The 59,742-nt window shown below is 34.7% G+C and overlaps 2 protein-coding genes and 1 pseudogene across 3 annotated transcripts; all 3 read right to left on the bottom strand.

Moving 5' to 3' along the window:
* Positions 1-280: 280 nt before the first annotated feature.
* Positions 281-26,929, bottom strand: LOC110784260 (protein NUCLEAR FUSION DEFECTIVE 4). Its single transcript, XM_021988692.2, has 2 exons — positions 26,288-26,929; positions 281-1,982 (listed from the first exon to the last, which is right to left on the bottom strand). Exons 1-2 carry the CDS (start codon positions 26,658-26,660, stop codon positions 580-582), a joined length of 1,776 nt encoding a protein of 591 aa, XP_021844384.2. The 5' UTR covers positions 26,661-26,929; the 3' UTR covers positions 281-579.
* A 2,897-nt stretch (positions 26,930-29,826) lies between these two features.
* On the bottom strand, positions 29,827-40,108 carry LOC110784259 (protein NUCLEAR FUSION DEFECTIVE 4). 2 transcript variants are annotated; one of them, XM_021988689.2, is made up of 2 exons: positions 39,629-40,108; positions 29,827-31,542 (listed from the first exon to the last, which is right to left on the bottom strand). In XM_021988689.2, the coding sequence occupies exons 1-2, from the start codon at positions 39,996-39,998 to the stop codon at positions 30,122-30,124; spliced, it is 1,791 nt and encodes a 596-aa protein (XP_021844381.2). In that variant the 5' UTR covers positions 39,999-40,108; the 3' UTR covers positions 29,827-30,121. The 2 variants fall into 2 exon arrangements, with proteins under 2 accessions (XP_021844381.2, XP_021844382.2); XM_021988690.2 differs by lacking the exon at positions 39,629-40,108 and adding an exon at positions 34,982-35,635.
* Positions 40,109-43,850: 3,742 nt separating this feature from the next.
* Positions 43,851-59,249, bottom strand: LOC110784212 (uncharacterized; annotated as a pseudogene).
* Positions 59,250-59,742: the final 493 nt, after the last annotated feature.

The following is a 59,742-nucleotide window of genomic DNA, read 5'->3' as shown; positions in this document are numbered from 1 at the left end:
TGAAATGATAATTTATAGAATTTAATGTTCACTCGGCAACAAGCCAATAACGTACTTTCTATCATATACAAAATAAACTTATATAGTTATATAATCACATGTGTCCACAAGGCATGTACAAGTATAAAATTGTAACAAAGTACTATTAGAGATGGGTACATCTGAATGTATACTCCGAGTCTCCAACCTATATTCATATTCGAATAAGAATTGATATAATATTGCATGTAGGGTGCAATCAAAGTGATGAGTGAAAATCTAACTATGCACACCACAAGACTGACACTAAATATATGCATTCCTTTAATTCTAACACAACTTTCATTGTTATTACTAATACATTACATGACGATTTTCATAATTCACCCGGGTGTATAGTACATTAATTTAAAGCAAATTTTTTCCACATTTTCTTAATTACCAATTAAGAAAACGAGTAAAAAACGAGCGTGAATGTACCACGTTTGTAATATACCATGGTGTATAAATTATAATGAACTTCTTAATATAATACTAATATCACATCATACTTCAACATTATACTTACCAATCATTTGTTATATATAGACACCAACACTTCTAGCTTTGTGGCACCTTCGTCTCCGACTCGTTATCCGGCACTAAAACACCACATACCGTCTCAGCCTTCGTCGCGTTCTCCGCCTCCCTAAACTTTCTATAAATGTCACTCTTGTAAAACTTTCTTGTTCTAACCACCAAAATCAATGAAAACAACATACTAAAAATAGTAGCTGCCGTGATCATAAGAAATGCCAACCTAAAACATTCAGGCCCAACACAGTTTAACTCTTCACCTTTTTCCCTGACCCGACCCGAATCTACCATTTGTCTTTCGGCTTCTCTATCATATAAATACCCGGTTAGTCTCACATTCAGAATATAACCCCCTATTGGGCTTGCCACTGTACCCAAATTATATAAAGTTGCGTAGTACTTAAGCCCATATAATTCAGAGATAATGGCAAAGAGCAAAGGCCATTGGGCCCCATAACAAAACCCAATAACCACAGTTGCAATATAAAGCCCATTAGGTAAATTAAAAGCAATGAGAAGGTGACCAACGCAAGAGACCAATAACGTCAAACTTAGCATAAGAGGTCTTGGAATTTTGTACTTCTTTAACAAATGCTCCGAACCAAAACCCGCCACGACACGACCCAAGTAGTTCCATATACTCACTAGAGACACGAACGTGCTTATGCTTTTTGCCGGATACCCGAGAGACGTCCCAATTTGACCCAAATTGTCAATAGCGGTCAATGTACCACCTAATCCACTTATAATAGTGATAACCAGTACCAGCATGTCTATATTGAAAATCGCTTGTAATATAGTATAATCCTCCCCTCGTTCAGGGGAACGGAAAATATTCTGAAAACACGAGTCCACCTCTCTTTGTTTTTCTGAAACATCCTTTGTTACATCTTCCTTGTAATTTTCCTCGTTTTTTACCACAACATCAACATCAGACACACTCTCAACTACAAACTCGTCTTTATCGTTGGTTTTTAGTACCTTGTATTCTTCTTTAACCACAGTAAAAAGAGGTAAAAGGAGTAAAAGAATTACTGTTATGCCACTTCCAATGTACTCACCTCGTGAAAAAGTTGTGGTTTTTTGAAGTATTGTCATGACCATGAGAAAGCTAGCTAGGCCAAGGGAGATATATAGAAGGTCGTAAAAGACGTTGACCTCGTTTTTTCGTCGTACGACTTTCATAAATCGGATTGTGCGTAGGAATGCGAATGAAATTGCGGCTGGTAGCCAACCAATGAGGAGGATTAAGGATTTTGAATTTTTACCGTTACCGCCGTACAATGCAAAGTAGAGTTGTGTTATTATTGCACCACTTAGACCAACGAAGCCTTTTAGTAAGCCTAAGACTACTCCTCGGCTTTCTGGGAAGTTTTTCACGCAAGTTACAAGTGCACCGGTGTTTGAAAAGGCTTGCGAATTTGAACCTGTTTAGAAACATATAACATCATTAATTCTACCAATATAGAATGGTTAAATTGTTTTTACCACCTAAAAATTGACATTATTTTTTACCACCTAAAAATTAAAAAAAATTTATCTTTTACCACCTCTTAACTATAAATGGACGAAAATGTTATGTGGATTAATGGGAAGTAAGAGAAAATAGTAGCTTATATACATGAAAATCGTGGGAGAAGTGAAGGAAATAAAAAATATAATCGTTGAAATGGGTAAGGAAATATTATTTATTTTATTATTAATTATAACATAAAGTTAGTGAGTTACAATTCTGTTATGAATAAGCTGGCACTTTAGCTTCGTATATAAGCAGTTTGTTCAACTTTCCTTCGTTTTGTGAGAGATTAATCCAACTGAATTTCTTTCTCTCTAAATTCTCTCTGCAAACATCTTTGGGTTTCTTCATGGTATCAGAGCAATAATCTCTGATCTGATATTGAGGTTATCTCATTTTGAGATTGATTTGATCTGTTCTTAAATCAAGAACTGCGAGTGATTTCTGAAAAGTTTATTGCGAAATTTCTTGCGGATTACGATTGTAATTGCGAAGTTTCTTGCATAAACTCATGAATTTTTTTATTGACGATTGATTGAGTTCATCTCTTGACTGCAATGACGATTGATTAAGTTCATCTCTTGACTGCAATGGCGATTGAAGATTCTGAAAGTGATAATTCGCACAACAACATAAGCAATGGAGGTAATGGTGACAATTCTGATCCTTATTTCATTGCTAATTCGGATAAACCAACATCTTCATTAGTTGTTGTTGTTTTCACTGGTGTAAATTTTGTTCGATGGAGTAGAAATGTCAAACGAGCTTTGATTGCTAAAAACAAAGAAGGATTTATTAATGGTGGAATAACAAAACCAGCAGTTAATCACAAAGATTATTCGAAATGGAAACGAGCTGATTTTATGGTTGTGAGCTAGATTTTGAGTTCAATGAATCATGAGTTAGCTGATGATTTTGGTTATATTGATAATGCTGCTGAACTATGGTGTGAATTAACTGAGAGATTTGGTTAGTCCAATGGTCCTTTAATCTATCAGCTAAAGAAAGAGATTGAGAATCTCACTCAACAAAACATGACCATTGTTACATATTATGGCATATTGAAGAAGCTATGGGATGAAATGCAGAATTTGAGAGAATTTCCTACTTGCACTTGTGGTGCTATGATTCATTGCAGTTGCCATTTTCTGAAAAAGATAACCGGGTTTGAAGAAGAGGATAAAATGATGAAGTTCTTGCTTGGATTGAATGGAGGTTTTGATGGTACTATAACAAATGTATTGTCTATGGATCCTTTGCCCAGCATTAACAGAGTTTTCTCAATTACTCAACAAATAGAGAAGCAAGAGGAGTTGAGCGATGCTAATGTTGAATGTAATGCTATGACTAGCAGTGCTATGGCTGCACAAGCTTACAAAGGTGGACAGACTCAGACTCAGAAGTATACTGCTAGTTCTGGGAGGAAAGATTAGAAAGAATTGAAAAAGGAAAAACTGAATCGAATATGTACTCACTGCAAAGGAAAAGGACACACAGCTGATCAATGTTTCAAACTCATTGGCTATCCTGACTGGTACAACACTATTAAGGCTTCTAAGGGTAGTAGTTCTACTAGTAGCAGGCTTGCAGCAAATGTCAACTATACTGCTGAATTTGGAGATGAACCTTTGGGTAATACAAATGGTGATAATGGAGTGTTGAGCAATGAAATGCTAAATGCTATTTTTCAAGAAGTTATGAAGGTGATGAAAAGGCAAACAACCTTAGAATGCTGATGCAAGTAGAGCCAATTGTTCTTATGCAAATTATGCAGGTATCATTTCTCACTCATTCAACTGTGTTGTGAATAAGTTGCATGATGAATATCTATGGATAGTTGACTCTGGTGCATGTGGTCACATGACTTATGATGAAACTATTTTAACCAACATAAGGACTCTTTTTAATCCAATCAAAGTTGGTTTACCTGATGGTTCTCAATTGACTGTTGACACTATAGGAGACACTATCTTGAGCAACAAATTAGTCTTACATAATTTTTTATTGGTTAAAGGTTTCAAACATAATCTGTTGTCTATTGGTAGACTAATATAATTGAACACACTGGTGTGAAAGTCATATTCACTGGTACTGGATACACTTTCCAGGACCCTGCTAATTCTGAGTTGATTGGTGCTGGATAAAGGAAAAATGGTTTATACTATTTTGTTACACCTTCAGACAACAAACTATTAAGTGCTGGAATCAACAGAGGTATTACTCAACAGCAACCAAGTTGTAATACTATAGCAAGTGTTACTGATGTAAATAAGATTACCCTACCAAACAAAAATGCTACTAGTGTATCTCAGGCTAAGGATTTGGACAGAAATAAGATACACATGTTTCATGCCAGACTAGGACATCCCTCATTGTCCAAAATGAAGTGTGTAAATTCTGAGTTTTGTAAAGGACTTTATGAATATAACTGTATTGTGTGCTACAAAGCCAAACAACATATATAAATTGCCTTTTACTGTTAGTACAAGTAGAGCAGTTGCATGTTTTGACTTGATTCATGTGGATTTATGGGGTCCATATAAGTTCAGGAGTCTAGATGGTGCTTCATTCTTTCTTACTGTACTTGATGATCATAATAGGACAACATGGACTTATCTCCTTCATAATAAACTTCAAGTTGAGAAAGTTGTTTCTGGTTTCCTGTCCATGGTTGAGACTCAATTTAATACAAAGGTCAAAAGAATCAGGTCTGATAATGGAACTGAAATTGTGAAAGAATCTTGTAGGAATTTATTTGCCAGTAAAGGGATTTTTCATGAAAGAAATGTTCCCTATGTTCCTCAACAAAATGGCAGGATTGAGAGAAAACATAGGAGTCTTCTTGAAATAGCTAGGTCACTGAGATTTCATGCAGGCCCTCCTAAGAAATTTTGGGGAGAATGCATCCTCACTGCAACTCACCTAATCAACAAAATTCCTTCTAAGGCCTTGAATTGGAAAACTCCTTTTGAGGTTATGTTCAATACTAGATCTACCTGAATATGATACTCTAAGGGTGTTTGGTTGTTTATGTTTTGCTCACAATGGTCATATTCAGAGGGACAAATTTGACTCCAGAACAAGAAGGTGTTTGTTTATAGGATACCCTGCTGATTACAAAGCTTTCAAACTCTATGATCTTGACAATCACACTGTATTTGTTTCTAGAGATGTGATTTTCTTTGAGACCATTTTCCCATATAACATTCTACCAGATTCTATTCCTGATATTTTTTCTCCCTCCTCTCTAGTTCATTTTGGTACTGATACTTCTTCATCAAATATCCACATTCATACTGCCACCAATCACACTAGTGAACCTGAGAATTTCATTTCTTCTCCTAACTCTCCTATAATTTCTCACCCATCTCCAAATCTTTCCAACACTTTTATCAATCCCGATTCCCCCAATTCACATATTTCCATTCCTTCTTTTGACAGTTCTTTGTCCTCTGATAACTTTCAGCCACCTCCTTGAAGGAAATAATGCCCTTGGTCCAAGTATGCATTCTATGTTAAGTCTAATAAAGTGCGGTTCAGTATTAATTAACAAGTTAATAATTCAGTGAGATCAAGTGAGCTGAATGCCTAGCTAGAGGCCGCTTCGGTTCAAGTGGAATTAATGATATTAATCCACAGCTTACTCTTGACTGAACCCGTAGGGTCACACAAATAGTACGTAAACGGATCAAGTATTTAATGGCATTAAATACTCCATCTATGGATATTCGGAATCGACGGTTCTTGGTTTCAGTGGGAGCTGAGATCGTCACAGGCAAGAAATGAATACTCCGGAAACGATGATATTGCCGGAAACGGAAATATGGATCGTATCGGAAATATAAATATTATCCAAGTCGTAGATGTTGCCGGAAACGGAAACATGGTACGTATCGAAAAATATTATCGGAAATGGAAATATTGCCGGAATCAGAAATATTGCCGGAAACGGAAATATTGTCAGAATCGGAAATATTATCGGAATCGGAAAATAATTCCGGAAACGGAAATATTAAATATTTGTTCGAAACGGAAATTAATTCCGGAATCGGAAATATTAAATATTGTTCGTATCGGAAATGAATTCCGGAACCGGGAATTTAATCGGAAGCGTATCGTACGAATAAGCATCGGACGAGGCCTGCCGGACGAGGGCCCAGCACGAAGCCAGGCCATCGCCCAGCAAGCCAAGCGCGCCACACGAACAGCCAAGGCCACGCCAGGCCCAGCGCAAGGCCAGGCCCAGCAGGCCATGGCAGCGCGCGCAGCGCGCGCAGCAATGGGCTGCGAGCATTGCTGCAGCTCGCGTGGGCTTGTAGCTCGCGTGGGCCGAGCGGCCGTGTGGGCTGTGCGCCGGCATGGCCTACACGCTTGTGGGTCATGCTCGTGTAGAGTTTGTGTTCACATACGAAATCTAAAGAGTATAGGATTTGTTTAATGATTAAAATTCCTAATCCTAAAAGATAAATTAATTAAATAAGAATTCTACTAGGATTCTAATTTAATTAATTCGTATCCTAGTAGGATTCGATTACTTATTCCATGGTCTATAAATATGAGTTAAGGGCTCATAATTTACATCGAGTATTCAAGTATTCAAAGTGATTTTTGAGAGCAAAAATTCAGTCATATAATTGCCTACAATAGCCGAAAATTCTAAGTACCTTAAGGGCGATCCTAGTTGGTCAAGCTTAAGGCGGATCCGGACGTGCTGTGGACTATCTACAGAGGGACGACACTTGGAGTCCTAAAGACTTGTTCTTGTTCGGTTCGGGCGCAGCTAGGGAGGGCACGCAACAAAGTGTATGCATCTAAACTACTCTAAATGATTATGTGTAAATAATATGCTTTCCTGGCTTTATGGTTTTTCCGCATGATTTATGTTTTGTCATATGAATCATAACCTAACAGTGGTATCACGAGCCTCTTATTATTTTCATAATCTAAATTGTATAAACATGGTTAAATATTAAAAATTTGCAAGAATTAAAAGGGGTGATTAATTTTCGTAATTGTTAATTAATTGCAAATTGCGTTTATTTAATTATACGTACGCAGGTTTTCGGCAGTTTCTTCGTTACTCATCCAAATCGAGTGATTTTTGTGTCAATTCCGCATGTAAAAGGCATTTTAAAATTTTGACAAAAAAAGTATTTTTCGGCCGAACCCAGAATTCTCAAATTCGGAGCCTAATTATGACTTTTCGTAGGTTTTAGTTTTTCGAATGCAAAATTTCGTAAATTTAAGATGTTAAATTAAATATTTGCGATTCTTGTTGACAAATCTTGAATTTTTGATTGACCTACTGTATATGTTTAACAAGTTTGAATGCCTAGCCTTGTTAATTATGCAATCTAATTTGTAATTATGATTAATTTGTTGAAAATTTGAATAATTTAGAATTAATTTGATTTTCATAATTAGTTATAATTTAATTAGATACCTATGATTAAAAACCACCATAAAAATTGTAAATTTATGTTAAATTTTAAATTTTTTATGACCTAGACTTGAATCCATGTTAATCGGAAATCAATTAAATAATAAATTTTCGATTTTTTCGCCCTAAAATTATGAAATTAATATTATTTATTAATTTGTCATTAATTTTGAATATAAATTTTTAATTTTTATGCGATTCGCTCATATAACTTGCACGCACAAAGCAATGGACGCTACGTGTTACCCTTAATGGGTGTTGTATAGTGCGGGCGTGCGACGACGAGCAAGGGAGCTCGTCGCCCATGCGGTACGAATGCAGCGAGCAAGGGCATGGTGCACGAGCACAAGGCAGAAGCTCTGCCTTGTGTCGTAGGCTGTGAGCAATGGGCGTATGGGCAGGGGCGAGAGCAAGGCACGAGCAGTCGCGTGTGGGCAGCAAGCGTGCTGCGCCACAGCGCGCACTGCCTCGCGCAAGCATGCGGAGCCTCGCGCGCAGCGAGCGCAAGCTCGCGTGCCACGAGCGCTACGCACAGCGTCGATGGCTCGCGCGCAGCGAGCGTCAGCTCGCATACTGCTGCCTCGTGCGATGAGCGCAAGCTCGCGTGCGGGAAAGGCAGGCGCGCAGCGAGCGATGGCTCGCATGGATCGAGCGATGGCTCGCGTGCAGCAAGCGCTGGCGCGCGCAGCGAGCACCAGCTCGCGTGTTCGATTGATGCCTTGCGATGGTGAGCAGCAGCAATGCGACGCAGCGCATGGGCTGCGGGCACATGGACAGCAATGGCTGTATGCGTGTAGCCCATGGGCGTGCGTTGCATGGGATTGTTGCGTTGCGATTAGATCGTTTTGAAATTTTAATTTGAAATTTTCAGTTCACGTAATTTTAATTAATTTTAAAATTAATAATTTAAATTATTTTCTTGGATTTTAATTTTGAATATTGTAATTATAATAAATTTTATTTATTCTAATTATTTTACTAAAATTAAAATCATGAATTAATTTAAATACGACTGAAATTAAATTAAACTTTTTGGATTCCATTATAAATTTATATGAGCTTTAAATTTTAATTAAATTTGTATGTTTCCGGTTAGACTAGAAATACATTTTTATGTTTAAAATTAGTAAAGCATATGAATTTATTGGTTTAAGTGGGAGCATTTTTAGTCATAAACTCTTGATTAGGTCTACAAATCCTTAAGGTTAAAACAACTTGATTAGAATTAATAAGGACTGAATAATTTGTAGATTATTGGTGCCCTTGATTAATTGTTGCAAATGTTTATGTGATGCATAATGTGTTTTACTAACCAGCTATGTGGGCCATTCATGATAATGAATGGGTGAATGGTATATATTGTATATGTACTGTTTTGCAGGTTATGAAGTGACTAGTATGGCCCAAATAGGATAGAAAATATGGTATGCGAACCATTAATTTGAATGTAATTGGTCTAAAGTACCAAAGTTGTTTTTCAATTCAAATATGGTCTGCGTACCATCAAATAGTTGTAATTAGTTTTAATTGTAGCTTATCCTATTTGAAGAAAATGGTGCCTCCCACGGAGATTTTCAAGACGGACTTTGAAGTTAAAGCTTCAAGATGAAGTCGGGCCATACTAGATCACATTTATCTTATGCATGCTTTAAGTTATTTATTGCTTTAAATATGTCTTAATTATGCATGAGATCGCGGCTTGATTATGTTGCATGATTAAGGATTTTAGTTCACTTAAAATCTAACCAACATAGTAAGAGCCTTAAGTTCCAAACTTAAAAATTGAGTTAAAAGGTGCCATGCCAAAATATACACTTGCTTGGATATCCTTTACATCAATCTAGTAATAGTTTTCGCTCAGCGAGGTGTTACTTATTGGTCCTAAAGGGGCAAGATACACAAATAATTGTGAGTACATGTTAGTTTTGGTGAAACTCAACGATATAAGTAAGGAGTCCTTTTATGTCGTGGCAAAATCGATAGGTTTACCTAATAAGTTCTTAGACGTGCCTATCAACCAAGAATAGTTTCTAGACTATTAGCAAAAGGTTTTTGCTTACCTAAGATGATTTAGGATTAAGTCGACAAACTGCTTAATTCTTCAATGATTTTAGGATCTTGGAATCATTTTATTCACACCTGCCGGAACAATAAATTCGAATAAAATGTAATAACTTGTTTGAATTTCATGATTGCTTTAATTTTCAAGTTATTATTCATGATAAATGTTTAGACTTTGCATGCTTCAATGTATGTTTTAATTATTGTTTATAATTGAATATCTTGCACTGCAATAAATCCTTTTAGAAAGGTAACAGTAAATTTCCTCGATTGGTAGTGAATCCAAGAACGATTCACGGAAATGAGAGAAAGTGAGCAATTTAAAATGTACGTTTCTTATATCGACTTTTATGGTTGTTTTCGAGTATCAAAGTCGAATGGCAAACCGATTAGTGCTTGTGAATTCAAAATACAATGTAGTTTTGAGATCATAAAGCATTGAGTTTAAACGCTCAGCTTTACCAATGGTTAACAACCTAAAATCCTTTTTCCATTTAATTCTCGAATGAGTCTAGTTCCTAGACATTCGAATAGATCGATGCTTAGAGAACTTTAGAAGCTTCTGGTAAGATCATCTAGTTGAAACAGAATATTCAACATAAATGGTAAGAACTTTGATAAAATGACATTGGACATGTCTAACAAAGTATAAAAGTCAACACTAGAGAATTCAATTCTTAAGACTGTAAGAAAGGGTACAAGAAATAGGAAAACAAAGGAACAAATGAAAGGAATTTACGATTCCGGTTCTACCTATAAGTTTATGTTTAAAGAGAAGTGACCTAGCAATCAAACTTCCTTGGTATCATATACCGCTTGAGGTTCTTACTTCGGTAATAACTCAAATAATGGAAGCTAGGCTACACTAATGGCCTACAAGTGAAAAATGAAGCATGGCAATGCTACATTAGTTGTAGGGTCATCTAGTTTGTTTTAAGTCCTTCAAGGCTGGAACTTAATGGCTATTTTGTTCCATAATCAGCATACCTAAATTTCTGTTTTCAAACACAGGAAGACTCACATTCAAGAAAAACAAAAACAATGTTTGTTTATTTATTTGAATGAAATGGTCAATTACGGGTTGAGTCAATATGCTTGATTAAAACAAATAACTCTTTAACAATAAGAACTTTACTAGGTTAAAATCAATCTCTTGATTTGAGTTCCACTAATCTTTGGCATTGTTGCTTAGACCATGTCAACAAGTTAAAATTCAAAAGCTCTATTTTGATGGACTTTTGAAAGTTGATTGATTTCTTGATCAATTTAAGACAACTAGTCTTACTTGTTGAAAGTAACAAAAGATATGAACTATTGTTAGAACGCCTAGACAATAGAGTTCAAAGCTATAGAAAGATTTTATGACTTTATTATTTCACATTTGAGTGAATATAGGTTTATTTACTCAAATGTGATATAAGTTGAATCTGTTTGGCTAGTTCAAAGAAGTATAAAATCCACTTGGCAAGAAATCATAAAGATCTAGGTTAGATCATGTTGATGATTACTTGAGACCAAATATGATCATCAATGATTGTGTGTTGTAATTTCACAATCTAGGTCCATAAGATATGGCATATCTTAGTTGGAATAATCGAAGTTAATTAGTACTTGATTCGATCAATGATGAATCATAAAGACTTTTCCTATAATTTCTAAAACAAAATGCTCAAGTACCACCAAACTAAACCAAATTCGTCAAAGCTATTGAAAAGTAATTTCAGGATATCTTTTCAATTATATGTATCTAAAGAGTTGCTAAACTCAGTGGGAGCTTAGTGTTTGTTATTCAACAAACTAAGGCCCAAGTCTAGATATATGTTTCATTGTGATTTATTCAAATGAGACACAAGGGTATTGTTTCTACCACGAATTTTTGAGAACATAATGTTTGTTTGCTCGAAATAATGTCCTTTTGGAGATTCGTTTCCAAAATGACAAGTGGGAGAAAATAGACCTCGAAAGTCTTCGAGGCGAACAACAAACATAAACGGACATTCCGGAGGCTTTTCGAAGTGCTTCAGAAAAACCGAACTTATTCTTTAAGGACTTTAGAAGTGGCTTTAAAGAATAGACATCTCTTAGAAAACTTTACAAGTGCTTCAAAGAGAATAGAATATTCAAAGGACTCTCAAAGTGCCTGTTGATATTCTATTGTTTGATGTTCTATACCCAAGTAGGCATAGAGTTCAAGTCACTGGAACTATGAGATTCTTCTATTAGATAGTAAAGAAACATAGAGTTCTGGTCAATGAAACTATGATATTCTTCTATTAGATAGTGAAGAAACCTACAACTTGCAGTCAAACTATTATCATGTAGATTAATGAGTTTGTGACTTGTAAGAAAGCTATGACGAAACCTAAATTCCCTAAAATGGTTAGAGGCCATATATAGACTCAAATGTTTTAAATGGTTAGAGGCCATAAAACATACTCAATGTTTTGATGACAATATTGAAATTTTGTTGATTTGCAAGAATAGGTTCACACCTATTGGTTGCAAGTTTGTTTAAGGATAAAAACCATCAAACATGAAATTGTGTTCACACACAAAGCGAGATTAGTTGCTAAAGGTTACAAGCAAATTCATGGTGTGAATTGTGTTGAAACCTCATGCATAATCGTAATGCTCAAGTCTATAATTCAAGAAATGATTGCATATTGGTACATATAGCAATTGGATGACAAAACGTATTCCTCAATCAAATGTTGGAATAAACTATGTACATGGTATGTCATAGGATTTGTGGATCCAAATAAATGCTTGAAAGAGAAAGCTAGCTTATAAAATCTAAGTACAGATTTAAGCAAGCAATTGGGAATTGGAATTTTATTTTAATGAAGCTAATAAGTATTTTAGTTTCATAAAATATACATGATTCTTATAGATATATAAGAAGTTTAGTGGGAGTACATAAAAACTTAATTGGTCCTATGTGTATCACACACATATCTCTCTATTGTAAAATAACATTCAAATGCTAATGACTTAGATTTGAGATTATTCATCAATGATGGACCATGGTGAAACTTAGTACATACTGGGTATTAAGATCTATTTACAAAGATCTTATGATATTGTTTTGGATTAAGTAATGGCATTTACTAAATCAAACACGAAAGTCTCCATTGGAGATATTCGACCCATGTGAATAAATCTAAGTAAAGGATGTTTGAACTATGTATAAGCATTTACTAAGTTAAACATCAAAGAGTCTAAATGAGATTCTTAACCTATATTATATGTCAAAGAATTTAGCTGAATTTAGTATCTACTGAAACTAGATAAGCTAAAGTTACATGAATAGAATTCAATTGGAAATTATTCTGCAAAAGAATTTATCATGTATGATATAATATGAGGATCGCCAAAAACGTATCGTATGACTTTAGGCATGACGAACATATACCAATCTCTATTGATCTAAGTGAAGATCAACTAGATTGAGATCAAGAATACTTATGGTACTTGAAAAGGTACATAGGAATAGTTCTTGATTCAAGGAAATAAAGATATGCTAAATATTGATGCTACACGCATAAACACTGGCAAAGGATCAAGCAAGACCCTTTAGAGTTAACCATTGATAAGGACGAGCTATAGAGCATCGTGTTTTGAAATGGCAACATGGATTGGAGACCATGAGTTGTTGCGTGGGATATTAAAATATTAATTTCTATGTTCTAAGATACAGCTGAAAAGTATTCCACATATCTCTGAACTGCTTGGATAAGTAATTCCAAACAAAGCATCACTAGCAACCTATAAAGTTGAAGTAAAAGTACTTATTGCCTAAGAAGCAATAAAACAGGGTTGTTTATGTTAAAGAGTTCTTCACTGAACTTGGGTAGATCACATGTTTGCTGGCTTGATGGCTCTTCATTGAAAAAATGCGTAGAACCACTCTTGAAGCAAGAAAAGACTAGATCACAAAATAAACATACTCAAAAGATCTTATCATCTATCTCGAAGAACATTCGATGAAAAGGATATTAAGATTGGCAAAGCATGATAACTAAACCTATGCAACAAGTGAGAAACAACACTCACATTGTAGCACTGGAAATCAAGCATAGCTTTGAATTCCATGAACTGTTTTAGAAGATGGGTTTGAGGCCCATGGTGGTAAAACATTGGGGTTGAACATTTATCATATATGAAATGAATTTTCATATTCCATTTAATCTTGGTTTAGTATTAAATGATGAGTCCCTTCAATTTGACAATATATTCAAGATAGACTGTCAGGACCAGTCCTGTGACTAAGAAATTTCTATCAAGTGAACTTGAATGTCAAAAGTTGAAAATGGTCCCTAGTCGGAGTTTTCTATAAAATTGGACGCATAGAAAACGTTAGACGACTAGAATGCAAGATGACTAGTAGTTCTGTTTCTTGAACTATGTGGACATGGCAATGTCATAATCATTTGCATAGATACTTACTTTTGGAAGACTAGTATCGGACAAGACCTATGAAACTTTACTGTAAGAGATGAAAATCTGTCATAAGTAAATTTCATTAAAATTATTAGACACTAAATCCTCAATACCTGAGTGATTTGAGATTACTTGTTTGAGAACTGGTTGCTTTGACGTTGACCAACCGTCGCACCGTAAAAGGAGGCTATAAAGGCAACGCTCAGGTAATCACCTATCAAACGAAGTCTAATCTCAAGATCGCAAGATTGGGATTGTCCTCCCATAAATCGGGATGAGATGCTTAAAAGTTGTACAAGGCCACTCGGAGAGCTAGAAACTGTGAAATGCATGGCCGTGCTCGGATGAATCATAGGCTATGATTATCTGTTTATTTGATCAGTTGAACACTGAAACCGAGAAACACCTCTGGACATAATAAGGATGACAACTCTTACCTTATGTTCAAGAGCAAGCATCGAGCGACAAAGGAATTAGGAAATGCACACTTGTCCCTAAGGACAAGTGGGAGACTGAAGGAAATAATGCCCTTGGTCCAAGTATGCATTCTATGTTAAGTCTAATAAAGTGCGGTTCAGTATTAATTAACAAGTTAATAATTCAGTGAGATCAAGTGAGCTGAATGCCTAGCTAGAGGCCGCTTCAGTTCAAGTGGAATTAATGATATTAATCCACAGCTTACTCTTGACTGAACCCGTAGGGTCACACAAATAGTACGTAAACGGATCAAGTATTTAATGGCATTAAATACTCCATCTATGGATATTCGGAATCGACGGATCTTGGTTTCAGTAGGAGCTTAGATCGTCACAGGCAAGAAATGAATACTCCGGAAACGATGATATTGCCGGAAACGGAAATATGGATCGTATCGGAAATATAAATATTATCCAAGTCGTAGATGTTGCCGGAAACGGAAACATGGTACGTATCGAAAAATATTATCGGAAATGGAAATATTGCCGGAATCGAAAATATTGCCGGAAACGGAAATATTGTCAGAATCGGAAATATTATCGGAATCGAAAAATAATTCCGGAAACGGAAATATTAAATATTTGTTCGAAACGGAAATTAATTCCGGAATCGGAAATATTAAATATTGTTTGTATCGGAAATGAATTCCGGAACCGAGAATTTAATCGGAAGCGTATCGTACCAATAAGCATCGGACGAGGCCTGCCGGACGAGGGCCCAGCACGAAGCCAGGCCATCGCCCAGCAAGCCAAGCGCGCCACACGAACAGCCAAGGCCACGCCAGGCCCAGCGCAAGGCCAGGCCCAGCAGGCCATGGCAGCGCGCGCAGCGCGCGCAGCAATGGGCTGCGAGCATTGCTGCAGCTCGCGTGGGCTTGTAGCTCGCGTGGGCTGAGCGGCCGTGTGGGCTGTGGGCGGGCATGGCCTACACGCTTGCGGGTCATGCTCGTGTAGAGTTTGTGTTCACATACGAAACCTAAAGAGTATAGGATTTGTTTAATGATTAAAATTCCTAATCCTAAAAGATAAATTAATTAAATAAGAATTCTACTAGGATTCTAATTTAATTAATTCGTATCCTAGTAGGATTCGATTACTTATTCCATGGTCTATAAATATGAGTTAAGGGCTCATAATTTACATCGAGTATTCAAGTATTCAAAGTGATTTTTGAGAGCAAAAATTCAGTCATATAATTGCCTACAATAGCCGAAAATTCTAAGTACCTTAAGGGCGATCCTAGTTGGTCAAGCTTAAGGCGGATCCGGACGTGCTGTGGACTATCTACAGAGGGACGACACTTGGAGTCCTAAAGACTTGTTCTTGTTCGGTTCGGGCGCAGCTAGGGAGGGCACGCAACAAAGTGTATGCATCTAAACTACGCTAAATGATTATGTGTAAATAATATGCTTTCCTGGCTTTATGGTTTTTCCGCATGATTTATGTTTTGTCATATGAATCATAACCTAACACTCCTAATCCAGTTGTTGATTCTATTCCTGTTCTTAGGCAGTCTACCAGAAAAATAAAACCTCCCTCAGTTCTTACAGATTTTGTGGGAGGCCGGATATGTACCTCATAGAAATCTTTTGATTCTACCCAATGACAGTGAATCTTTGTCATTCTCTGCTGACTCTACACTGACGGAAAATACTAGTTCAGTTCCACCTGATATTGATTGGTTACTTGGTTTGGCTTTACATAACTTTGATATTTGGGAATCTCTAACTTTTTCTGTGTGTTCTTCTCCCTCTGATCCTCAACATTACAATCAAGCTAAGGATAATGAGCATTGGATCATGGCTATGGAAAAGGAAATACAGGCTCTTGAAAGCAATAACACTTGGGATCTAACTTTATTACCTAAGGACAAGAAGGCCATAGGATCAAAATGGATTTACAGGACAAAACTGAATCCAGACTGTTGACCCTAAAGTTTTGATGATGACAAAGCAAACTCCTGACAATTGGTTAAGTTATGTTGCATAATAGGTTCCGAGATCCTTAGAGGGATAATGCTAAGTTAAGGAGATCTTGAGTTGAATAAACTAAGCAACGTGGAATATAAGCAAGTAATTGATCCATGTCAGACACTACATTGAAGAAATAATCATTAAGCAAGTTTACAAAGGCGAGATCTTAGGCGAGTTCCTAAGGCGAGATCCTCATATATTATGTGGATCCTCGATGTTCCAGAGAAGGAACAAATTGGGAAGACTTCGAGTGAAGCTTCTAAAGGTGCAACATGAAGACTACAACATATGAGTTTATGTTTAGGATTTATGTAAGTATTTAATATTGTTTATACATAATTTGGAACAAAAGGAACCTAAGTATTTTGGTACGTTTTAAATTGAAATACATTAACTGTAATTATAAAAGAGTTTTAAGTTGGAAAATCTTTGTTAATAAATAAAATGAATTTAATTAATAAATGTAAACATAGGATTCTGTTTTCATTCTCCTTGTTTCTCAAGCAAAAGATTTTCCATGATCCTTAAAACCCTCCCACGTATTTCTGTTTAAACGTGCATTTAGTGTTTTGATTTGGTCTCCCCTGTTTCTCTCCAACTATGCCCATGTTACTGAGCAGTAACAGTTAGTGGGTAGTTGAGGAGAACATGGGTACCCAACCTTAGGTAAAACTCTCCTATAAAAGGAGAAGAGTTTTGGCTTTTCAAAATACAACTGATTTCTACAAAATCTATCTTAAAGAGCTTAAACGTTTTAAAAGAATCAGTTGGCAAAATAGAGTGTTCCTTGAGTTCCTTATTATTATAAGCTTTATTACGTACTAGAATCTATCTATCATATTGTATTTTGGGTATAAGGATTGAGTGATCCTTGAGTGACTTAGAGTTAAGTCAAAGAGAGAAAGAGTGACTTAGAGTTAAGTCAAAGAGAAAAGGAGCGACTTAGAGTTAAGTCGGAGAGAGAAAGAGTAGCACAGTAATCGAAGGGGATTGCTGTGGGGAACTCGTGTTCGAGAGGAACTCGAGTTAAAGAGTGTATTTTTAATAGAGTTATTGCATTAATACAAAAGAGTAGTGAGGCTCTTCTTGATTAGGGTCAAGGAGGTTCCTCCGTTTTATATCTTTCTTCGCTCATTGTTCTCAGTCTCTTTATTGTTTAAATTCCGCAAGAAACTTACCCAAGTTCCCAAGAAACAATTCACCCCCCCTCTTGTCAAGTGTTCCTACTGAACTAACAGTTGGTATCAGAGCCGGATCTCACAAAAATACAGGAAACCCTGTTGAGAAAAAGTTCCTGGAAAGTATGAACGCTTACGAGAAACTCGAGGAAGGTTATTCCACTCAAAGACCTCCAATGTTCAATGGAAAATTTTACACCTACTGGAAGAACAGGATGGAGATCTATATCAAGGCAGAGAATAATCAAGTCTGGCGAGTCATAGAAGCTGGCGATTTCAAGGTAACAACGACCAATGCTCAAAATGAGGTAGTTCCTAAACCCATGTCTGAATTTACTAAGGAAGATTTTGAGAAATTTGAAATCAATGCAACGGCTGTGAAAATCTTGCATTGCGGCCTTGGACCTCACGAACATAACAGAGTTATGGGGTGCAAGAGCGCAAAGCAAATCTGGGATCTTCTTCAAATAACTCATTAAGGAACTAATGAGGTCAAACGTTCAAAAATTGATTTATTAATGTCTAAGTATGAACGTTTCGAAATGCAACCAAGAGAAATAATACAGGAAATGTTTACTCGTTTCACTAACATTACTAATGAACTAGTTTCTCTTGGAAGAATTATTCCCTCTGATGAACAAGTTAGGAAGATCCTAAGGAGCATGCCACAGGATGATAGATGGAGAACCAAGGTCACGACAATGTTTGAAACAAAGGACTTCACCAAATTCAACATTGAACAATTGGCGGGATCCTTGATGACTCACGAATTACATCTAGGAGCAGCTGTTCCTGAGAACCGAGGCCTTGCTCTCAAGGCTGAGGAACAGGAGGACTCAGAACCCGATGAAGATGAGGTTGCTACGTTGGTCAGAAGAATGAAAAGATTTTACACGAACTCTAAACCTGGAAATCTAAGAGGAAGGAACTCAGTGAGAAAACCAAGCGGTTCCAAGTCTGACCAAGGATGTTTCAAGTGCGGTGATTCTGACCATCAAATCAAAGACTGCCCTCAGTGGAAAAATGAAAAAGGGAAAGGTAAGAGAAAGGATCAATACAAGGAAAGATTCAAAAAATCCACCTTTGCCAAGCCCAACTTCAAGAAGGCAATGATTGAAGCTTGGGAAGAAGCCACTGACTCGAAAGACGATGAGGATCAATCAGAAGAAACAGCAAACCTTTGTCTTATGGCAAAGATCGATGAATCAACCCAAGATCCATCAAGTGAAGTAAGTTCCTCAACTCTTCTATCTCTGTCTAAAATTAAATTAGTGGAATTATTGATAGAAACTCTAGACATTTTTAAAAAGCTTATCGTAATAAAGGCTCAAAGTGACAAGGTAATGGAACTTAGCAAAGAACACACAACCTACCTCGATAATGTTAAATCTGATGTAAATGGTACGTTCTTTCAGTTGCCTGTCAGGAACACCACTCTTAAAGACTCTTTTAAAAGAGTTGAAAATGTATATATTATGCTTGATGAAGCTAACAATGTTGATGAAACTCAGGAACAAGAAGATTTCGAAGTTGATTTAATTCGTTTTACAGATAATGATGAGGAAATCTCTCCTGGAAGACATCAAAATGAAATAGCAGATTCAAAAACACAAGAAACTGCTACTAACCATGAGTTCCTGTAAGAATAAATCCAAGAGCTCCTGATCCTGAGGAACCAGAAAATGCTGAACCTGAGGAACCACAAAATGCTGGTCCTGAGGAACCAGAAAATGCTGATCCTGAGGAACCGGAAGAAAATCAAGAAACTTCTGATGCAGAGGAACAAGGATCTCAGGAAACAGAAGGAACTGAGGAGACCTTAGATGTTCCAGTGGCACAATTTCAACCTAAGCCCTGGAAACATCAAAGTTCTCACCCAATGGATCTGATTATCAGTGACATTAGGAAAGGAACTCAAACGAGGTCTCAACTAAGGAACTTTTGTGCTTTTCATGCGTTCCTCTCCACAATCGAGCCAAGGAACCACACTGAAGCTTTGGAAGATGCTGATTGGATCACTGCCATGCAAGATGAATTAAATGAGTTCCAAAGGAACAAGGTATGGCATCTAGAACCTAAACCAAAGAATCAGAAGGTCATAAGTTTGAAGTGGGTGTTCAGGAACAAGCTCGACGAACATACACCGATCATCAGGAACAAGGCAAGGTTAGTAGTCAAAGGCTACAATCAACAGGAAGGTATTGATTTCGAAGAAACTTTTGCTCTTGTTGCTAGATTAGAAACTATTCGCATCTTAATTTCTTTTGCAGCCTTTATGGGATTTAAGTTGTGTCAGATGGACGTCAAATGTGCTTTCTTAAATGGTTTTCTTGAAGAAGACGTCTATGTGGAACAACCCCCTGATTTTGAGAATCCCAAATTTTCGAACTACATCTATAAGCTTGACAAAGCTCTTTATGGGTTAAAGCAGGCTCCTAGATCGTGGTACGAGAGATTATCCAAGTTTCATTTACAAAATGATTTTAAACGAGGAAGAATCGATACAACTCTATTTTTAAAATCAAAAGGATCTGACTTACTAGTTGTACACATTTACATTGATAATATACTGTTTGGTACAACTAATGAAAGTTTGTGCAAGGAACTTGGAAAGTAAATAAGCAGAGAGAAGCACGAGAAAGTGAGATTGGAACTCAGGATGATCAAGCTGAGATGAGTGCAGGGCAGTTCCTCACGAGGTATTACTTTTATAGATTTATGCATAACTATTATATACCATTATAAATACATGTGCGTATAGCATAACTGAAGTTTACCATTGTTAAGGAACAACCAAAAATTTGGAATTAAAATATGTATTTAATTAGTCAGTAATATGAGATACGTGATTCAAACAGTTCCACTAAAATATGAGGATCATGGATATATATTTTTTCTTTTACAATTTTTTTCTCTTTTATTTATTTTATTTTTCCACCAATTATTTTTATTTTCTTTTATAAATATATCCAATTTTTTTTATTCCATTAACTTAAATTGATCACTTGAGTCCGTCTCACTACTCTCTTCTCGATATAAGTTTATAAAATTTTATTTCTCGTTTTTAATTTTATTTTCGTTTATTAAAATTAATTTCAATTTTCCTTAATTTCATTTAGGAAGTTTGGATTAATTTTTATAAAAATACTTTATTTAATTTATTGCTTTATATTTATGCTAATTGATTATTGTTACATTTAGGGAAAGTTTGCTTTTGTTGTCATCACCAAAAAGGGGGAATATTGTTGACCCTAAAGTTTTGATGATGACAAAGCAAACTCCTGACAATTGGTTAAGTTATGTTGCATAATAGGTTCCGAGATCCTTAGAGGGATAATGCTAAGTTAAGGAGATCCTGAGTTGGATAAACTAAGCAACGTGGAATATAAGCAAGTAATTGATCCATGTCAGACACTACATTGAAGAAATAATCATTAAGCAAGTTTACAAAGGCGAGATCCTTAGGCGAGTTCCTAAGGTGAGATCCTCATATATTATGTGGATCCTCGATGTTCCAGAGAAGGAACAAATTGGGAAGACTTTGAGTGAAGCTTCTAAAGGTGCAACATGAAGACTACAACATATGAGTTTATGTTTAGGATTTATGTAAGTATTTAATATTGTTTATACATAATTTGGAACAAAAGGAACCTAAGTATTTTGGTACGTTTTAAATTGAAATATATTAACTGTAATTATAAAAGAGTTTTAAGTTGGAAAATCTTTGTTAATAAATAAAATGAATTTAATTAATAAATGTAAACATAAGATTCTGTTTTCATTCTCCTTGTTTCTCAAGCAAAAGATTTTCCATGATCCTTAAAACCCTCCCACGTATTTCTGTTTAAACGTGCATTTAGTGTTTTGATTTGGTCTCCCCTGTTTCTCTCCAACTATGCCCATGTTACTGAGCAGTAACAGTTAGTGGGTAGTTGAGGAGAACATGGGTACCCAACCTTACGTAAAACTCTCCTATAAAAGGAGAAGAGTTTTGGCTTTTCAAAATACAACTGATTTCTACAAAATCTATCTTAAAGAGCTTAAACGTTTTAAAAGAATCAGTTGGCAAAATAGAGTGTTCCTTGAGTTCCTTATTATTATAAGCTTTATTACGTAATAGAATCTATCTATCATATTGTATTTTGGGTATAAGGATTGAGTGATCCTTGAGTGACTTAGAGTTAAGTCAAAGAGAGAAAGAGTGACTTAGAGTTAAGTCAAAGAGAAAAGGAGCGACTTAGAGTTAAGTCGGAGAGAGAAAGAGTAGCACAGTAATTGAAGGGGATTGCTGTGGGGAACTCGTGTTCGAGAGGAACTCGAGTTAAAGAGTGTATTTGTAATAGAGTTATTGCATTAATACAAAAGAGTAGTGAGGCTCTTCTTGATTAGGGTCAAGAAGGTTCATCCGTTTTATATCTTTCTTCGCTCATTGTTCTCAGTCTCTTTATTGTTTAAATTCCGCAAGAAACTTACCCAAGTTCCCAAGAAACAATTCACCCCCCCCTCTTGTCAAGTGTTCCTACTGAACTAACACAGACTACACAATAGACAAACATAAAGCAAGGGCAATTGGTTATCAACAAGTTGAGGGAAGGGATTTCACTTAAACATTCTCCCAGTTGCCAAATTGGCTATTGTTAGAATTGTTATAGCACTTGCAGCTATGAAAGGCTGGATTTTATGTCAACTTGATGTCAACAATGCCTTTCTACATGGCTTCCTTGATGAGGAGGTGTACATGAAACCTCCATCTGGTTACACTAAAGCTAAACCAGGTGAGGTTTGTAGACTCAGAAAATCAATCTATGGACTCAAACAGGCCTCAAGACAATGGAATAAAGAATTGAGCAAGTTCTTGAGGACTCTCAATTTTCAGCAATCCACACAGGACTATTCTTTGTTCACCAGAACTTTTGATTGTGAATTTCTGGTGTTACTTGTGTATGTTGATGACATTCTCCTTACTGGAACCTCTTCTTCTCAAATTGAAGCAGGGAAAATTGCTCTTGATCAAGCCTTCACCATTAAAGATCTTGGTCAATTGGCTTACTTTTTGGGTATTGAGGTACATAGAAATGATAAAGGTATATTTCTTTCTCAAAAGAAATACATTCAGGATATCCTTGTTGATGCTGGTATGGAGAATTGTGACTCAGTGTCTGCACCTTTATCTTGAGGACTCAAACTATCTACTGATGTGGGTGAATTGATTGTTGAACCTGATGTTTACAGAAGATTGGTTGGTAGATTACTTTACTTAGGTATCACCATACCAGATATGTCATACTATGTCCAACACCTCAGTCAGTTTGTTCACTCTCCTAGGGTGCCACATTTGCGTGCTGCACTGGATGTTCTCACATACCTAAAAGGTACTTTAACTGATGGCATTTGGCCGATATTCTGCAGTGCTGATCTACATCTGTCTGCCTATAGTGATGCTGACTGGAGTTCTTCTTAGTTTAGCAGCAGGTCCCTCAATGCATATGCAGTGTTTCTTGGACCCAATTTGATCTCATGGAAAACCAAAAGGCAAAGAAGTGTTAGCAAATCTTCTGCTGAAGCTGAATACAGGAGTTTGTCTGCTGCTGCAAGTGAACTTGTTTGGATCCAAGGTTTGCTTGAGGATCTTCAAGTAACTGTGCCTTTACCTATCACCCTACACTGTGATAACACCTCTGCTGAACACTTAGCTAAGAATCCTTTGTTTCATGACAAAACTAAGCATTTAAAACGAGTTATGCATTATGTTAGAGAACAGGTTGAAGCTGGTTTCATTCAAACTGCTCATGTCTCTAGCTCTCAACAAATTGTTGATGTTCTTACCAAGCTTATGGCTTCTTCTCAACACAAGCAACTTTCTGCCAAGCTAGGACTTATCTCCAAGGTCCAGCTTGAGGGGGGAGTATAGGAAATATTATTTATTTTATTATTTTATTATTAATTTTAACAGAAAGTTAGTTAGTTGCAATTCTGTTATGAACAAGCTGGCACTTTAGCTTTATATATAAGCAGTTTGTTCTGCTTTCCTTCGTTTTGTGAGAGGTTAATCCAACTGAATTTCTTTCTCTCTAAATTCTCTCTGCAAACATCTTTGGGTTTCTTCAATGGGTCCGCATAACATTTTCGTCTATATTTCCGGTTAAGAGATGATAAAAACAATTTGTATTTTATGTTTAGGTGGTAAAAATACAATTTTTACTTTTTTGGGTGGTAAAAAAACAATTTATCAAATTTTTTAGGTGGTAAAAACCAATTTACCCATATAGAAATTACAAACTTTTAATTAAGGCGGATATATTACATAAAAACATTGTAAGATAGATGTAAAGTTAACTCAAAATGATTAAAACTTACCCCCGATATAAAGTAAAAGTCGTTTATAATTAATAGTTACAAGATTTAAATAAGAACATTAAAAAACGGAGGAAATATTATCTAAAAGTCACATACGACCACATACGACCACATCGATATATAGGGGGTGTTTGGTTAGGAGAGGTCTGAGGGAAAAAGAGCTTTTGGGGTGAATTAGAGGTTTGACTTTTAGAAAAAGCTAATTGGGAGTGTTTGTTTAGGAGAGGATTGGAAGAGAGTTTTGGGGTGAAAAAGCTAATTTTGAAAAAGCTCAATATAAGAGCTTTTTGCAATTAGAGGTTTGAGAAAGTGGGTGAAAATGACCATTTTGTCCTACTATTGTCTATTATTACAACCACTACTAACCTTAGTACCCTTCATATTTTTCTCCTAAAAACATTACTAACACTTTCTTTTTCATTTCACCATATTTACTAGATTCGTTTTTTGTTGTAATAAATTTTATATTAGTACTTTGAAGCAATTGAATTATATTGCAATCATGCTTAAAATTTCATTAGTAATATTTTCTATTTGAAAAATATATATTATTAAAAAAAAAGAATAATTTTCTTTTAAAAAATAAATTTATTTTATTTAGTCAATGTTTATTAGAAAAATATAGAGATAAAATAATTTAGCACAATAAAATATTTGTCTAATATTAATAAGAAACAATTAATAGGAAACAATTAATAAGAAACAAAGTATGTCAATGTCCTTAATGGTCATTTTACATATCAAACAGCTAATATCTATCAGCTAATTTACCGAACACTTTTACACAAACAGCTAATGCAACCAGCTAGTCAAATCAGCTAACCGCTAACAGCTAGTCAAACAAGCTATCGGCTAACAGCTAACAGCTCCTAACCAAACAGGGCCATAGTGTGTATGAAAGAGACGTATGAATGTGGTGTATGGAGATCATACAAATTGTACACGTTGTTCTAACTGCTGGGAAAAAAACTATCATCAAAAATACTTTTCAAAGCTAAACATTTAATGCAAATAATCACTGATTGATTGTTTAGCAAAAGTTTATGTTTTTTTAAGGAAAGAGTTTAGGTTCATAAAAAGTGCAAAAATATGAAATTATTTGGAAAAACCTTTAAATTTATGTTTCGAACTTTTACTTCTCACAAATTAAACAAGGAAAGTTGCTTACCCAACCTGATAGAATTAGATTAATGACAATGTTTCTGATCAACCATACAATACTAGTTACTTCAATTCTTATGATCAATCAAACAACTACTTTACAAGGAGTCAAGGCGGGTCTTAAGTGCAATACTCATTCTTAGGTCATAGTGCACCAATAATACAGTTAAGTGCATCGAAGAGTAATTTTATGCTTACTGGTGGACCCTCTCACATTTTTCCCTCGCATATTTTGCACATATAAGGAAAAATATAAGAGGTTGCACTTAGAGCTTAGTGCATATGGATGCAGGGTGCATCTTAGATGTTACCAACTTACCGTTAAGTGAGATTATTTTTTTATTTTTTTTATTTTTATAGGTAAGAAGAATATTCTCTGGGCTTCTCTCGCACATGGCCCCACCCAGAGGCCCGCTAAGTGAGATTAATTGCTCAAAAAGAAAAGCTAAAAGACCCCGTTGTCTACTAGCTACTCCCTCCGTCCCTTAATACTCGCAACAGTTTGACCGGTGCGGAGTTTAAGACATTTAAATTGACTTATTAATTTAATGGGTGTTAGTTGATAGTGGGGTATTTTTAATATAGTTAGTGGGAAATGTGTAAGAGGTGGAGAGTGGTGAGTGGGGTGTGAATTTTTAAATGATTTTTTGTAGGGAATAGGGGTGTAGGTGGGGTTAGTAAGTAAGTGTGAGAAATAATATACTATTGGTATAAATTTCCATTTATAGAAGCGGTGCAAGTATTAAGAGACGACCCGAAAAGGAAAGCGGTGCGAGTATTAAGGGACGGAGGGAGTACTAGCCTTATCATGGGCCCAATCAACTTCATTCTTGTGGTGTTCAATTGTTATAGACTTAAAACTATATATCACCCAAAAACTTAGCATCTTGAGTTAAGACATAGAGAAAAGGTCAATATATATAAAGCACGCATGCTTTCTACTCCGTAAGTTTCTAATATTCATACATTCATACACGTAGTTTTCAAAGGTACACATAAAAGATAAGAATGTAAACACAAGGATAAGGCCACTACGATAATTCGAAGATCTATATTGAGAGAAAACAGAACACAAATTTAAAAAAATTAAAAAATTTGATTGCTTACTATAAATAGAAATTCATACGTACCTATGCAAATATACAAGCACATTTGCCAAATAGCCGGCTTGGCGATGCGATTAGTAACGGCGAGCCACATCATGAAGTAACCAAAGAAGTTAAGTACGGCCCCAACGATTAGAACCACCCAAGGTGGAGTGACTTCCATTAGTAGCCCGGACGGTACCCCTGCAATGGACCCCAAGTCCTTGAAAAAGCTAAGTAGGTTAAGGGTAGTTTGGTCATACCCTAAGGATTGTTTTATATCTTTAGAGTATGATCCGAACATGTAGGTTGCCCCCGCCGTAGACATCACTAGGAGGCATGAAAACACCATGAACCACTGCCCCGTTATGACACGTGTCACAAAGCGGGGCTGGCCACCACCGCCGTCGATTGCCATGGCTAGGTATACTATCTAGACGTTCTAGGAATGGGGACTATATGTTGAGAGTAAAGAGGGAGAGAGTTTAGTTTTTATAATAAAAAAAGATGTGAAAAAATAAATGTGGAATAATTAACATAGTGTAGTGTAGACTATTAGTATCAAGAGTTAGATAGTTGATGTAAGAAACATAAATGATGAAAGTGATCGATATAATATTATGGACCAATAATATGTTGTTAGTTTGATTAGTCAGAATCTTTACGGCAATGATTAATTTAATTATTGCGATATGATGAATGGAAGTGATCGATAGTCCTTATATACTTATTGTTTACTTGTCGAGCTTTTAGGAAATAATTCTTGTGTATATATATTAGATGATTTAATTTGCATGCATGAAGTATTTGTTTTGTTTTGTTTTGTTTTTCTTTTTCAATTAAGCGACTAATGTGCGCAGTTTAGTTGGTTAAGGATTTAAGGTTGAAACATTAGATATGAGAACAAATATTGTATGGAATAATAACGAAACTACACTTGATGTATGTGTTTTATTCACCTGATTTTTACAATTAAGAGAAGCTAGAATACTAGCTCAATTCAATAAATGCATACCCAATTTTACGTAAGGGGAAAGAGTGTGAGTTTTGGGCACCGCTTAACTACAGTAATTTATAAAGAAGAAATAGTGTGAATTTAAAATATAAGTACACTTTTATAAGAAGAGAGAGTGTTAGAAAAAGAGTGTGTGCACCAATGTGTACATTTTCAAGGAATGGAGATATGGAGTAATAAGTTAATAACTATAAGGAGCTAACTATAAACCTGATCTGATTTTGCATATCAACAGATTAACCAATTATATACTCGTATATATTCCCACCTTAGATATCTTCAAGATTTTAACCGGCCACCAGGTCTTGTATGAGACTGTCATACGCATGAAAATACTGATGTCAGCATATGATAACAAAATGTAACTATTTGAATATGAAATATAAATATTTACCAATAGTGTGAAACTGTGAATATAATTAACTATTTGATCACAATGCGTAACTATTTGATTAAAAGTACAACTTACTGTCAAGACGGAGTCAGAAATTGCTCCTATCGGAATATTCCTCATACCAGAGGATATCAATTAGGAGGGTGGGGTTGCAGTCTAGAAAACAAAAATGTGCTTGACTAGCTTGTTCACTGCACAGGCCACAAGATAAAGTAAACGAGAAAGACACATTAATTAGCAACAACATTAAACTTAGGACGATGATAAAGGTCGCAAGTTGCGACAACATTTAGTTGTCGCAATCTTACGTGTCGCAGTTTAATTGGTACATATAAGCGCCACGTAGGTTACACGTCATTATAATATTTTTACTATTAATTCAATATTTCTACTATGAAAATATGTAAATAAGGTAGCCGATATAAAAAAGGAAAAAAAATAGAATATTAAGATTTTCCTACCTTTTTTTATAACATATATAATAAAAAATATAAGTTAAATATTTTAATTTCCAATTTAAATCATGACACATAAGCATGCCACATCATCATTGTGACACAGCTTAAAGGTCGCATGTTGCGACCTTTATCATTTTCGTTAAACTTATCCCAATTATATGTTCTTGTCATTGCTCACTAGTCTTATTTTTACACTGATGTTTAAGGTCTTCTAATCTGACCTTGATCCATCTTGTCATAAATCACCAGGCCACTCACTTGCTAGACTTATGTTTCATTAAATTTAATTTTGATTACATGTCGTATACGGGAACAATTACTACACAAAAGTAAAATGCTACCACCAAGTTGTCAACTTTTTTTAATCGATATAAGCTTTTAATATTACTCCGTAACGATTAACGAGTACTAAATTATAAATTTATACGTAGTACTCGTGTTAATACATGTGATATATATGTCAAAGACCAACTCAACTAAAAGCCTAAGTTGATTGTTGAAGCTACGAAATTAGTTTTATACATTTATCACGCCCCTTCATATGAAAGTTTGAAGTGTGGATGCATCATATACTTCCACTTACACAAAAAAAGGGGTGCGTGAGATTTAAACCCATGACTTTTGTGTCACGCAATCAACCAAAAATTTAAGTTGATGGTTGAAGCCCCAAATTAATTTTATACTGTATAATATAGACATATACGAAAGTTTGTTTTTGGTTGATTTATTCCTTGATTGAAGAGGGATGAGGTGGAAAATTCTCATATGCAAATATTGGTTGGACCAATTACCTAAAAATATACAATTAGATGCACTTAAAGTTAGCACACCCGACTACATAATAGAACCCTAAAAATGGGAATCTAGATAACTAATAGTGACCTGCTGATTTAACTTGTGGACATTACGGTCATGAGCATGCATCTTAATTTCCCCGTTCATTCATTTTCCCGTTTGTGTCGGTGCATTTATTGATTGTAATTGACATTCCTTCAAATGAGGAGCAATCTCTGACTAATTATTGGTTACAATAATAATAATAATAAGGAAAATTAAATTCTAATAATTCAACCTTTGTCCGGTAATCTATTAACAGTGTCACTTATTAATTTGATATTCCTAGATGATTCAACCTTTAGTACATATTATCCTTAAACGGACATCGTTAAATTACGACCTATAAAATTAGGTCAATTGTCCTACATGGCAGTGACCTGATTGACCTGATTTTGCAGGTCGTAATTTAACGAGTACTGTTTAAAGATAATAGGTATCAAAGGTTAGATCATTTAGAATTAACGCATAGACGAGACTGTTACTGTATTATCGATCAAATATTAGATTATAGAATTTAATTTTCCTAATAATAATAATAATAATCTAGCTACTCCATACTTCGTATAATGTACTATTTCGGTATTACTTTCAACCATTCGATTATATTAATAAAAAATAATGTATGGATGTGGACGTTCCTAACACCTCAATATATACATTATAGCACCCCATCCTTTAACGCTACCCCTCCCCTCCTTGTGCTATTACACGGGGTGATGGAACATGAACAATTTAATTTATATTAGTGTTATGGCAATAGATCGAATTAGGTTTTTAATGCCAGTAAATTTCATAGACGCTATAACAACACGTACAAATAGCATTGAACATTACCTTATTAAGTACGAGTGGCAAGAAAGAGCAAATACTCAATTCCAAATTGACGATAAAATTAAGTGTCACGCTCGTTACTCCAAAAGTATTGCTTCATATATCATTTTCTCTTTACATAGTAACATTTTCTGTTTTAACTTTCACCAAAATTCTCATTCAATGTTACAATAGTCATGACTCATTTCTTACAAACACACTACATGTAATTATGTAAAACTAAAACTAAAACTAAAACTTCGGTCCGACCATTTTCTTACATTAATAAACTTACGTCTATATATTAACGTATATATGATCACACTATACTATTCATATTTCATTTCTTTGAAAGTACACTTTAATTAGCTTCCTACCACCTTCGTCGTCTCTGATTTCTTCTCTCCATTCTCTGCCACCACAACACCGCCGTGTACTGTCTCAGCTTCCTCTACTACAGCCGTCTCCCTAAACTTTTTATAAATATCACTCTTATAAAACTTTCTTGTTCTAACCACCAAAATCAATGAAACAAACATACCAAAAATTGTGGCTGCTGTGATTATAAGAAACGCTAACCGAAAACACTCTTGCCCAACACAATTAAGCTCTTCGTTTGGTAACCTGGGCCGGCCCAAAGCCTTCATTTGTCTTGTTGCTTCTTTATCATATAAATAGCCCGTTACCCGCACATTGAGAATGTAGCCTCCTATTGGGCTTGCTACTGACCCAAAGTTGTACAACGTTGAGTAATATTTCAGCCCAAATAACTCCGAGATTATGCCGAATAGCAACGGCCATTGGGCCCCAAAGGAAAACCCAATAATCACCGAAGCAACATAAAGCCCATTTGGCACGTTGAACGCAATCAAAAGATGCCCAACACAAGAGAGTAGTAACATGAAAGTGAGAAAAAGAGGTCTTGGAAGCTTGTACTTCTTTAACAAGTGCTCCGAATAAAAACCCGACACGACCCGACCCAAATAGTTCCATATACTTACCAGGGAGACAAATGTACTTATACTTTTAGCCGGGTACCCGAGCGATATCCCGATTTGACCCAAGTTATCAATAGCGGTCAATGTACCACCAACTCCACATATGGTAGCAAGAAACAGAATAAGCATGTCTATACTGAATAGCGCTTGTAGAATAGTGTAATCTTCTCCTCGCTCAGGAGGACGGAAGACATTTTGAAAACACGAGTCCGACTCTCTCGATACCATAGGTAACTCATCCGAGTCATGAAGAGACGTTATTTTAGCCTCTTCTTTTACCTCACCATTATTTACCACGACATTTACCTTAGGTGCGTTTTGTAACGCTTCTTGCTTCTTCTTCCATTGCCTATACTCTTCTTTTACCACAGTGTAAATAGGTAAAAGTAGCAAAATGACAACCACTATACCACTTCCTATGTACTCGTTTCGTTTGAAGGTTAACTGCTTTTGAAGTATGATCATGATCATAATAAAACCGGCTAGGCCAAGGGAGATATAAAGGATCTCGTAGAATATTTTGACCTCGTTTTTTTGTCTAACTACTTTCATGAACCGGATTGTACGGAGGAAAGCGAGGGAAATTACGGCCGGTAACCAACCAATAAGGAGGATTAGAGCTTTGGAGTTCTTACCACCGTACAATGCTAAGTAGAATTGGGTTATGATAGCACCACTTAGACCAACAAAGCCCTTAAGTAAGCCTAAGACAACTCCTCGACTCTCGGGGAAATTCTTCACGCATGTAACAAGTGCACCGGTGTTTGCAAATGATTGAGAGTTTCCACCTGCACATCCAAACAAAACAAATCATGTACAATTAATTTTCCATTCCATGTTTTAAAGAAAAATACAAGTATTAATTCATCTTTTCTCTTATCAGACGCCTACAAGTCTGCCACTTGTTTAATTGTCAGATCATGCCTAATAATATATACATACGCCATGTGGTATGATAGTTAATGAGTGTCACAAAGTCTTTTACAAGAACTTCATCATACCGAAAAAAGAAAAAAAAAAAAAAAAAAGAACTTGAATTACCTTTTTTTTCTTTTCTTTCTAAAGTAAATTCAATCGATTAATAAAATAACCAAATGACATCTATAAGAGGAAATCAAAATTAGTGAATTCTAAACAATTCAAATCAAATAAAATCCTAATTCTTTACACTTACGATCATTGTAGATGAGACCAAATATATTAATTCAAATCGATGTTTGATAGAGTATTGCACAAAATCTATATTACGGAGTACCAATTACTCTGTATATAACTATATAAATGAAATTAAAGAAAACCAAAGTCTTGAGATAACATCATAAACTCGAGTCTAGCCTACAATATTATGATTATTGTAATAAGCTACTCCGTAGCTAAAGATCAAACAAGGCCTTTAAGATTAAAGTTTTAACCCGATAAAAATAAATAAATAAATTAATGTCTACAAACCAATAACCAACAACAAATTAAAAAGCTAGAAGACAAAAAAAGGATTAACGATTGAGATTTGAGAATATTGGAGTTATCCTAATGATTATCTACTAGAGCAAGTGAATCTCCAGGCCAGCAAAACCAGCTATAGTTTGTCCATTTTCGCAATATGACAAACTACTGCCGCAACTTGTATGTATTTATGGAGGTTATCTTTACTGTAGGCTAGCTAAATACACAAAAATTATACAGGCTAGTTTTAGGAGTCAAAAGTCAAAGTTACCGGTTTCATTACTTATTCAAGTATCCGATTCAAAGAAGCAAATAAATAGCCGTAGATTTGTAGTTTTAAGAGAAGACAATAATAATCTGACAGCGTACTCTCACTACAAGAAATTGTACTTTTAACGACCGGAAATCCCGTCGCGAAAGGACAATAATCGTTGATTAACGACGGGATTTCTTGTCGCGAACCCGTCATAAAAGGGGGCCGTCGTTAATAGAAAATCCCGTCGTAAATCCGTCGTAAATCCGTCGTAAACCCGTCCTAAAAGACATTTGCGACGGTTTTTCCCGTCATTGTTTGGTTGTCAGCCCCGTCGCAAAAGGCTTTTGCGACGGGATTTTTGACCCGTCGTAATTAGGTTGTCGTTAAAGATACAAATTCTTGTAGTGTCTATATCCAGTATCCTTCTTACTTAATCAAAAAATAATTAGGGTAATGATAAAGGTCGCAAGTTGCGACAACTAAAAAGTTGTCGCAATCTTACATGTTGCAGTTTAATTGGTACATATAAGCGCCACGTATGCTATGCGTCATCATAAATATTTTACTATCAATGCAATATTTTTACTATAAAAATATATAAATTAGGTAATCGATGTAAAGAAGGAAACAAATCAGAATATTAAGATTTTCCTACCTTTTTTTGAAACATATATAATAGATTATATAAGTTAAATATTTTAGTTTCCAATTTAAATCATTACACATAAGCATGCCATGTCATCATTGTGACACGGCTTAAAGGTCGCATGTTGCGACCTTTATCATTTTCGAAATAATTATTCTATGTGATATTTTGTACCTTCTCTATCCCAAAATATTACAAAGTATCCGTGTACAATAATATAATCTATACTATATATTAAGAGACATTTCTACAAACGCCTACATGTAACATGGCGCTTCCCTCAATCCATAAATCCATGCTATCAATCTACTTTCATTTAAAAAATGAGAAATATGGTTTGATCATGTGACCTCCTGTTTCAACACTAGAGCATTATCCAATTAAGCTATGTGTTATGTTTGCAAAATTAGTTTTAATATAATATAGAAAAATTATCTTGTGAAAATATTAAAACATAATTTTATTAAAGCATATAATAATTATTGTTACTTACATAATAATTCGGGACATCGCCCGAACCCAAATACTAATTTATTTATTGAACACGGTGCTGAATAAACTTCTTTAATAGAGACGATCCTTGCTAGCTATTTTTATTTTAGTTTATAATTTGGATATCAAAAAACTATCGTAAATAGACTGGACCCATATTTACCTTGCAACAAAGCTATCATAACTCATAAGTAGGTCGGACCCGTTAGTCATTTTCCTTGCAAAAAGGCTATCCTAAATAGGTCGGACCCGTTAGTATTTCCCTAGCAAAGAGGATATCCGATCCTAATGTGAATTTTGAAGCAAGCTAGTTCTACAAGTCAAAAGTCAGTGTAATGCGGCAAATGGTGGATACACGTACTTATGTACACATTTCAAGATACTCCCAATCTTTCATTTCTCACATTAATTAACATACGAATCATCATTACACAAAAAGAGATTAACAATCCAAATATTTTTAAGATAATGATTTATGAAATCATAAGGGACTGCAAATAAATATTTAATATATTTTGTAATTGAAATTAACTTAAGAATGCATACTCGCAGATACCTGTTAAAATAAAGATTATCTATCAGCCAATAAGGTGTTAAGGGATATTGTCATAGAGAGATGTATATGTGATAAATAATCTACAAGTTGTAAACTTGTAATAACTGCATGTCTATATTATTTATTCATTATTGAAGGGCCTAGCTATTAAGATATACCGTCCCCTTGGACAGTGAAGAATATTACTCCATATTATGGCATTAATTATTGTGTGAGCTACTAATACTTTTCAAATATATGTATGTATATGACGTGATTACAGACATGAAATTAAAATAATTATAGTTTGAAAATAGAGCATATACGTACGTAGGTAGTATATAATAATAGCTTTAATATCTTGCATGAATATGACTACTAAGTCACTACTCGATAATACGGGAGATGAAATTTTAAATATTTGATCAGACTGTTTAACATAAATTATATCCATTATAATTTAACAAAGTTTGGGGGAAGCCGGAAAAAGATGGAGGGCGTGGAGGGTTCGAACATAATGGGTGAGAGTGGACAAATATATTTACGACGAGTATACTTCATTTATGAGATGCATGTTAGGCTCTGTTATTTTTGGCTTATTTTGACTTATTTCGGACAAGATAAGTTCATTTAAGTGCAAATAATATAAATTCAGAAAAAATAAGTTTTATTCCGACATTTTTACAAACAAATAAGTTTTTTCAGATAAAATAAATTTAAATAAGTTCAGATAATATAAGTTCAGTCAAAATAAATCGAATATAACGGAGGCTTCATTAGTGCAAATGTGAAGACAAAGATCAAAAGGAGCTAATATAAGTTTGAATAAACAGAACACACAAAATACAAACGTACCTACGCAAATATACAAGCACATTTGCCAAACAGCAGGCTTAGCAATACGCTCAGTAACAGCGAGCCAAATCATGAAGTAACCAAAGAAGTTGAGTACCGAACCCACGGCTAAGACCACCCATGGTGGCGCGATTTCCATTAGTAGACCAGCTGGTATCCCTACGGTGGACCCTAAATCCTTAAAGAAACTAAGGAGGTTAAGGGTAGTTTGGTCATACCCTAGTGTCGTTTTTATATCCTTGGAGTACGACCCAAACATGTAGGTGGCTCCTGCCGCAGACATCACTAGGATGGTGGAAAACACCATGAACCACCGCCCCATTAAAACCCGCACTACGAAGTGCAACCCGCCGCCTTCGACCACCATGACTACCAATGTAATATGGTACTATAACTAAGCTAATTGTTTTGTGGGAGTGAAAATGTAGATATAGAGGTAGGCTTAAATAAGCTTACATATATATAGTATATCAATTAATATCAATTAATGTGTACGTATGTAGAAGAGGAAGAAGATGATGGATATATGGGAACCATGTTGTGAGTGTGAATGGTCAAGATTGCCCTTTGTAGAACGTTTAATAAATATTGGGATATTTTAGTGGATAGAGACTTAATGGTTGACTTAGCCCATGTTCTAGGAGAGAAATCAGAATAGTTGAATTCAAACAGCTGATTGTTGCAGGATTTGAGGTTGAATTTTTTTTGGTAATGTAGTCAATTTTCGGATCAAGTTGTCCGTAATGTTAGCTGTCTTACTTATAATATGGCTACTAGATTAAATCCCGTGCACGCACGGATTTTGATAATTTTTTTCACAAAATATTTAACTAAATATCCCTCAAACTACTTCATAGTTATAACATTTTTAATATACTCGTTTAAATTTATTTTCTAATATGCATATTTAAATGCTAATATGATAATTTCACCAAAATATTGAGTGATATATTTCCATTATTAATATAGCAAATTAACTAAAATATCACCAATTTAGAATAATTATTATTACGCCGTATCTATTATTGCCATAATTTATAAACTAAATTTTGTTTCCATAGATAAATAGTTTATAAATAAGGTAGAGAATAAATATAAAATCAAACAGATAAACTTTTTTTGGGAAAGTGGTTTTGGCAGGAAAAAATTGAACCAGGAATTGACACGTGTCATTCCTGGTGTCTCTTTTAGTATATAGTAATAGATGTGCTTATCACTAGGCTAATATTATTTTTATTTTTAAATTTTTCTTTAAAGATTCTCGATGTAATATTGAACTGATTATTTTTCTGATACAAAAATGGTTAAAAAATACTCATTTCTTACCGTGGTTATATCGATGATGATTCGATCGATAAAAGATCGATCCGACAATGCTTAGATTAATAGTTAAATCTTATTTGTATATTGATATATATAAGCATATAACTAGCTAAAATTGCATAGAGATTGAAGCTCAATTTGCATCCTAAATATGAAAAAAAAGTTGTTACACATTCTCCTAATCTATCCGATTAAATCTTTATTACACTCAAGAAAAAACTGGTGTCTAAATTTTGCAACAATCTATTTAACCACTACTTAATACTCCGTTACTACTTAATACTCCGTACAAAGTAGTTAACAGCTAACGCTAACTAACTAGTTAACGCTAACTAGCTAACTCTATAGTTGTTAATGGAGGAAGTATAAGTCATTGTGTATTGGGGAACTTCATCTCTTTCGGTTGTGGGCTTGGAGTATGCTGCTCTGGTAGTTTGATGAGGGAAGGATTAGTTGGAGTTAGGAAATGTTTGTGTCCTAGGGTAGGGGTTGTTCTCTGGTCGTGGAGGTTAGCTTATGTTAATCCCCATTTTAGGTCAGCGTTGAGAATGTTTCTTGACGCTTTCAAAACCTCAAATGTTAACGCTGCTCCCCAAATTTTGGGGATTCATAGCATGCTATCCGAGTTATGTTTATTAACTCAAGACGCTTGTGTTAAACTCACAAGGTTTTTCACCCTTGCCTTGGGCGTTGTTATCTTTTCGGTGCTTTCCTTGTCTTTTAAGCTTTACAGGTTCTCGAAAGAGACTTCAAATGGTAATCGTCCTGGTTTCTGCACCATCTCTTATAAAGAGTTCACACTCACAAAAGGCCTTGGCAAAAATCAAGGCAGGTTCGACAGGCACGGGATGACACAAGAAGAGCATATATACCTCCCTCTTGGTGTTGTGGCCTATGTATTTTGTTACCTATGAAGTTTGTGTAATGGTCTATAAAGACCTTAGTAGTTTAGTAGTTATAGTATGTAGTTTATAAAACCTTTTCAATTATGCAAATTTAAGCCTATGTCAAAAAAAAAAAAACAAAAAAAAAACTAGCAACTGAAATAATTAAATCAGAGGGAAGATACGAACAACACAAGTAAGTAGGCAGGTAGTCAGATACTCAAATCACAAATTTACGACATGACAAAAATATTTGACGTTACTTGCTTAATTGAGCGTATGAGGGCAGAGGGCTAGGACTAATGCAGGCAGAATTCAATACAAAATTTAAGATAGCATTTACAAGAAAAATTACCTATACACTGTTTGTTTGTCTTTTTTTTTTTTTTAACTGCTAACTGTAAAACACAAAATGGCCTAATTATCGAGTACTAAATCAGTTTTTATTGTCTTTGTTTAGAGTTCGATCTACCTGGATGCTTGATAGAGACTGTTAAATACGGGTCTGGGTCACACCCGTTATCACGAGAGAGATCCCACTTAACAAGTCTAAATGAGGTTCCTCCTTAAAACTATATGGAAATATAGAAATAGGAGTCCAACCTAGTTGGTTTTCTATCCCTTGAGTTAGTTTGGTTGTAATTGGTTTTGTGAGCTTAATATTATCCTATCTTGCTTAGCAAAAAAAAAAATATGGGGAGTAGCCACTTGGCCTTAGAGATGACCAACGTGACGGGTTGGGTAGGTCGTGGGTGTCGTGGGTCGGGGATAATTGACACACGACCCGCCTCAGTTAACTAGGGTGGGTCGAGTTGTGGGCTATGACGGAAAAAAAGGACACAGTACATGATGGGTGGTGGGTTATGTGGGTTGTGGGTCAAGGTGGGTTGTGCGGGTCGGGTGGGTTTGGTGGGTTATGACAGATGAGATTCCGGTGGGTTTGGTGGGTTTACATGAGTTTTAGGAACTGATTTGGATCATGTGAGTTTGGACGATTAATCAAGCGATAAAAAGTTATAAAATTTGTATGAACTTAAATTAATTGATTTTTATGTTATTCACTTACTCACATAAATGTGGTTAATGTATATTTACACAATAAAATTAGAATTTATTAGCATTTTAGACATACAAAATTGTTTAAATTAGGATGAGTTTTGCCGCTTGGGTTGTGTTTGGTGGGTTGGGTTCATGTGTTGGGTTAGGTGGGTCGGGTGTGCCGTGGCGGGTTGTGTCGGGTCCGATGGGGTGGGTCGAAATGGGCTGTGTTGAAAAAATCTGACCCACAACACATCAAAAAAATATTCGGGTTGGGTTGTGTTGTTCATGGGTCATAAGTGTGTCCGATCCATGTAACCCACTATAGGCTGTGTCAGGGTGGCTAGGTCAAACCCGACCCACTGGCCATCTCTACTTAGCCTTATTAAATAATATGATTAACTCTCTCATCTTTTATCAATATAAGACTCTCACACATGTTGTTTTATGGATCAGATCTTAATAGAGAACATTTTACCAATTATAATTCGTATCATGGATGCACTTCTTCAAGGCCTTCAAGAGCCTCTTTTGTAAAGAGCTGTCATACATATGTTGTGAGTTGTTATTTTTGGGTCAAACAAGGATATGGAGATATGCCGTATATCGATTCATATTCTTTTGCTTTATAAATCTTATTTTTGTAAAACTAAAAATTAATTTTAAAGGCCATGCCGTCTCCACTTGACTTAATCGTAAACGGTAAACCATATTGATCCCACAGTCTCGGAATCAATTGATCATGCTTTGTCGGAAATTTAGGCTAGGCAAATTCCTGTTTAGTAACCAAGTTGGTCTCGGCAGAGTTGTTCACTTTGGCTCTTAATCAATAAGTTGAGAGGTTCGAATCCAACCTTTGGTCATTGAATGAAAACAGATATTTAACCAATCTTTTACCCTTAATTGGTGTACACGGGACGAGAGGGTTAGTCACTGCTGTATTCCTATTTAGTGTTCCGATTTCCTCTAGCTTTGATTATTTTGCCAAATTTCATGTACAATTCTTTTTCACTTATTCGACCTGAATTTATTTAAACTGATTTGATTTAAACTTATTGAATCTGATTAGACCATATTGTAACAATGTAAACTTATTGGACCGGAACCGAATTAAAATTGTTGGACCTAATTTTTTTTAAGTGAAGAGAACATCCCTTTAGGTTTGCTGTTATTTAAACTATTACTTCACCTATTTTAGAAGTGTTGAGCAAATGGTATATTTTGAGATTAAATATATGACCTATATGCGCGGGGTGCGTATTTCAAATTTTAAAAACATATAAGACAATGATTTTAAAGGAGTTCATAAAAAGAAAGGTCAGTTTAGGTATTTTATGTGGCACCAAACTAATTAAAAGTAAAAAGCACGTAACTTAGAAACAATATTTAAACATGTACGTACCTATGCAGATATAGAAACACATTTGCCACACGGCAGGCTTAGCGATATGGCCAGAAACGGCAAGCCAAATCATAAAGTAGCCAAAGAAGTTGAGGACCGAACCCACGGCTAGAACCATCCAAGGTGGCGCGATTTCCATCAATAGACCAGCGGGTATCCCTACAGTGGACCCTAAATCTTTAAAGAAACTAAGGAGGTTTAACGTACTTTGGTCATACCCTAGGGACTTTTTAATGTCCGAGGAGTACGATCCAAACATATAGGTAGCCCCTGCCATTGACATCACTAGGAGGGTGGAAAACACCATGAACCACCTCCCCGTAATGACTCGCACTACGAAGTGGAGCCCACCACCACCTTCGATCGTCATGGCTAACTAGCTAGCTAGAGTGTTAATTTAGACCCTATTAAGGTACGTATGTTGTAGTATATGTGTAGGACTAATTGAAGTGATCGACTTTAATTACATGTAAAGATGAAGTAAAAATGTGCATATATAGGGGTATATATATAAGTTTGCTTAGTATTATAATTAAAGTGGTTAGACACAAAGAAAAGTAAAAGGTTATGATAATAATATATTGGAACAATATATAGTTTTAATTGTGACTAGTCAGAAGTTATAGACGAGAGTGATTAGGGTGATAATAGGTGGAGAGGGACTTTATGGGTTGACTTGATCGATGGTTCACACGATTTGATGTTGAAATAATTGTGTAATCTCTAGTCAAGTTTTGGATCAAAAGTATAATTTAATCATGCCCTTGTCATTACGCCTATCTATTATATTTAGTTGAAGAAAAAGACTATAATTGAACACATGCAATACGACAATGTTCATAGATAATCCTTTGTATAATGATATTTGTATGTATTAGACAAATGATACCGAGAAACTTAGTTGTCCATTTACATCATACATCTATTTAATTAATTGGATAACTATTGTCCCACTTAGTAATTAATTAAGCAATTTTTTTTTAGCCAAGAAGAATTTCCCTTTTGGCTCAAAACTCCGCTTGGAAAAATCCGATCCGGGTTAACAAAATAGACACCTCAAAAGTGGCGTGAAAAGGTGATGATCCCCACCTCTAAATTGCGGTAAGTGCCTACAGTAGGAATTGACCCCCTAAAAATTAATTGAATTATTATTTCATACTATATAATATTGCGTATAATCTCCATTAAATAAAGAAATTCTTGAATACTTTAATGTTCCCGTTAAATATCTACATTGTCCTAGTTTAATTAATATTTACGTACAATAACTTTTACAAAAATCTGAATATATTACCTCTAAAGATTAATGCATACTACGTACATTTAAATACACATCGTGTGGTCAGTATGCATATAGAATTAGTGTTTTCATTATATGAACCCGACTTAAAATGAGAAATGAGAACTTGAAGGATTAAACATTTTACTCTTAATTATCTGTCGATCATTTTTCATAAACTTCGTGAGTATCTTGAATGAGCTCATTGCAACGACTTTATGAAACATCATTTGAATAGTCTTACGTGTAAATGCAGGATTCGAGGTATTTAAAAATTATAATTTATAGAATTTTTTTGCCTTTCTATTCAATATTAAACCCATATTTTTGACTAGAAGAACGAGGGTGATTCAACTCCATGTCATAAGATCTCCAAGTATAAAGCATAGCATACAATTCAAACTTGAAAGTCCAAATTATAAGTGGGTAAGAAAATTAAATTCAAATCGATGACGAACTAATTAATTACGTGGAGATGACATTAAAATGGAGGTGGGAACACTAATATAAGTACTTCCTCCATTTTTTAATTGCACTATCTAGGTTTTAGCACTATTCTCATATTTATATATATTTATTCTTTGTGATTTATATGTAAGGAAAATATATTCATGTGGGATCTTGTTAGATTCATCTCAAAATATGCTTCCATATTATTAAATTTTTATAATTTTTTCAAATGTATAATGAGAGATATTAGTGGTTAAAATAGTGAATTGGCAAACGTGAAATCTCGGATGATGCAATTAATAAAAAATGGAGGAAGTATACTAATATAAACTGAAAACTTCCATCTTGTACCCGAATATATTTAAAGTAATTAACATGCATTCAAGGGGACTTTTTTATGCTCATTTGATAGTTTGATTACTTGACGAGTTTTGCTCAATTGGACTAAAACGAACATTATCAAAATATCGTTGGATTCATTGAGATAGTATCATAATATAAAGGATAATATATCGTTTATATTATAACGATTATGTAAATATACTTAAAATAAATATGAGTATATTTATTGTGTGACCATAAGATGTTTTCTTTGTTAAATTTTACTTGTATGCCGTTTCAAACAGTCTGATTAGGAATCTTAGAATATCGTATTTCAAGACTATCTTACACCCTTGTTTGGTACTAAGGGAGTCATAATCATGATTTATTATATGGATGGTTGGACAATAATGCAGTACTAATTACGATATTAAAATTGTATTAAGCAACTAATCTCTTGACAACGTACGTACTTGAAAATGGTTAACAAGATCATAAACTATTCTTATTCTTTACAAGAATCTATGTAGTTCCACATGCATGGTAAGTAGACGTTAACCAATAGATAAATAAATAATTTTATGGGGGTAACAAAATTGATTCCTAGGATAAATAATGCACTAAACATGCCTGGTCGGGATTAATTGTATGAGATTTCATTAGTAAAATGTGTTCTAAACATGTCCACTTCGAAAGCATTAATCATGATGACCCCAATATATATATATATATATATATATATATATATATATATATATATATATATATATATTTGTTACGTCCCATCAAATGTTAACAAATATTTATTTTCTTTTACATTTAGGAAAAAATCTCTATCGATTTTGTGAATATACACCGTTTATCTGTCAAATGAACCTCTAAAATGCTAAAGGTTAGGTATCAAAATAGAGAGACTCAGTGGTGATCAATAAAAGTAAATATAACGTCTATTGTACGTAGTATAAGATAACTCTATACAAATTCCGTATCCATTTAAAATACTTTTTTTTTCCTGTAAATCCTTTTAGAAAATTTTTATTGTATATATTTTTTTAAATTCTTAACCCCATGCATGATATGATGTGCATTTAAATATAATTGCTAATGGATCGGAGGAGGGACACTACAAGAAACTGTACCATTAACGACGGGAAATCCCGTCGTTAAAGGCCAATAATCGTTGATTGATGACGGGATTTCCTGTCGCGAACCCGTCATAAAAGAAAGTCATCGTTAATGGAAAATTCCGTCGTTAACTCGTCGTAAAAGACATTTACAACGGTTGTTCCCGTCTTTGTTTGGTTGTTAGCCCCGTCGCAAAAACCTTTTTGACGGGATTTTTTACCTGTACTAATTATATTGTCATTAAAGATACAAGTTCTTGTAGTGGGAGGATTCTGACTTATCAAGTCTTGACAATGGTAAGAAGAAAACATGAGATAATGACTTATACGAAGTTGCCATTGAAACACCATCCATCTTCCAAAAAAAAAACTGTTGACCAAATTTGCATTGATGTACAAGTCAACGGGAAATTGATGAATTGGTGGCCTTCTAGATGAGTTTTAAGCCCTATATTACATCCTTTCGCATGCCTTTTTCCCACCCTTTTGGTTTTTCTCCAACTTTGTTGTTAATTTGTCTATTTTGTCGACTACAAAAAGTGTGTGATGGCCTTTTCCAATTCAAAATTGAGTGGTCATTTTGCTTCTATCGTAGATTTTGGCCCTTTGCTTTTACTATTAATTATCAAATTAGTAGTAATAGTAGTCGTCCAAGAATATCATCTTTTATAATAAAGTATATGTGTCACGTGGAATCCCCTCTCACAGAAAGTATGACATGTTATCAACTTTACAAGAAATATGCTTATAAAATTTTGCATAGTAAGTCTTCAACATGAGACCAACAAGATGTAAGATAGAAGTCTTACATTTTTAGCCAACTATTTGTTATGATTTTTTATTCCACGTCAAAAATTATAAAACTTGAAATAATGAATGTTTATTACGAAGTATTATGTACTAACTACTAACCCTTATTATTATTTTATACTTTCACTGGCTGCAGATGGGCAAAACATTTTAATTTGACACCAAATTAAATAATTTTTAAGTGAAAAAAATACAGAGTAGTTCAACATAACAATTATTCAAAGTAGAAACCGGAGCATCGCCCTGACTACACACTAGTTATCAATTATTTGTTGCATGAATGCATACATATATTCACGAATTAATAATAAACACGTGTACAAGCATTTAAGGTCGGGTGAATAAATATATTGAAAAATTCTGACACTTTTTACCCATACATCCAATTATTGTAGGCCAGACTTATTGAGAGTAAGGGGGTTGATAAATGAGTTCTCACCCCCAAAGAGTCCTCTAGTGAGAATTGATTCATAACCTTGAAAGTTGAAATGTTGTAAGTATTGAGAAATAAATTAAGGAACTAATGTGACACATATCATGCATATCATTTCTTTAAAATCACTAAACACTTTTAGTTTCCGACAACGGTTGTCGTGTCCGGCTTTTTTGCTCTATCCTCTGCCACCACCACACCGCCGGTAGCCTCCTCTTCTACCGCCGCGTCCCTAAACTTCTTGTAAATATCACTCTTGTAAAACTTTCTTGTTCTAACCACCAAAATCAATGAAACAAACATACCAAAAACAGTTGCTAATGTGATGATAAGAAAGGCTAAACGGAAACACTCTTGCCCAACGCAATTCAACTCTTCCCCTTCTAACCTGGAACGGCCCAAAGCCTTCATTTGCCTTGTTGCTTCTTTATCATATAAATTGCCCGTCAGTCCGTCACACGCACATTGAGAATATAACCTCCTATTGGGCTTGCCACAGACCCAAAATTATACAAAGTTGCGTAATATTTAAGCCCAAATAGCTCAGAGATAATGCCGAAGAGTAACGGCCATTGGGCCCCAAGAGTAAACCCAATAATTATAGATGCAACATAAAGCCCATTGTGCACGTTGAAGGCAATCAAAAGATGCCCAACACAAGAGAGTAGGAGCATGAAAGTGAGAAAAAGAGGTCTTGGAACCTTGTACTTCTTTAACAAGTGCTCCGAATAGAAACCCGACACGACACGACACGACACGACCTAAGTAGTTCCATATACTCACTAAGGATACAAAAGTGCTTATGCTCTTGTCAGGATACCCGAGCGATGACCCGATTTAATCCAAATTGTCAATAGCGGTCAACGTACCGCCAACTCCACATATGGTAGTAATAAATAAAATGAGCATGTCTATACTGAATAACGCTTGTAAAATAGTGTAATCCTCACCTCGTTCTGGAGGACGAAAGACATTTTGAAAACACGAATCTGCCTCTCTTGGCATTATAGATATCTCATGGGATGCACGGGGAGACGACAAATTAGGAAGATGCTTAACCTTTTCTTCTTCATCCTCACCATTGTTTATGACGACATTTACTAACACTTGTTGCTTCTTCTTCCATACCCTATACTCTTCTTTTACCACAGTGTAAATTGGTAAAAGGAGTAAAATGAGAACCACTATACCACTTCCTATAAACTCATTTCGTTTGAAGGTTAATTGCTTTTGAAGTATGATCATGATCATGAGAAAAGCTAGCGGCGAGGCCAAGGGAGATGTATAGGATCTCATAGAATATTTTGACCTCATTTTTTTGTCTAACAACTTTCATGAAACGGATGGTGCGTAGGAATGCAAGTGAAATCGCAGCCGGTAGCCAACCAATAAGGAGGATTAGAGATTTGGAGTTGTTATTACCATACAATGCGAGGTAGAATTGGGTTATGAATTTATGATAGCACCACTTAGACCAACAAAGCCCTTAAGTAAGCCTAAGACCACTCCTCGGCTTTCGGGGAATTGAAGTTCTTCACGCATGTAACAAGTGCACTGGAGTGGTGTTTGCAAATGATTGAGAGTTTCCACCTACATATAATACGAGAAACCATTTACTTTCGGGCTAACTCATATTAGGTTTCAATATATTGGCAGAAAACATTTTTCAAAGAAAAAAAAAGCAATTTCAAACTTTTTCTTTTGTTGAATTGGCTCGTTACTATTCCTTAGAAAGTCATGTAGAAATAAAATGAGAGTAGATCGGTGAGTGAGGATGGATGGGAGGAGAGAAAAGGGAGGGAAATCGGAAAAGTGCTTTTTGTTAAATGACCAACTCAATCAAAAGTTTAAGATGACGGTTGAAAGCTTGAAGCATCAAGGTTAGTTTTATACTCTATCAAGCCACCTCATATTGGTGCGATATTTTCGGAACGGAGAAAATATTTGTTTATCATTTTGCCCTAACTTACTTCCTTCAATTAAATATTTTATGGTATGTGAATGCATGATTTCGATCACAAATATCTTAATTATCGATAACCCATACTTCACGGCATCCCATGTTTGTAGTTAAAGTGACAAAGGTGAAATTATAATACTAATACATGGAGTAGATCTCTGTACTGTATGTCTAGACCGTCTAGCTAGCTAACTACTCCGTATTAGCTAGCTAGCTTCTTGCTCACGTGGAGACGTGGAGTACACAATGCAAATTAGCTACTTCTCCGAGTCAAAAGTCAAATTAACCAAGATTCAATTAATGATTTATTAGGTAATCATAAATTTGTTGGTTATTAACGTTGTTCGAGCTGTAGATATTTAGTTGCCACAATCTTACATGTCGAAGTTTAATTGGCGCATATGAACGCCACGTAGGGTATATGTCATCGGAATATTTTTACTATTAATGTACTATTTTTACTATGAATATATGTGAATAAGGTATTTGATATAAAGAAGGAAACAAATTAGAATATTAAGATTTTTCTACCTTTGTTTGAAACATGTATAATAGGTTATAGATTTACACTCAAATGAGAAAACACCTTATAATGAGAAGAATGAGAAGAACTCCTAGCCATTGGATGATTTTATATCTAACGAACACTAACACCTCCGCGTCATTAAGGATATTAAGGAAACTATATGCTTTGTTTGCTTCTGTGAAGTTGTGCATGGCAGCAACAATATTGGTATTAAAAATGTAAAATCAAATCACCATCATCACCATCATCACCATCATTACAACTTTCGTAAGAAACTACGGACTAGTTAAGTTTGGTAACTCCACCTCCCAAATTCTCATTATTATCCTCTGATATACATTAAAAAAATTGAGAAAATACCTTCATTGAAAAATTTAAATATCAATTAATTAATCAAATTAATTAAACATTAAAAAATGACAACCAAATACAAAACATCATCAATCAACCAAAATGTGAAAGACACGCACAGTACTTCTTGTTGTTGTATGGTGGTTCATTCTAATTTCATGAGTCGTCACTAATTAGTTAAAGTGCATGCATAAAAGTGGTCTGACCGTTAGACCATCTTTCCTAAAAATTTGTATATATGTAATGGGACGTTTTGTTGTCTTTAATGCAGTTCTATAGCTAAGTTTCTATGAATGTATTGTGTTCCTAAAATGCCACCGACATCACAAAGTAGTACACCCGACTAGGAGTAACATTATCTTACTTATTTGCACAAATGAGTAAATTTATTTTGCTCATTTGCATAAATGAGTACATTTATTTTTCTCAGTTGTATAAATAAGTAAATTTATTCTGATCATTTGCACAAATGAGTAAATTTAAATGGGTAAATTTATTTTGCTCATTTACCCAAATGAGCAAACTTTTTTACTTTTTAAACAAAGAGTTGCATCAAACCTATATCTTTGTGCGATTATTGTGCACTCGCACAAAGCTCTACCAAGGCACTACTAATACTTGAAGAAAAAAAAACGAAACGAATAGTCATTTGACCGATTCCTATTCCTGCGTTCCTTTTGTCATCAAGATTATATCCAAACAATAGTCATTTGAGAGTTTGAGTAATATGAGATGTTAAATTTTAAATCGAAACTATAATATTCGCTCATTTAGACACGATGAACAAAAGTTTAAAATTGAACTTTAATATTTGCTCATTTTAAAAACAATGAAAAAATGTTTATAATCCGAACTTTAATATTTGCTCATTTAACAGAATGAGCAAAAATTTAAAATCGAAACTATAATATTTGCTCATTTAGACACAATGAGCAAAACTTTTAAACCCGAGCTTTAATATTTGCTCATTTAGACACAATGAGCAAAATTTTAAAATCCGAACTTTAATATTTGCTCATTTAGACACAATGAGCAAAAGTTTAAAGTTCGGATTTTAATATTTGCTCATTTAGACACAATGAGCAAATGTTTAAAATCCGAACTTTAGTATTTTTTCATTTAGACACAATGGGCAAAAATTTAAAATCAAAACTATAATATTTGCTCATTTAGACACAATGAGCAAAACTTTAAAGTTCGGATTTTAATATTTGCTCATTTAGACACAATGAGCAAATGTTTAAAATCTGAACTTTAATACTTGCTCATTTAGACACAATGAGCAAAAATTTAAAATTGAAACTATAATATTTGCTCATTTGGATACAATGAGCAAAATTTTAAAATTGAAATTATAATATTTGCTCATTTAAACACAATGAGCAAAAATTTAAAGTTCGAATTTTAATATTTGCTCATTTAGACACAATGAGCAAAACTTTAAAATCCGAACTTTAATATTTGCTCATTTAGACACAATGAGCAAAACTTTAAAATTCGAACTTTAATATTTTCTCATTTAGACACAATGAGCAAACGTTTAAAATAAGAACTTTATTTGGATACTCTGTTAGTCGTTGACGTAGATTTGCTCATTTAATTTTTTTTGCTCATTTAATTTATTTTGCTTATTTGTATTTTTTTTTTGCTCATTTGTACGTTTTTTTTTTTTGCTTATTTAAAATTTTGCTCATTTAAACACAATGAGCAAAACTTTAAAGTTCGGATTTTAATATTTGTTCATTTAGACACAATGAGCAAAAATTTGCTCATTTAGAAACAATGAGCAAAAATTTAAAATCGAAACTATGATATTTGCTCATTTAGACACAATGAGCAAAAATTTAAAATTGAAATTATAATATTTGCTCATTTAGACACAATGAGCAAAAATTTAAAGTTCGGATTTTAATATTTGCTCATTTAGACACAATGAGCAAAACTTTAAAATCCGAACTTTAATATTTGCTCATTTAGACACAATGAGAAAAAATATCAAAATCAAAACTATAATATAGCTCATTTAGACCCAATGAGCAAAAATTTTAGTTTCGATTTTAATTTTTTGCTCATTTAGACATAATGAGCAAACGTTTAAAATAAGAACTTTATTTGGATACTCTGTAAGTCGTTGACGTAAATTTGCTCATTTAATTTATATATTTTTTCCCCTCATTTGTATGTTTTTTTTCTTCTTATTTACACAAAGTGAGTAAATTTTCCCAAACTTTTGCTTCTCACCCCTCTTCATTTTTATCCTGCTTCCTACTAATCATCATAAACAAAAATAGAATCATGTTAATTCATCCCAATGAAATCCAATTCTATCTCTTGTGTAGCCTTTGTCCAACAATATGCAAATGAAATTAATTATTCTTTTTCTCTCTCTCTCTCTTTAATTATTTTTTATTCTCCCTCCTCTTCCATTCTTCTCTGCCCAAGAAACCAAAATTTTCGGTAAAGACTAAAGAATCAATCCTCCATCAAAGTTGGTGCTTTCTATTTTGTTAAAGAAATTCAAGATTGAGTTTTCGGATGAACCAATTTTGTAATTTTGTTGGGGTTTTTCCCCAATGTATGAATGAACCTTGAATTTTTATGGGTTTTGCTCAGAATTAGCCAATTTTGATTTATGGGATGTTAGTTCGAGTGTAAAAAGAACAGGGAAAATCGATTCATCATGAATTTCTTCGGTTATCTTTGATCTTCAGATGAGCAATCAGAGGAGAGAAAATTGATAGTCTTCTTAATTGAGTATGGAGGAGAGAGAAAAAATAGATGGGGTTTATTTGGGTGAAATATGGAGGAGAGAGAAAAGATGGGTATGCTTTTATTTGGCTGCTCAATTCATTGACTTTCTCAGTGCTTGTAATTTGCTACGAAATGTACTTCGTATGAAGTTAATGAACCACATAACTGGAGCCGTTAGATTAAATTATTTGGAGGCTTAGGATCTCTTCTCATCCTTCTCATTTTAAGGATCTTCTCATTGGAGGGGGACCCATAGGTTATATAAGTTAAATATTTTAGTTTCCAGTTTAAATCATAACACATAAGCATATCATGTCATAATTGTTACACGGCTTAAAGATCGCATGTTGCGACCTTTATCATTTTCGTCGTACATGAGTTTACCGGGAAAAAATATTGGAGTACAAATTATGAAACAACGTAACCCAAAAGAAAATTATAAGGATATTAAGGAATTGAACAAATTAATGAACGAATTATAATTTTTTTAACTTAATTAGGCACATACCTATGCAAATATACAAGCACATTTGCCACACAGTAGGTTTCGCTATACGCTCGGTAACAGCAAGCCAGATCATGAAGAAGCCAAAGAAGTTAAGGATCGAACCCACGGCTAGAACCACCCAAGGTGGTGCGATTGTTTCTTGGACCAGATCTAAGATTTTTTGTAACCTTGGTGGCCCAATCTGAGAACCAAAGGCCAACGGTCGGGTTCAGACCCTTGTTTTGGAGGATGAGGTTGATAGTAGCACCTACAAATCTATGATAGCCTCGATTCCTTGAATGAATATCTGAAAGCATGAGGGGTGGTCTTGACTCTTGAGGTGATTGCAAATTGCAATGACAGTTTGTGCGATTAGCTTATAACTTAGAAGAGACTTAGGGTGGTTAATTAGAGCTTTTTGAATGCTCCCAAGTGATCAGAAAGATCACAACCCACAATTTCAACACAACTTTCTTTACATAAATAGCAAGGGACTAAAAACAGCAAGCTCAAAGTCATAACTTCACAAAATTAGTTAGTATTTAGGTGATTAATAAAAGGAATTCTCCTTCACATATCACCTCGATACAAGACAAGAAATCAATCCAAGATCAACTGAAAAAACAACATTCTAAGCATAAACCCATACAAAAGACCAACGATTATCATCCATGATAAATTCCTAACATTTTACACAACTAATCAATGAAATTCACAAAATTCATTGAAAACAAATTACCACAAAGCCAAAGATTGTAATGCAGGAGAAATATAGAATGTATACCTTTCTCGACTTCATTCCAAGCTTACATAGCTTGGCTCCAAACCATTGCCACCACCAGCACCACCTTGCTGAACTACCGAACCCGAACTGCTATTATTCAATTCAAAGCTACCAAACAGCCTAAAAGGCTACGACAACGAAATACATAAAGAGGATAAATTAAGAACAACACATGAGATGAAAATTACCCACCCTTAAAGATGATTTTTAATTAACAATTTTCCTCGTCAAACTATTTTTCCAAACCCTATGAATCGCAAATGAAAATCACCCACCTTGAAAACATGACATTGTCTCATAACTAACAAGCATTTTTTATAATATGAATTCTAATTAGAAACTTTAACAAATTGCAATGAAATTTGTACCTTAACAACTTGAAGAGGAGTAGGTGAAGCACCGAGCAGTTGAAGAGCCGACTGAGGGTTCTAGATGCGTAAGCGATGAGATATAGGGTTGCGCCTCCGCACGCTTTCTACCGGAGTCACTAATTGAACACCCTCGATCTCCAGCTGTACTCTTGCCACCAGATATTTGGTTGCGTCGTTCCCACGAATATAATTCAATGTGAGGAAACAAGAAAATGGTGTTGCTTCACAATTTCTCTATTAGGTTTTTGGCAAAGAAAAAATACCGGATTTTTCATTAGAGTAATGAAAAACGGCGAGAGATAGGTCAGATGAATCAGATGATGGTTCTAGAATACTTTTGCTTTTTGATTTTTTTTTAAGGAAAATTTCAAAATTACCACCTTACAAAGTCCACCTTTTCAAACTTACCACCTTATAAAAATTTCATATAAAATTACCACCTTATAAAATCACAAATCTTCAAAGTTACCACTTGTTAACAGATTTTGTCAATTTTTTCGTTAACAGGTGGTAACTTTGAAGGTTTATTTATGCTTTTCCTCCAAAATTTACACTTTTGGGTTTAAAATTACCACCTTATAAAATCACAAACCTTCAAAGTTACCACCTGTTAACGGAAAAATTGACAAAATCCTCAACAGGTGGTAAATTTGAAGGTTTGTGATTTTATAAGATGGTAATTTTAAATTAAAGTTTAATAAGGTGGTAAGTTTGAAAATGTGGACCTTATAAGGTGGTAATTTTGAAAATTTCCTTTTTTTAATTCATGCATTATAGTTGTGGCTCACAAGTCACAAGCATTGTAATGGTCATTTTTTAAGTTTTCAATTCAATTATTGAGAATTGCAATGAAGCGGGAAAGGGAAAAATGAGCCGGCAACGAAAATTTTTACCATTAATAAAAATAGTTGGTGAAAATATCGTTGGTATAAATACCTTTTTGCCAACAAAATAGAAACTTATGTTGGTATAAGATGGATTTTTGGGGACTCCATACAGTTAAGGCAACAAACAATATATCTGTTGGTAATATTAACTATTACCAACAAATATAATCATTGTTGGTAGATTTCTGTTGTAAAAAGTTCATTTTCTTGTAGTTAATTTTCCGCAAATTAATGTATGGTGGAAAATCACTCAATGCCATTCCCCCAATGCCTTTAAATACCCAATTTCAAATCTCTTTAACTCATCAAAACAAAATTTAATTTCCTTATCTTGTTAGCATCATCTCAACTATTTAATAAAAAAATAAAAAGAAGAAGAAAATAGAAAAGAATCATTTAATCCGTCTCCTACACTTTTTTTATATAATTTCTCTACCCTTCGTATAGCTAATCATCACTTTGAATAATTTTTAATGGAGTCTTACATCCTAAAGATCACCGTTATTCTTTATGTAAAGCACATTATTTTTTTTCTTAGTTAATGATATCATGATTTTCTTCTTTATATTACTTTACTTATGCGAATATTTTTGTCTTATTCTTTTATTTTAATTTATGCAGATAGCAATAACAGCTACGGAAGCGACACTTTTACTTCCTACAGGAAGTGTATTAGGAGGGAGCTTACAACATGGAGGTAAATATTATTGAAAATATAACTGAAATTTTCAAACAACTTCTTCTTTCTCCACCCTTTAACCTTCCTTTTAAAAGAATAAATAAAATGAAGATTTTTTTTTACAAACACATTGTAATTTATACGGCCTCTGTAAAGTGCTATAAAAAAAATTAAAGAATTTAATTTTTACATTTATATTGTATTTAGATAAACTTAATCTTTATCTAACTATCATTTTTTGTAGGTGGTGCAAACATTGGTGGTAATTTTGATATTAGCCATCAACAACAAATTGGAGTTTCTGGTGGACTTAATAAGGGAATTTATGTCGGAGGTCAAGGGGCGGCACAAGGGACAATACAAGGTCAAGCACAATTGGGTTCTGAATCCAATATTAAAGAGAAAGTTTCAGGTTCAGGCCAAGGGTCAGGTTCAACCCATGGTCAAGTTGGTTTGGGTGGTGGCGGCCAAGGTAATACTCGTTTGGGTAGTAGCCTTAACGTTGATAAACAATTTAGAGGTTCTATAGGCGCTGGTGTTGGTGCAAATGTTGGAAATCCATCTTCAAGCCAAGTATCAGGTTCTTTAGACACTAGTCTTGATGCTAAAGCGAGAGCTTCAGGCCAAGCTAATTTGGGTGGTAACAATAACCTTAATGAAAAAAGTGGAGGTTCAGTTGACTCTAGTTTTACTGCAAAAACAAGAGTTTCGGGTTCAGGCCAAGGTTCGGGACAAGGTCAAGCTCAAGATCAAGCTCAATTCGATAAAAAAATTAATTCTGATAAAAAAAGTGAAGGATCGGGTTCAATTCAGGCATCAAATTTAAGCAAAGGATCAGGCCACAATCAAGCACAATTAGGTGGCAATGTCAACTTTGATAAAAAGAACAAAGGATCAGTAGGCTCTAATATGGGTGTTTTAGGTTCTGGTGAAAAACCAGACTCAAGCAAAAGTCAAACATCAAAATCAGGAAAAGCATCAGGCACGTCTGGTTCAGGATCCACACCTAGCCAAGGCTCTATTAAAAAATCAAAACAAGAATCACAACTAGGACAAGTAACTGGTGAATCTTCCAACAAGTATCATGGACAAGCATCTGACGAGTCTTCTACAAGTTCATCTAATCATTCATTTGGAAAGTCTTCTGTCCAAACATCTAATAAGTCTTTTGAAAAATCTTCAGACAAGAAAGCAAGTCGATCATCGACCGGAAAAAATACAAATGAACTAAAACCTGGCAAAAATTTAGAAAATTCTACGGGAAAGAAATCTAGTCCATCACCGAAAACAACTCTGGTACAAGGATCGGGCCAAGCATCTGACCAATCTTCTAAATCATCTTCAACACATGGTTCAAGTCAAACTACGAGTAAATCATATGGAACATCTAAAGATCATATATTTAAGAAATCTTCTGGACAAGGATCAGGCCAAGTCTCAGGAGAATCATCAAACAAAGAGAAATCATCTAATCAATCCTTTAAAATTGGAAAATCAACTAAAAAAATTCCAGGAGTTTTTTCAGGTCATCAAGCATCCGGTGAAGCATCTGGAAAATTTTCAAGCCAAGCATCTGGGGGAGCTCATGAAAAGTCTTCAACACAAGGATCAAGTAAATACCTTGATAAATCTTTGGGATCATCTACAAAACAAGGGTCATTTGGGAAAAGTTCAAACCAATTCTCTAGTCATCATAAAAATTCCTCAAAGCATGCATCAAATAGTTTTTCTTCGACGTCTTCAAGCAACTCTTCTGGAAAATGCACATGCCAAGATTCAACTAACCCGTCATCCGGTCAACCTTCTAGGAAACTCTTAGTTAATGCCTAGTCGAAAAAAATAATAAAAGAGGGCATATAATAATATTATATATCACTCTATTTTATTATTTACTAGTTTATGTGTCACATGCATAATAATTACAATGGATCTTACTAATATATCATAGAGTCTGTAATCATATCATGACACATGGCGATATATTCATTTAATATATTTATATAATTATTTTATGATTCTACATTATATGCACATTTTATAGTATTGTTTTTTCTCCTTTTTGTAAGTTATACACGGAGCATTAATATAAGAGGATATTAATATAAGAGGATATATATATATATATATATATATATATATATATATATATATATATATATATATATATATATATATATATATATATATATATATATATATATATATATATATATATATATATATATATATATATATATATATATATATATATATATATACATAACAGGGAAGCGACAATACCATTCCGTTCACGTTTAAAAAAGTACTATTCTTTAAAAAAAATACCATTTCTTTAAAAAAAAATATCATTGTTATATTTTTTTGCTGATATGTTTTTACAAAAATATCACAACATTGGGTTTTTACTTCCTCATATATATAGCAGAGCATCAACTAAAATAGTAATATTTCACAATTAAAGGAATATTCTTATTTTTCACTTATAAATATAATCCATGGTTGAAAAAAAGTTACGCAAATCAACAAATATCCATTTAGATCCACTAACAAAATGATGAAGACATGGAGTATGATTCTGATCCTGAAGAAGACATAGATGATCCTGAAGATCAAGATCTCACCCCAGAGCACTACAACAAAAGGAATGATCGTCGTGATACCTTTAGCATTTGAGTATTGTAATAGCTAGTACTTATTTTTGGTTGAATAATAAAGTGACAAAGCTACTATTTATGGTTTTAGTAATTCATTCTTTATGGTTTAGCGAATAAAGTACTATCCAAAGGATGTAGTATTCTATCATTGAAGTAATAAAAGCTTTAGATTCTTTTCGTTACCCTAAATTCTAAGTTTTGAATTTAAGTTGAGTGATTATCGCAAAGGGATTTAATGTTATTTCTTCAATGAAATTTTACATGTAGAGTGGCTGAATTCTCTACCACTTAAATTTTTGTGATGCAAACAAAGCGGAAATTGGCCCAAAGTAGGCGTCACTTTCCCATTAGGGTCCGAAATTTTGTGACCAATTGTGCTATTGTTTTGACTTGTTTTGATTGGTGCAATACTTTAGTAAGGTCGTGCCCAACCCAGTCTTTGAAGTTAGTCTTTTATTTTATTTAGGAGAAGGGACATGGCTAACCAAGATATTGCGGATGTGGTTAGGCAATTAGCTGAAATAGTGAAAAACTTGGCACAAAATAGAAACAACCTAGTACCTGATCCGGCTGGGGAGATGTTTAAGAAGGTGGCTCAAAGTAAGCCTCCTCTGTACTAAGGGGAGATTGACCCAAGCGTACTTGAGAATTAAGGGAATTTGATAAGCTAATAGTAGCGGTAAACTGTCCAGAAAACTTTAGGGTGAATAGTGTTGTATATTACCTTAGGGGAGAAGCTGACCTATGGTGGCCAAGATGTGAAAATACTTTGAGAGCTACACCTAGATTCGGGTGAGAATCATTTAAGGTTGCATTGAGAAATAAGTTTTACCCGTTGTACCTGAAAAAGCAGAAGGCTCGGGAATTCATTGAATTGAAGATGGATGGGATGTCTGTAACTGAGTACTATTCTAGATTCATAGAGTTGTCTAGGTTTGCACCGAAAGTGGTGGCAACGGAAGAGCTTAGGGCTCAGAGATTTGAGAGTGGATTAACTATGGATCTGCAAATGATGCTTGCTGGAGAGACTTTTACTTCTCTCGATACCTTGTATGGGAAAGTTGCCCATCTGTATGGGCTCCAACAAAGGAAGGAAGGAGTTGGTGAAAAGAGGAAATATGTTGGGAACCAGAATCAGGGTGGTAACCAACAAAACCAACACAATTTTAAGAAGAATAAGGGGAACAATCAGTTACAATTCAAAGGGAATGACAGTGGAAATCGAAACAATTTCCACAACAATGGTGGCAATAGGAACCAGTCTGGAGGAAATGGAAATAAAACCATAGTTTTTGAGTGCAGATGTTGCCATAATAATCACCCAGGGAAAGATTGTGATGGAATCCAGTGATATGTAGATTCTGTGAGAAGCTTGGGCATAGGGCATTTGAATGTTGGGCCAAGAATGGGAAACCTAACCAGGACAACTCTCAGAATAACCGTCAGAACAACAACCGGAATAACCAAAACCATAATGGAGGGAATAATGGAAATAATGGTGGAAACCAGAGAGGTTACCAAGGCGGTAACAATAACAGCAATGGCCAGAACAATGGAAAGTCTGGGGGAAACTATCAGCAAAATGGGAACCGAAAAAATAATGGAAATGCCAATGGAGGTGGCTATAACAAAGGAGTTTCCCAAGGAAAGCTAAATGTGATCACTAGGCAAGATGCAGAAACTTCATCTGACATCATAACCGGTACTTTTTCTATTAACTCCATTTTTGTCAAAGCACTATTTGATTCAGGTGCAACTTATTCGTTTATATCAGTGGGTATTCTGGAGAAACTAGGATTGAAAGAACCTGAAGCAATTGTGGTACCCATAGTTATACCAACTGGTAGGATAGTAAAGTGTACTAAGATTTATAGAGATGTGCCTTTAACGATAGCCAAAACCGTGTTCTTATCTAGCCTAATCGAGTTTGAATGGGGAGAACTAGATGTGATTTTAGGAATGGGTTGGTTGGCAATGTTCAAAGCCAAGATTGAATGTGAGAAACAGAAGATTCATTTGAGGTCTAGCTTAGGGAAAATAGTGTCCTATCGTCGTTTTGGAAAGCCTAGAAGAGTAGGAATCATCACGATAATGGAACTCGTGAAGCTAGTCAGTAAAGGAAACCCATTGTTCTTGTGCAATGTGAGAGACCTTGACCATGCTATTAAGGAACAACCTGAGGACATTGCGGTAGTGAATGAATTTCTAGACGTGTTTCCGGAGGAGATCCCGGGAATGCCGCCTAATTGACCTATTGACTTTACCATAGACTTAGCACCTGGAACTGCACCTATTTCGAAAGCTCCATACCGAATGGATCCAAGAGAAATGAGTGAGTTGAAAGGTGTAATACCCTGAAATTTTTAAACATAATTTATTAAAATTAAAAATATTTATTAGCTTGATTTCGTTTTAAATAATTATGAATAATCGAATTTCGTTATTTTTAAACGTTTTACGATTTATTTTAAACGATAAATTTATAAACGAAAATTTATTTATTTTTCGTTAACGATATTCTTTATAAAGAATTATTTTAGCTAAACATTTCTATTTTTAGTAGTTTCCAAAAATAGCAACAAAATTTATGAACTTTAGTCCAACCATTTGAAATTACGAAAATTCCCTTGGAGCACCAAGATTCCATTTCCCTTTTCTTCTCTTTGCTCTCCACGTACAAAGCAAGAATGAAGAAAATTCTTCATTCCTCTTCTTCCCTCAATTTAGTCCACGTTCAATCCTTAACTTCTAAGAAAACTTCTTTTTCATTCACTCTTCTTGACCCTATAATTAGTCACAAATTGTCCCACTTTGCTCAAACCAAAATCAGTTAACCAAAGATCACTCCTCTTGCTTTCTCTTCTCTGTTCGATCGACCATCGCAACCACCACCGTCCACCACCACCCTTACCTGCTGCCCATCATCATCCCAACCACCTACCACCAGTGGCGGTGCTAGTAAGGGTTCAGTGGGTTCAACTGAACCCTTACTAGCGAAAAAAATAAATCAGGCAGATTTTAAAAAAACAAAAAAACAGGTTAAGTAATAGAGAAAGCTCAATGTGACACAAACAACATGGGCGCTGCAGCGGTTTTTGCTTTAGTTATCAAAGCAAAGGTCAAGGGTTCGACTCCCTATACTCCCATTTTTTTCGGCCTCTCCTGCTTTTTTTTGGTTTCTAAAGCAGCCCACGACTCTTAACACTCTAACAGAGTAACAACCCCCAAATATCAAAACTTAATTTTTTAAATGTTATTGTAATAGAATATGAGAACCATGAATTATTAGTTGTAATTTGGATTTTGGATTTTGGATTTTATTATATGCGTCCGAGGATTTCGAACCCATAATGAGAAAATCCTGGCACCGCCACTGCCATCAGTAGACCAGCGGGTATCCCTACAGTGGACCCTAAATCCTTGAAAAAACTAAGGAGGTTAAGGGTAGTTTGGTCATACCCTAGGGACGTTTTTATATCCTTGGAGTACAACCCAAACATGTAGATGGCTCCCGCCGCAGACATTACTAGGATGGTGGAAAACACCATGAACCACCGCCCTATTAAGACTTGCACTACGAAGTTTTTCCCACCACCGCCTCTGCCACCTCCGACCGCCATGGCCTGCATGCTACGTATACAGAGATGAGGAACAATGCTATGTGCAAGAAGTGTATAAAATTGAGTTTACTAATAAGTTTGAAGTAAAGATGTATGCACTACTACGTATATATATAACGTAAGGTTGGACAGAAAGTTTTAAAATGCAAATAGACGGTTCACACGATTTGATGTTGAAGCTAGCTAGTATTTGTATAATCTAGTTACCTTTGATCAAATTATTATTTGAATATTGTAAGCTGTCTTACTTACTGTACTTAATACTCGTATAATTAGCCACGTTCTTGTCATTAGTCTGTTTATTTAGTTAAAGAAAGACTATGTAATTCAACACGACTATACGTTTATACATACTTACGTAGAACTACGTACGACATTATATTATTGTTACTTCTTTGTATATTGATATTACGTATCTAGGTAGTACATTATTTGTCATTGATAAAATAGTAGAGGGTTAATCACTTAATAAGTCCAAGGGGTTACTCCCCTTATTGCCATATGATTTTAAGGTGGAACCACCTACGGTCTCGTTAAATGGACTCTCTCTCGAAGGCGGGTGTGACCCAAACCCGAAATAAGCTTATGTAGAATAACCACAAGCCGCTCATTGACATGCTCCCCTAT

Source organism: Spinacia oleracea, chromosome 4, assembly GCF_020520425.1.
Source record: "Spinacia oleracea cultivar Varoflay chromosome 4, BTI_SOV_V1, whole genome shotgun sequence".
Classification (NCBI taxonomy): Eukaryota; Viridiplantae; Streptophyta; class Magnoliopsida; order Caryophyllales; family Amaranthaceae; genus Spinacia; species Spinacia oleracea.
The sequence above is the reverse complement of the archived record's forward strand: the minus strand, read 5'-3'. Positions and strand labels throughout refer to the sequence as shown.

Bases quoted from the DNA above. Each gene is read 5' to 3' on its own strand.
- LOC110784260 (XM_021988692.2), bottom strand. From the start codon at position 26,660: ATGGCAATCGACGGCGGTGGTGGCCAGCCCCGCTTTGTGACACGTGTC. The intron at 1,983-26,287 runs GTACGTATGAAT...GTTTCTAAACAG, and splicing joins GTGCTTGTATATTTGCATAG to GTTCAAATTCGCAAGCCTTT.
- LOC110784259 (XM_021988689.2), bottom strand. From the start codon at position 39,998: ATGACGATCGAAGGTGGTGGTGGGCTCCACTTCGTAGTGCGAGTCATT. The intron at 31,543-39,628 runs GTACGTACATGT...TTGGATGTGCAG, and splicing joins GTGTTTCTATATCTGCATAG to GTGGAAACTCTCAATCATTT.